Source organism: Bos taurus, chromosome 6 (assembly GCF_002263795.3).
Source record: "Bos taurus isolate L1 Dominette 01449 registration number 42190680 breed Hereford chromosome 6, ARS-UCD2.0, whole genome shotgun sequence".
Lineage (NCBI taxonomy): Eukaryota > Metazoa > Chordata > Mammalia > Artiodactyla > Bovidae > Bos > Bos taurus.
This window is the reverse complement of record NC_037333.1, coordinates 2,403,637-2,475,725: the sequence shown is the minus strand read 5'-3', so window position 1 is coordinate 2,475,725 and position 72,089 is coordinate 2,403,637. Positions and strand designations below refer to the sequence as shown.

Here is a 72,089-nt window from a genome sequence, read left to right as displayed (position 1 = left end):
TTGGATGATGTGTCGGATAATCTTTTGGGCTATAACTGTCTGGCTTGGCCATGTTTTTTGTACCTTTGTACCCCTCAGGCTTTGAGCTATGTCGGGACAGGAGAAATAAATTAAAATTCTGCTGCTGAAAATCTAGGATAATTGCTGACGTGTGGTACAATATAAACATGAGGTTTGGAGACAGACTGGTTTGGATGCCAGCCCAACTTTCACCAGCTGCGTCTATAGAGAGGTGGATCAAGACTGAAGAAAGACCAGAGTAGGCCAACTCTGGACAAGTGCAAAGATGGCTTTACCCTCTGCCCTATGTCAAACTGCCTCTGGACAGAGATGCTCCTGGGCCCAGCAGAGAGATTTCTGGCCAGAAGGAGTCAAAGACCTGAGAGTAGATCCCACCCTTTGAAAGACAAAGTCAAGGGAGGATAGGAGGATCTCACAGAGGGAGGGCACATGCCAGGAGCACGAATGAGAAACACAGACCTACAGATTGGGAAAAGGCTGTAAGCATGGCCTAATCCTGACATCCTGGTCCGTGGGGACTGGTACTCTGCCTCAGTATCCCCAGTTGTAGGCGATTCACTGCCTCCCAATGTACATTTAGTTTTCTGCCTGCCTAATTTAATCCTTCCTAATTGAGGGCTGTCTTTAATTTTGTTCTATTTTCTTGCACCATTGTTTGAATGGGAAGTAAAAAGGAGAACGGAAGGAAAATCAACAGCAACTGTTATTAAATCTTGCCCTAGTAGTTTGACAGCATTACAGCTTCATTAGTTTTATTTGCAGGAATAATTGCACATCAGAATCCATAAATTGCTATGGATATACGATTCTTGGAGAACATTTCCTTTGGACTGTTTTTGAATTGTATCACTTTAGAGAAAACTATTTTATATTTCTCAAAAGTTCACACTATTGTGACCAAAATTTGAAAAAATTCCAGGACAAGTGATTTCTTTTTTTGTATCTATTTCGAATACATGGTTTGATGTTTTCCCCAAGCTCTTGCTTGAAGTGTGAAATTGTTCTCACAGCTCTGGTAATGTTCCTTAAATTTCTCATTAACAAAAAGTAGAAAGCATACTGTATAGAAAAAATTAACTTTAATAAATATGGTCAGTCTTAGATGAAACCAGACCACAATGTGTGTATCATATTCCAGATGATTAATGGAGATGATTTTCTTCTTTCCTCAAACTGTAGTGTTATTTTTTTAAAAATTGGAGTGTGCTTTGAATGATTCTTTGTTTCTTTAGATAAGCAGAGATTGTATTTGAGGACAATCAGAACTACTAAAAGTGAAGCACTGAATTTCAGAAGAATAATTTGTCTTTTCTGCCATCCAGTGCCACTGTATTTGGATATCTAACATGCAGTCAGCAGGGATGTGCATTCACCATCCAGCTCTTCAATCTTTGTCCTCCAGAAAAAAGTGTCACTAATTTCTCTGTACATGACATTCCAAAAGACAGTTACAACCAGGTTGAAGGGTCTAACTCTTAAGGAACCATCCATTCATGAAAGTAAAGATATTTCAAGAGACATATTTTACATACTTACCTACAGAATGAAGATTAGCATGAAAGTGAAAGTGAAAGTCACTCATTCGTGTCTGACTCTTTGTGACCTCATGGACTATACATTCCATGGACTTCTCCAGGCCAGAATACTGGAGTGGGTAGCTTTTCCCTTCTCCAGGGAATCTTCCCAACCCAATGATGGAACCCAGATCTCCCACATTGCAGGTGGATTCTTTACCAGCTGAGCTGAAAGGGAAGCCAGAAGATTACCATAAAGTCATATAAAACAGAGAATGTACCGAGACTGACTAATTTTTTTCTAATAAATGCTACTGACTTTAAGATACGAGAATAGGACAGTGCAGAGTTTGAGAGGGAAGGCTCCAGAATTAGATAGCTCTGAGTCTGGATTCTGGCTTCACTTTTACTACCTATATGACCCTGAGCAAGTTATTCATAGTTAAATCTAAGCCTATAATTAAATGCTTAAAGATAAGGCTAATACAAGAATTTCACCCCGTTAAATTCTGTGAGAAATACATGAGATAACACACAAGAATGATCCCTTATAGCAGCTGACGCATGGTAGCGCTTAACAAATGTAAGCACTATTACAGTACGTCCTCTACATATGAACGTTCAAGTTGCAAGCTTTTGAAGATGCAAATGTGTGTTCCATCAGCATCTGCTGCTGCTGCTGCTAAGTTGCTTCAGTCATGTCCGACTCTGTGCGACCCCATAGACAGCAGCCCACCAGGCTCTGCCGTCCCTGGGATTCTCTAGGCAAGAACACTGGAGTGGGTTGCCATTTCCTTCTCCACTGCGTGAAAGTGAAAAGTGAAAGCGAAGTCGCTCAGTCGCGACCGACTCATGGTGACCCCATGGACTGTAGCCCACCAGGATCCTCCATCCATGGGATTTTCCAGGCAAGAGTACTGGAGTGGCTTGCCATTGCCTTCTCCATCCATCAGCATCAGGCATGAGTAAAATTACAGCTTGCCCTCCATCACCTATTGTTGATGATCTTTCAGCTCTACCATCTCCCACCTCCTCCAGTCAGTAACTGCTCTTGCCTGTTCACTGGATGCCAGCCCCCATGTGCCCACTATTGTATTGTACTACTGCACTCTTCAAGGTACTGTACTGTAGGATTAAACATGTTTTTTTTTAAATTTTTCTGTTTGCTTTTTATGCATTATTGGTGAAAAGTATTATAAACCATGACAGTACAGTACTATATAGCTGACTGTGTCAGTTGGGTACCTAAGCTAACTTTGTTGGACTTACAAACACCCACTTGGAATGGATATCATTTGCGTATGGGGGATTTACTGTATATTATTGCTTAATGATGGCTTCTAGAAATACTTATCATGTCTGCTATATTCCAGGTCCTGTGTGAGGTACTGAGGACATAAGAATTTAAAGTTCCTTCCTTGAATTGTTCTCAAGACCAAGTGGACACAAGCAAAAGATATGACCAGATAACATGAGAAGTGCAGTGACAGTGAGTCATGGGAACATAGCTCGTGGAGGCAGGGGGTCACAGATAAGGCAACATGAAACTTTTGATGTGTTTACAAATGAAAGTCTTTTAATGCAAACTTCTAGAACTGTTTCTGGTTCTTTATCGCTTATGCTAAACTCTCCATGGACAAATTTCTGAGTAAATTATGTGCTTCTAAAACCTGCCATCTTTTCTTGAGGCTGTTAAGGATGCTGTCCGGGCACTATCCTAGTGATGGCCTCTGGAATGAGGCTTCTGGTATTAGCTTCCAGCTTCCCTGAGCGCTGGTTTGCTCAGTTTCTTTCCTGATAAAGTGGGGGAGCGTAGTGTTGCTTATATAATAAAATTTTGTGAGGATTAAAGGAAATAATATATGTAAGACATTTGACAGATGTCAAGTGACAAATGGATGTTGGCTGCTACACTCAGTTAAAGAGCTAAAAATGACTCTTATTTCAGAAAAGTCATTATTTTCTGTTTAGTTTGTTAGGACCACAACCCATGAATCTGAACTAGAAAGGGAATAGTACATCTCTTGGTAAAACAAAAAACCTAAACATGCTGGAAATAACATACTTATTTGTTTGTAATTTGGTTCTTTTCTGTTTTCCCAGATGGTGAAGGGTGAAGGATTTTGTAAGTGTCAAATTAGATAAGGGCTGGTTTCCATTTACATTGTCATGATTGCTCTATTTTCTGTGTGCGCTCATAATGTTCTCATTTAATGTGTAAATATGCTTTAGTCCTAACACTGTGCACTCCTGGTTTTATGACCAAATCTGTTGCCATGTTGCCCATAGTTTTATATTTTACATTTTAATAAGAATCCAATGGTTGATTCTTTTTTATCAGGCTCTTATGAAAAGATTCATGAGAGAATCAGTCATAAGGTAAATCACAACCCTTTCCTAATACCTAAATACCCAAGACCACAATCAAAGAAAGGAGAGGTCTTGGAAGAAAGATATACTACCCATAGAAATATTAATAAGAGACTCTGGACACAGGAAGTGGTGGCAGTATCATTCATATCTAGATAAACATGCTCATTAATTAAAATCTTGCTCCCTTGGCCTTGCCAGTGGGTGCCTCATCGTTACTTTCAGCAGCAGCAATGCTTGATTGTCATTCTCTGATTTCTAGAGATTATTGTCTGAAATTTGTATTTTAGCTGGAAAAAGCAGCTCCAGAATCCCTAACCACACCCAGTACACGCAGTACAAAGGAAAGGCTGTCGATGGGTGCTAACCATTATTCATATGTATACAATTTCAGCAGTAAACCAAGTACAGACTCTCTCCTTATCAATTCCTAATCCCAAATTCTTTTTATGCTCAATTTGATGACATTTGTGTGAGATATTTCTTCTTAAGCAGTCTTTTGAAAGTCTTTTCAAAATTGTGAAATAGAACACACATATAGCGTAACTGCACCATAAACTAATACAATTATGTAAAGTTTAAAAATAAAATAAAATTAATTAAAAAAAAAAAAAAGAAATACATGAGAGCAAGGGCAATAGATAAAAATTGGCTAAATGGCCTTGCCAAATATATAAGTATTTAGGTTAATAAAAAAAAAAAAAAAAAAGAAATTTTAACTGAAAAGCATCAGGAATAACTGTAACAATGACACTCAGAATGAGGAAATGTGCTGCCTCCAAGGACTCTGCACCCTGTCACTGTGTGCCTCTCCAGAGCCTGCTGCTTTCCTGCCCGATTGAGATGACCATTGCCCTGGTTTTATAGCTTTCCCAACTATATGTGCATCCCTAAAAATGTAGTTTAACTTTGTGTTTTCATATGGATGAAATTCATATGGATGAAATCATACAAAAGGTATGATTTCTTGTCTGCAGTAGTTTCATTTATTCAGTATTACCTGTGGAAGACTCGGAATGGAGACAGACTTTATTTAGTTTTGTTGCTAGAAAATGTCCTGATCTAAGAATATATTATGATTATTCATTCTAATTGGACATTCAGTTTGCTTCTAGTTTGGATAATTAAAGGGCAATGATGCTACAGACACTTTTTACACATAATGTATTCTGCTCCACATGCACAAGAGTTCTATCTTAGGTCTAAAATTGTAAGATGCTCAAATATGCAGTTTTTCAACTTTACTAGCTAATCTCAAATAGTTTTCCAAAGTGGCTGTACCCATTTATAGTCCTGCCAGCAGTGTATACAACACACAACATTCCCGTATTAGTCAATCTTATGGATGTGTAATATTTTATTGTACTTTTCACTCACATTTTCCTGACTACTAATGACACTGAATACCTCATTTATTTAGTAACAATTAAATTTCCTTTTTTGTGAAGTTTAAATATTTTGCCTGTTTTTCTATAGAAGTTTTCCCTTTTCTTAACAGTATTTTTAATTTAATATCTGGATATCAGCACTTTGGGCCCCCCCCAAGTTTTATTGAGGTATAGTTGACAAAATTTAAGATATTTAAATTGTACGATGTGATGATTTGATATATGTATACATTGTGAAAAGATCCCCCATAAGATTAACTTACATGTCCATTAACTCCTGTATTTAACCTTCTTCTTTTTTCTTGTCAGAATACTTAAGTTCCAATATCTTCAGTTCAGTTCAGTCACTCAGTTGTGTCAAACTCTTTGTGACCACATGGACTATAGCACACCAGGCTTCCCTGTCCTTCACCATCTCCTGAGGCTTGTTCAAACTCATGTCCATTGAGTCGGTGATGCCATCTAACCATCTCATCCTCTGTCATCCCCATCTCTTGCTCTTAATCTTTTCCAGCATCAGGGTCTTTTCCAGTGAGTCAGTTCTTTGCGTCAGGTGGCCAAAGTATTGGAGCTTCAGCTTCAACTTCAGCATTAGCCCTTCCAATGAATATTCAAGATTGATTTCCTTTAGAATTGACTGGTTTGATTTCCTTGCTGTCCAAGGGATTCTCAAGAGTTTTCTCCAACACCACAGTTCAAAAGCATCCATTTTTTGGCACTCAGCTTTCTTGAGGGTCCAACTGTCACCTTCATAAATGACCACTGGGAAAACCATAACTTTGACTAGATGGGCCTTTGTTAGCGAAGTAATGTCTCTGCTTTTTAATAGGCTGTCTAGGTTTGTCATAGCTTTTCTTCCAAGGAACAAGGATATTTTAATTTCATGGCTACAGTCACCATCTGCAGTGAATTTGGAACCCAAGAAAATAAACTCTGTCCTTGTTTCCATTGTTTCCCCGTCTGTTTGCCAGGAAGTGATGGGAACGGATGCCATGAGGTTAGTTTCTTGAATGTTGAGTTTTAAGCCAGCTTTTCCTCTCTCCTCTTTCACCTTCATCAAGAAACTCTTTAGTTCTTTTTCACTTTCTGCCATAAGAGTGGTGTTATGTGCCTATCTGAGGTTGATATTTCTCCCAGCAATCTTGATTCCAACTTTTGCTTCATCCAGCCCAGCATTTCTCATGATGTACTCTGCACATAAGTTAAATAAACAGGATGACAGTACACAGCCTTGATGTACTCCTTTCCCAAATTGGAATCAGTCCATTGTTTCATGTCCAGTTTTAACTATTGCTTCTTGACCTGCATACAGATTTCTCAGGAGGTGGATCAGGTGGTCTGGTATTCCTATCTATTTAAGAATTTTTCACAATTTGTTGTGATCCACCGAGTCAAAGACTTTGTCATAGTCAATAAAGCAGAAGTAGACTTCTTTTTGGAACTCTCTTGCTTTACCTATGATCCAACAAGTGTTGGCAATTTTATCTCTGGTTCTTTGCCTTTTCTAAATCCAACTTGAACATCTGAAAAATTTCAGTTCATGCACTATTGAAGCCTCACTCGGAGAATTTTGAGCATTATTTTGCTAGTTTGTGAGATGAAGGCAATTGTGTGGTAGTTTGAATGTTCTTTGCCAGTGTCTTTCTTTGATATTGGAATGAAAACTGATGTTTTCCAGTCCTGTCGCCACTGCTGAGTTTTCCAAATTTTCTGGCATATCGAGTGCAGCACTTTAACAGCATCATATTTTAGGACTTGAAATAGCTCAGCTGGAATTCCATCACCTCCACTTTCTTAGCAAAGTTCAATTATTCACTACAATGTTATCAGCTGTAGTCACCACATTATGCATTAGATCTTCAAACTTAGTTCATCCTCCACCACTCTTCTAATGCTGCTCACATGATGATAGCTGTATACAAGGACATCACATCTATGACTGGACTCAGAACTAGCACATTCAAAAGAAACAGGATTCTTGGATATGTTATTTTTCCAGTACTGTGAACATCAGCTTATGCTTCATTTACATTTGTCTTTTGATTAATGTTAACTCCTTTCTCCACTAAAATAATTCTTCTTATTGTTAAAGATAATGTTTGTTTCAAGTGAATAAATTATGTGTAACATATGCAAAAAAAGCAAAAAAAAAAATCCGATAATTTTGCTATATGCTCTACAACCCGGCCAAGTAAAGATCCTTTGTAATTCTTCCTGTCACACAGTAGACAGATTTATGCTGCTGTTGCTCTGGCTCACTTTTGAGGCTTGGTTCAAGTGTCTTCAAGAAGCTTCCTTCAATTTTGATTAAGGACTTTCCAGAAAACCATGATAATACGTCTGGGTTTATGCTCACCATCTGTTACATGTTAAAAAGATATATTTCTGTGTATGTCTCTCATGAATTCAATGCCTGTCAAGAGTAAGGACAGTCTTGTTTTATTGCCAGCATCTTCCACAAAACCTGGCATCAGAGGGACTACTCATTAAATGTCAGTTGAATGGTATTGAACTGCTACGACCTTCTTCTGAGATCCAGTCTTTTGATAAACTGATAGTGAGACAAGCATATCCTGCTAAACAAAGGTTGGATATAAATTTTTAACTTCGTAGTCTGCTGTTTCTTCCTCACCCAGTCTCCAGCCAAGACTACTGTGGCAAACTGTTCAGGTAAAGCTATCTGGCAAGAGAATATTACATCCAAACTACAGGAAGCATAAAAAATAAATCAAAGAAGCATTAAGATGACTTAGAAACCAAAAGCGCCAACTTTGTCATTTCCTCAAAAGGAAAATTGTGAATAGAACTATTAAGTGAACCCTATTATACAGCTACTAGCATTTTAGCTCATTTTATTTTCCCACTATTTTTCTTATTTGGGTGTTTTTTCCTAAAACACTCTAGTTTTACTGACATATTTAGAGTATCAATCATGGCTATTATAAGTTCTCGGAGAGGGCAATGGCACCCCACTCCAGTACTCTTGCCTGGAAAATCCCATGGACAGAGGAGCCTGGTAGGCTGCAGTCCATGGGGTCGCTAAGAGTCTGGCATGACTGAGCGACTTCACTTTCACTTTTCACTTACATGCATTGGAGAAGGAAATGGCAACCCACTCCAGTTTTATTGTCTGGAGAATCCGAGGGATGGGGAAGCCTGGTGGGCTGTGGTCCATTGGGTCACACAGAGTCAGACACGACTGAAGCGACTTAGCAGCAGCAGCATTATAAGTTCTAATTTTGAGATGTGATTTTTAAAGTTTTAAAACATTCTTTAATTATGTTCAGGTGCAATTTTCCCTAAAGAAATACTTAAAAGGGAAGATAATATTTGCTTGAAAATGATTTCATTTTTTTGAAAATTGTCTTGTATTCTCATTTTTTCAATTTAGTTTACTGAAGTAGAGTTGATATACAATCTTGTGGTAGGTTCTGGTGTACAACAAAGTGACTCAGTTTTTTAATTTATATATATACATATATATTCTTCTTCATATTCCTTTACATTCTGGTTTATGACAGGGATTGAATATAATTCCCTGCGCTGTGAAGTAAGGCCTAGTTGTTTATCCATTCTATACTTGATAGCTTACATCTGCTAATCTCTAACTCTTAGCCCACCCCTCCTGTCCCTCCCAGCCCCTCGGCAGCCACAGGTCTATTCTCCATGCCTGTGTGTTTCTGTTTCATAGATAAGTTCATTTGTGTCATATTTTAGATTCTACAGATAAGGATGTTGTATGGTATTTGTCTTTCTCTTTCTAAATTCTCTTGTATTCTTATTCAGCATTAAATACAGACTAACAATAATATCTTGAGATTAAGAAGAAAGAGACTCATTGTGTGTGGAGGAGCTCAAGCTGAAAGCCAGGTATGTAACTTTAAAAAACTTTCATTTGGCTATGAGTGAGAAGTAGTAATCCAGTGTTTAGGTAAATATGTTCTGGAGTCATCCAGCTGTGGGACTAAATTTACCTTTTGCAAATTATTAACTGTGACTTTGGGGGTTGCTCTGTAGTCTGAGAGCTGCAAGTTTCTCATCTGTAAAATAGTACATTATCTAATTTATGGCTTGTGAGGCACTAAATGCTCTATTGATAATATTGGTGTAGCCTCTATGAAACAACTTTTATTACTAGTTTCTTCATGACAAAGGATTTCTTTGTCCACAACCATTTTCCTCCATTCAGGATGAAATTGTTTAATTGCTGTTGTTATTTTTTTTTGTCATTTTGTATTACTACTTTATAAGTGAATATTTTCAAATTTCAAGCCTCTGATTGGAAAGACAGGTCATATCTTCCTTTTAATACTTGCCATTGATTTTCTTAATTTCTCCGAGCCTCTTCACAGTCCCTGGCTTCTGTGGCCCGATGCTTAGTATAAGACACATCAATTCTGAGTTCCATGTTGAGTATAGTTTGGTCAACTCGCTTACCTCTTGGCAACTTCATCCATATCCAAATAGATTTCTAAATGTCTTATTCTGTTCCCAGTTGCAAAATATCCTGTAAATGATCTTTAAAATTGTTGTGTATTTTGCAAACAGATGCATTCTCCTCATCAGCCCCCCCACACCCTCCCCCAGTCAACTTCAGCCTCACACCCTTCATCTTTCACAGTCTGTTCATGTGCAGTACAGGTGTCTCTCTTACTTTGCTAAACTATGTCTTTCTTTATTTTTCAGGATACCTCCTCTTATAGGATTTGTTATAGGTAGAATATTGTATTGCAAACAGTCCCTGACCAGGTCTCCCCTTTCTACTAACCCATTCATAGGTTTATTTGAATGGGATCACATAATTTTTGAGTTTATGTCTAACCTGGGGCTTCCCTGGTAGCTCAGTTGTAAAGAATTTACCTGCCAAGCAGGAGACGTGAGTTCAGTCCCTGGATTGGGAAGAGCACCAGGAGAAGGAAATGGCAACCCACTCCAGTATTCTTGCCTGGGAAATCCCATGGACAGAGAACCTTGGTGGACTGTTGTTGATGGGGTTGCAAAGAGTAGGGCATGACTTGGTGATAGATTTTCTCTTTTTCATGTATCTATCTTAGATACTATTTAGTCTAATCCCTTCATTTTGCAGATGAGAGTGCAGAGGCCCAGAGAGACTGGTGCACAAAAATCATTGCCTATCTTTTCTTTTAACTGAATTAAATTTCAATTGAAATTACTCCTTGAATGCAAAGATTACTTTTTATGCACATCCCACGTGTCTATAAAATCTAAGTTGCTTTGATCCTAATAAAATAAATCAACACTGTAAAAGATTTTGATATAATTTTTGTACCTAATTATCAAACCACTGCCTATAACAGGTGTTGCAGTGGAGAAACATCCCAGATCACTTCTCTTTTTCTTAAGGAGTGATGTTGCACTGAAACATTCCCTCTTTGAGCTCAAACAGAACACATCATTTTCACTTTTGGAAATTAAAAATTTTTATAATGTAATTGCATAAGACAAATATTATTTTGTTTATGTTAAACTGAATATACAATTATTGTTCTCAAGGCAACCAACTTTTGCTTATAATTGCTGTTTAATTTCATGTTAACAAAACACAGACAGTGAAAAGACAACTTTGATTGTGCAGCTCTAATGACAATAATAAATAAAATAATTTATTTTTAAAAAGGTGGTACTTGTTTCAGTAGATAATGACAATAGCAGGAGATGACTTGGAAGTTTTGCATAAGCCATATTTCTATGGTTGTCACCTGCCCTCTGTTAGGCCTTGGGATAAAATCTAGGCCCCCAAAGGAAACTGTGTTACGTTATAGAACATAGTTCATGGGCTTTGGAGCTGGATGTGTCTAGATCAGAATTTAGCACTTGCTACCTCATGGCCTTGGTTAGGTCATGAAATTTCTAAAAGTCTTAATGGGAACAATAACACAAACCTGAAGTAGGAATTAGAGATAAATTATGATAACCACCCAACAGATAAGTGCTTCATATCTGGAAGCTATTATTATCAGAGTTTATTTGATATTACTTAAGGGAATCTCCAAACTAGTTCCAAAAGGAAGTAAGAGACAAAACAAAACTTATAGAACTAGAGAAAATGTTTGATATGGATGCTTAGTCATTTCATTAATTTTTTAAAAAGTCATCAAATACTAAGGCTCAAGATGAACACATATATGCATAAAGGAGTGGAGACCACAACAGTCTGTAAAAAGTAGTTTAGAAATAAAAACAAAACCAAGAAAAACAAGTCAGTCACACCTTTTATTTGCTTGTCTTTTGGGAAAAGCACAATATTTTGCTTGATTGCTTTTACTCATTTTTCAACAAGTCATGTGGATTACATGGAACACAGGGACAATAAGTAAATTGTGTTGAACAAAGTAATTGTTCACTGGTGTAAAGGAATGGAAAGGAAGAAAAATCCATCAATGTTGCAATCACATGGATATAGGTTTGAATCCTATCATCTTTATGGACATCAATCTATCCATTTACCCATAATATCACAGATCATGTACAAATAAAGCAAGTGGCAAAAGACTAAATCAGATACATATTTTAATGCAATACTCTGTAGGGACACAGTTCTAATCAACAAATCTTTCTCTTCTATCTCACTTTGGAGTATAAGATGCAAATGCAAAGGCTGACTTCAGTACAAGACTGTAGATTTGTGACTCTGTGTCTAGGGGATGTCAAGTGAACGCATACGAATGTTAATACTGAAGCTTTCACTGGAAATAGTTGAAGCATTGCACAAAATTTTCTCATTAAGGGCAAATGGTAATCATCTGAATAATTTTTTTCTGATTAAGTTTAGAAATTTTTTAATTTAGATGATGATCAGGTAGACTAGAACTAGCACAAGACTTAGAGTTACTGATAAACATGCAATTATACCTCTGCATTGCTCTTTGTGAACTCAAGTGAGTTTGGAATGTTATTTAATCTTTTTGAGCCTCCGTTTCCTTATCTGTGAAATAAGGATAAAAGAGGCTGCTTTGAATATATTTTGTGAAGATCAAATGAGATAACATATATAAAAGTTTTGGAACATAGTAGGTGCTCATATATTTTCTCTTTTCTGGCTTTCTGTATCTTTTTCTCCCCTTAAGATGAAATAAGATTTTGATGATAATTCAAGTAACTCATGTCAGTTTTTTTTTTTTTTTATTAAATTAAGAAAGCAACTCACAGAATGAGAGAAAATATTTGCAAAGCAAATACCTGATAAAAGACTAGTGTCCAGAATATACAAAGAACTCTTACAACTCAAAAATAAAAAGAGAAATAACTCGATTTAAAGACTGGCTAAATAATTGAATAAACAAGAAAGATAAATAAAGATAAATCCTCACTAAGCACATGAAATGATGTTCAACAATGTTAGTCATTAGGGAAATACACAAAATCACAATGAGATATCACTTTACAAACTACATGACAATGACCAAAATGACAGATAAGAGTGGAGAAACTGGGAAACTCACACATTGCTATACGGATGTAAAATGTGCAGGTGCTTTGGAAAACAGTTTGGTAGTTCCTCAAAAAGATAAACATGGAGTTAACAGATGATCCAATTATTTCACCTTTAGGTACATATTCAAGAAAAATGGAAACATATGTCTACACAAAAACTTATATGTGAATGTTTGTAACAGCATTATTCATAGTAACCAAAGAAGTGGAGACAACCCAAATGTCCATCAACATATGAAAACATAAACAAAATATGGTATATCCAAATATTGGAGTATTATTTAAAATAAAAAAGAAATAAAGTATTGATATATGTTGCAACATGAATGAGCCTTGAAAACATTATGCTAAGTGAGTCAAGTCAAAAAAACACCACATATTGGATAATTTCATTTAAAGAAATGCCCAGAATTAGCAATCTGTATTTACAGAAACTGAACTAGTGGTTGCCAAAGAGGAAGCAGGATAAAGGCATAAAAAGCAACTGCTAACGGGGATGGGGTTTTTAACTTCAAATTTTACTTATTCACTGCTGGTATGCTGCTGCTGCTCAACGCTCAGTTATGTCTGATTCTTTGTGACCCCATAGACTGTAGCCCATCAGGCTCCTCAGTCCATGGGAATCTTCCAGCAAGAATTCTGGAGTGGGATGACATTTCCTCCTCCAAGGGATCTTCCGAACCCACTTCTCTTATGTCTTCTGCATTGGCAGGCATATACTTTACCACTGCACCACCTGGAAAGCTTATATAGGGTATAGATTTGGCCAGAAAGCTTCTTTGGTTTTTTAAGTAAAAATAAAAGACACAATTTTCATATTCATATTCACCAAAAACTTTATTGAAGAACTTTATGACTGCTCTGTTCCACTACCTTCTGCCATTTTTCAGACAATTCATGATTACGTCTTCCCAAAACATTTTATTTTTTTGAGCAAAGAACTGTTCCCAGTCTCTCTTACAATGTTCCAGGGAATTAAATGTTTTTCCATTGAGGGAATTTTGTAAATACTGAAATAAATGGACATCTGAAGGTGCAATGACTGGAGAATACAGTGCATGAATCAGAACTTCCCAGCCAAGCTATAACAGCTTTTGCCTGGTCATCAAAGAAACACACGGTCTTGCAGTCTCCTAATGGAAGATTATCCATTTGCTGTTGACTAATTCTGGATGCTTTTTGTCAAGTGCTGGCTTCAGTTGGTCTAATGGGAACAGTACTTGGAACTAACCCTTTGGTTCCCAGAGGACTCCTTTCCAATTCCAGCATATAAACAACATCACCTTCTTTGAATGAAAGCCAGCCTTTGGTGGAGTTGCTGGTGGTGGTTCATTTTGCTTGCCCCATGGTCTCTTTCATTCCATGTTATTGTACAGTGTCCACTTTTCATCCTCCATCACAATTTGTTTTAAAAATAGAATGCTTTCATTACATTTAAGTAGAGAATCACATACAGTGAAGACCATTATTTTTGCTTAACTTATGTGGAGCCCAAACATGGGGCTAATTTCAGCTCTTGATTTAGATATTTTGAGTATGTCAGCTATCTTCCAACTGATTGTTATCACTTAATGTCTTGATTAGATCGCTATTAGCTTCAATTGGTCTATTTGACCATGGAACATTGTCCAGTGAGAAATCACCAGCATGAAACTTCACAAACCACTCTTGACATGTTCAATCAGTCATAGCACCATCTTTATACACTACATAAAATTTTTTGGTGTTTCAGTTTGCATTTTTACATTTCTTGAAATAATAAACCATAATATGGCAAAAATATTATAGTTTTCTTCAATCTTCAGTATTAAAGTGGCTGCACAAAAACTCCCTCTTCGTGGATCACAGGGTCTTGTGTACCACCCAAGACAGATGGGTCATAGTCGAGAGTTCTGACAAAACATGACCCACTGGAGAAGGGAATGGCAAACCACTCCAGTACACTTGCTTCTAGAACCCCATGAACAGTATGAAAAAGCAAAAAGATATGACCCTGGAAGATGAACCTCTGGTCAGAAGGTGTCCAAATGCTACTGGGGAAGAGTGGAGGGGAATTATTAACAGCTCCGGAAAGCATGAAGTGGCTGGGCCACAGCAGAAATGATGCTGAGTTGTGGATGTGTCTGGTAGTGAAAGTAAAGCCCAATGCTGTAAATAACGCTATTGCATAGGAACCTGGAATGTTAGGTCCATGAATCAAGATAAATTGGATGTGGTCAAGCAAGAGATGGCAAGAGTGCACATCAACATCTCAGGAATCAGTGAACTAAAATGGACAGACCTTTATATGCTACTATGGGCAAGAATCCCTCAGAAGAAATAGAGTCCTGAGAGTCAACAAAAGAGTCTGAAATGCAGTACTTGGGTACAACCTCAAAAATGACAGAATGACTTTGGTTCATTTCCAAGGTAAACCATTCAGTATCACAGTAATACAAGTCTATGCCCCAACCACTGATGAGGAAGAAGCTGGAGTCGAATGACTCTATGAAGTCCTAAGACCTTTTAGAACTAACACCAAAAATAAAATCCCCTTTTCATCATCAGTCAGTTCAGCTCAGTCGCTCAGTCATGTCCAACTCTTTGCGACCCCATGGACTGCAGCATTCTAGGCTTCCCTGTCCATCACCAGCTCCTGGAGCTTGCTCAAACTCATGTGCATTGAGTCAGTGGTGCCATCCAACAATCTCATCTTCTGTCACCCCCTTCTCCTCCTACTTTCAATCTTTCCAGCATCAGGGTCTTTTTCAATGATTCAGCTCTTTGAATCATGTGGCCAAAGTATTGGAGTTTTAGCTTCAGTATCAGTCCTTCCAATGTATATTCCAGACTAATTTCCTTTAGGATTGACTGGTTTGATCTCCCTGCAGTCCAAGAAACTCTCAAGAGTCTTTTTCAACACCACAGTTCAAAAGCATCAGTTCTTCAGTGCTCAGCTTTCTTCATAGTCCAACTCTCATATCCATACATAGACAACTGGAAAAACCATAACCTTGACTGGATGGACCTATGTTGACAAAGTAATGTCTCTGCTTTTTAATATAAGGGGTTGGAATACAAACAGGATTGGATCCCCTTTTCATCATAGGGGATTGGAATACAAAAGTGGTAAGTCAACAGACACCTGGAGTAGCAGGCAAGTTTGGCATTGGAGTGCAAAATGAAGCAGGGCAAACCATAAGAGAGTTTCATCAAAAGAACACACTGCTGCTGCTGCTGCTAAGTCGCTTCAGTCGTGTCTGACTCTGTGCGACCCCATAGACGGCAGCTCACCAGGCTCCCCCATCCCTGGGATTCTCCAGGCAAGAACACTGGAGTGGGTTGTCATTTCCTTCTCACATGTCATAGCAAACACCCTTTTCCAACAATGAAGAGATGGCTCTACACATGGACATCACCAAATGGTCAATACCAAAATCAGATTGATTATATTCTTTGCAGCAAAAGATGGAAGCTCTATACAGTTAGCAAAAACAAGACCTGGAGCTGACTGTGATTCAGATAATCAGCTCCTAATTGTAAAATTCAGGCTTAAATTGAAGAAACTAGGGAAAAACACTAGCCCATTTAAGTATGACCTAAATAAAATCCCTCATGATTATACAGTGGAAGTGACGAATAGATTCAAAGGTAGAGAGAGTATGTGAAGCTCTATGAACAGAGGTTTGTAACACTGTAAAGGAGGTGGTGATCAAAGCCAACACAAATGAAAAGAAATGTAAGAAAGAAAATTGGTTATCTGAGGAGGCATGACATAGAGCTGAGGAAAGAAGAGAAGTAAAAAGCAAGGGAGAAAGGGAAAGATACTTGTAACTAAATACTGAGTTCCAAAAAATAGTAAGGAAAGATAAGAGACTTGTTAAATGAACAGTGTAAAGAAGTCAAGGGACACAATAAAATGGGAAAGACTAGATAACTCTTTAAGAAAATTTGAGATATCAGAGGAATACTCAGCAGTGGCCACAGGACTGGAAAAGGTCAGTTTTCATCCCAATCCCAAAGAAAGGCAATGCCACAGAATGCTCAAACTACCGCACAATTGCACTCATCTCACGTGCTAGTAAAGTAATGCTCAAAATTCTCCAAGCCGGGCGTCAGCAATACGTGAACTTCCAGATGTTCAAGCTGGTTTTAGAAAAGGCAGAGGAACAAGAGATCAAATTGCCAACATCTGCTGGATCATGGAAAAAGCAAGAGAGTTCCAGAAAAACATCTATTTCTGCTTTATTGACTATGCCAAAGCCTTTGACTGTGTAGATAGCAATAAACTGGAAAATTTCTGAAAGAGATAGGAATACCAGACCATCTGACCTGCCTCTTGAGAAACCTATATGCAGGTCAGGAAGCAACAGTCAGAACTGGACATGGAACTACAGACTGGTTCCATGCCTTTCTGTTCCTCTGCCTTTTCTAAAATAGGAAAAGGAGTATGTCAAGGCTGAATATTGTCACCCTGCTTATTTAACTTATATGCAGCATTTCATGAGAAACGCTGGGCTGGAGGAAGCACAAGCTGGAATCAAGATTGCTGGGAAAAATATCAATAACCTCAGATATGCAGATACTGCTGCTGCTGCTGCTAAGTTGCTTCAGTTGTGTCCGACTCTGTGTGACCCCAGAGATGATAGCCCACCAGGCTCCCCCGTCCCTGGGATTCTCCAGGCAAGAACACTGGAGTGGGTTGCCATTTCCTTCTCCAATGCTTGAAAGTGAGAAGTGAAAGTGAAGTTGCTCAGTTGTGTCTGACTCTTAGCAACCCCATGGACTGCAGCCCATCAGGCTCCTCCATCCATGGGATTTTCCAGGCAAGAGCACTGGAGTGGGGTACCATTGCCTTCTCCGCAGATATGCAGATGACACCACCCTTATGGAAGAAAGTGAAGCAGAACTAAAAAGCCTCTTGATGAAAGTGAAAGAGGAGAGTGAAAAAGTTGGCTTAAAACTCAACATTTGGAAAACTAAGATCATGGCATCTGGTCCCATCACTTCATGGGAAATAGATGGGGAAACAGTGGAAAGAGTGGCTGACTTTATTTTTCTGGGGTCCAAAAATCACTGCAGATGGTGATTGCAGCCATGAAATTAAAAGACACTTGTTCCTTGGAAGGAAAGTTATGACCAACCTAGATAGCATTTTTAAAAACAGAGACATTACTTTGTCCACAAAGGTCTGTCTAGCCAAGGCTATGGTTTTTCCAGTGGTCATGTATGGATGTCAGAGTTGGACTATAAAGAAAGATGAGCACTGAAGAATTGATGCTTTTGAACTGTGGTGTTGGAGAAGACTTGAGAGTCCCTTGTACTGCAAGAAGGTCCAAACAGTCATCCTAAAGGAGATCAGTCCTGGGTGTTCATTGATAGGACTGATGCTGAAGCTGCAACTCCAATACTTTGGCCACCCTGATGTGAAGAGCTGACTCATCGGAAAAGACCCTGATGCTGGGAAAGAATGAGGGCAGGAGGAGAAGGGGATGAAAGAGGATGAGATGGTTGGATGCCATCACAGACTCAATGGACATGGGTTTGGGTAGACTCCGGGAGTTGGTGGACAGGGAGGCCTGGCGCGCTGCAGCCCACGGGTTCACAAAGAGTCAGACATGACTGAGCGACTGAACTAAACTGAACAAGGGAATATTTCATGCAAGGGTTAGCACAATAAAGGATATAAACAGCAAGGACCTAACAGAAGCAATGAAAAAGAGGTGGCAAGAACATACAGAAGAACTATACAAACAAGGTTTTAATTACAGAGATAACCACGATGGTGTGATCACTTACCTAAAGCCAGATATCCTAGAGTGTGATGTCTGCTTAGGAAGCATCACTACAAACACGGCTAGTGGAGGTGAAGGAATTCCAGCTGAGCTTAAAATCCTAAAAGATTATGCTGTTAAAGTGCTGCACTCAATATGCCAGCAAATTTGGAAAACTCAAAGTGGCCACAGGACTGGAAAAGGTCAGTTTTCATTTCAATCTCAAATAAAAGTAGTGCCAAATAATGTACAAACTATCTTACCATGGCACTCATTTCTCACAGTTGTAAAGCTATATTTGAAGTCCTTCAAGCTAAGCTTCAGCAGTATATGAACCAATAACTTCCAGATATACAAGTGGGGTTTAGAAGAGGCAGAGGAACCAGAGATTAAATTGCCAACATTCAATGGATCATAGAAAAAGCTAGAGAATTCCAGAAAAAAATGTCTGCTTCTGCTTCATTGACTATGCTAAAGCCTTTGACTGTGTGGATCACAACAAACTGTTGAAAATCTTAAAGAGATGGGAATACCAGACCACCTTACCTGTCTCCTGAGAAATCTGTATGTGGGTCAAGAAGCAACAATTAGAACCTTACATGGAACAACAGATTGGTTCAAAATTTTGAAAGAAGAACATCAAAGCTATATATTGTCACCCTACTTATTTAATTTATATGCAGAATACATCATGCAAAATCCTGGCATGGATGAATCACAACCTGGAATTGAGATTGCTGGGAGAAATACCAACAGCCTTATATTTGCAGATGATACCACTCTAATGACAGAAAATGAAGAGGAACTTTTCACTTGATGAAAATGCCTCTTGATGAGGGTGAAAGAGGAGAGTGGAAAAGTTGGCTTAAAATTCAATATTCAAAAAACTTAAGATCATGTGGTCCCATTACTTTATGGAAAACAGAAGGGGAAAAAGCAGAAGCAGTTGACAGACTTTATTTTTCTGGGCTCCAAAGTCACTGCAGTCCACTGCAGATGGTGACTGTAGCTATGAAATTAAAAAACTCTTGCTCCTTGGAAGGAAAGCTATGACCAACCTAGACAATGTATTGAAAAGCAGAGACATCACTTTGCCAGCAAAGGTGTGTGTAGTCAAAGCTACGGTTTTTCCAGTAGTCATATATGGATGTGAGAGTTGGACCAAAAAGAACTGATTCTTTCAAATAGTGGTGCTGGAGAAGACTCTTGAGAATCCCTTGGACTGTAAGGAGATCAAAGTAGTCAATTGTAAAGGAAATCAAACCTGAATATTAAGTGGAAGGACTGATGTTGAAGTTGAAGCTCCAATACTTTGGCCACTTGATAAGAAGAGCTAACTCATCACAAAAGACCCTGATACTGGGAAGGATTGAAGGCAAAAGGAGAAGAGGGCAGGAGAGGATGAGATGATTAGATAGCATCACCAACTCAATTGACATGAATATGAGCAGACACTGGGAGGTAGTAAAACACAGAGAGGCCAGGTGTACTGCAGTTCATGGGGTTTTGAATAGTCAGACACAACTTAGCAACTGAAAAACAATAGCAGAAAAAAATTCCTAATTTTTGATAAAATTTTTAAAATTAATATCGATATTGTAGCTGTCACAAGACAATCTAACAAAAAATTTTTGATTGAAGTTAAATACATCCAAAATCACTGTGGATGGTGATTGTAGCCATGAAATTAAAAAATGCTTGCTTCTTGGAAGGAAAGTTATGACCAACCTAGACAGCATATTCAAAAGCAGAGACATTACTTTGCCATGAAATTAAAAGACACCTGCTGCTTGGAAGGAAAGTTATGACCAACCTAGATAGCATATTAAAAAGCAGAGACATTACTTTGTTCACAAAGATCCGTCTAGTCAAGGCTATGGTTTTTCCAGTTATTGTGTATGGATGTGAGAGTTGGATTATAAAGAAAGCTGAGAGCCAAAGAATTGATGCTTTTGAACTGTGGTGTTGGAGAAGACTCTTGAGAGTCTCTTGTACTGCAAGAAGATCCAAACAGTCCGTCCTGAAGGAGATCAGTCCTGGGTGTTCATTGGAAGGATTGATGTTGAAGCTGAAACTCCAATACTTTGGCCACCTGATGCAAAGAGCTGACTCACTGGAAAAGACTCTCATACTTGGAAAGAATGAGGGCAGGAGAAGAAGGGGACAACAGAGGATGAGATGATTGGATGGCATCACTGACACAATGCACATGCGTTTGGGTGAACTCTGGGAGTTCGTGATGGACAGGGAGGCCTGGCATGCTGTGGTTCATTGGGTCACAAAGAGTCAGACACAATTGAGTGACTGAACTGAACTGAAAGACAACTATGTACTACTAGAGCCTCTTATGGGAAAAAAATTAACATCTCTTTTGGCCAACTTAATATACGGGAAAGCAACTGACTTGTATATTTCCTTATATCCTGCAATCTTGTCACATCTGATTATTAGATTCCAAAGTTTTTTTAATTGATTCTTTTGTATTTCTATGTAAATGATGACATCACCTGCAAACAAAAACGGTTCTATTTCTTCTTTCCCAATCAATAATGCAATACTGCAAGGAAATCCAACCAATCCATCCTAAAGGAAATCAGTCCTGAATATTCATTGGAAGGACTGATGCTGACATTGAAACTCCAATACTTTGGCCACCTGATGTGAAGAACTGACTCACTGGAAAAGACCCTGATGCTGGGAAAGATTGAAGATGAGGGGAGAAGGGGACAACAGAGGATGAGATTGTTGGATGGCATCACCGACTCAATTGACAGGAGTTTGAGTAAACTCTGGGAGTTGGTGATGGACAGGGAGGCCTGGTCTTCTGGAGTCCATGGGGTCACAAAGAGTCAGACACAACTGAGAGACTGAAATAACTGAACTGAATCAATAATGTCTTAAATTTCCTTTTCTTGTCTTATCACTTTAGCTAGGACTTCCAATACTACACAAATGGGTCTTCTCTGGTGGCTCAGACAGTAAAGAATCTGCCTGCCATGCAGGAGATGCAAGAGACCAGTGTTCAATCTGTGGGTCACGAGAGCTCCTAGAGCAGGAGATGGCAACCCACTGTAATATTCTTGCCTGGAGAATTCCATGGACAGAGGGCCTAGTGGGCTATAGTCCATGGTGTTGCAAAGAGTGGGACACGGCTGAGCAACTAGCACTTTCTTTTCCAATACTATTTTAAAAAGAAATGGTGAGAAGGAACATCCATGTCTTGTTCTACACCTATGTGAGAAGGCTTCAGGTTTCTCATCATTAAGCTTGATTTTAACTATAGTTTTGTATGTAGATATTCTTTATTAAATTGAGGAAATATCTGTTCCTAGTTTGATGAGTTTTTATTGTGAATAAGTATTGGGTATTGTCAGGTATCTTTTCCTGTATCAATTGATATGATACTTATATTTTTTTATCCTAATGATGTGATGAATTACATTAATTGATTTTTAAATACTGAATCAGCCTTGGACACTTGCAGTAAAACCCAGTTGATTCTGGTGAAATTTTCTTTTTATACCTTGATTCAATTTGCTAAAATATTTTAGGATTTTTGAATCTATTTTCATAAAATATATTGATATGTACTTTTCTTTTCTTGTAATGACTTTGTCTCATTTTGATATCTGTCAATGATAGTTGTGTAGAATTAATTAGAAGGTATTCTCTCTGCTCCTATCTTCTGAAAGACATTGCATAGATTTAGTGTAAAATGGCAACCCACTCCAGTGTTCTTGCCTGGAGAATCCCAGGGATAGGGGACCCTGGTGGGCTGCCGTCTATGGGGTCGCACAGAGTCGGACACGACTGAAGTGACTTAGCAGTAGCAGTGTAATTTCTAACTTGAATTTTCAATAGAATTCACTAGTGAATTCATCTGTGCCTGGTCCTTTCTGTTTTGGAAGTTTTTAAACTGTTGATTCAATTTCTTTAATAGATATAAGTATATTCATACGTCTATTTCTTCTTTTGTGAGCTTTGACTAATTGTGTCTTTCAAGTATTTGTCCATTTCAACTAGGTTAGCAAATTTGTGTGATTGAGCTGTTTATAATATTCTTTTATCCTTTTAAAGTATGTAAGATCTGTAACTATTCAATCTCTTTTATTTCTAATATTAGTAATTTGTGTCCTCTCTTTTTTTTCTTACTTAGCCTGACTATAGTCTTATCAACCTTATTAATTTTTTCAAAGAATGAACTTTCAGCTTCATTTACTTTCCCTATTGATTCCCTGTTTTCAATTTCATTGATTTCTGCTCTAATTTTAATTTTTTGTTCTTACGTTTATTTTGGATTTATTTGCCCTTCATTTTCTAGTGCATAGACTAAAGGCTTAGACTATTAATTTTAGATATTTCTTATTTTTTAAATATATACATTCAATGTTATAATTTTTTTTCTGTAAACATTGCTTTTACTGCATTCCAAAAATTTTTATAAGCTGTACTTTCACTGTCATTTACTTCAATACATATATTTTTTCTTTTGATATTTCTTCTTTAACTTGTGTGTTACTTCAAATTGTCTTGTTAAACCTCCAAGTATTTGGGGATTTTCCAGCTATGTTTCTACTACTGATGTCTAGCTTAATTCCATTTTGATCTCAGAGCAGACATTGTATAAGTTCTGGTTGTTTTAAATTTGCTAAGGTTCTTTGCTTGTTTTTGCATAGCCTAGAATGTGGTATATTTTGGTGAATGTTCTATGTGAGCTTGTAAAGAATGTGTAGCCTGCTGTTATTAGATAAAGTAGTCAATAGATGGCTATTTAATCCAGTTGATTGATGGTGCTGTTGAGTTCACTGAAGTTCTAAATGATTTTTTGCCTACTGTACTATCCATTTCTGACAGAAGAGTCTTTTAAGTATCCAACTACAGTTGGAGAAGACTCTTGAGAGTCCCTTGGACTGCAAGGAGATCCAACCAGTCCATTCTGAAGGAGATCAGCCCTGGGATTTCTTTGGAAGGAATGATGCTAAAGCTGAAACTCCAGTACTTTGGCCACCTCATGTGAAGAGTTGACTCATTGGAAAAGACTCTGATGCTGGGAGGGATTGGGGGCAAGAGGAGAAGGGGACGACAGAGGATGAGATTGCTGGATGGCATCACTGACTCGATGGACGTGAGTCTGTGTGAACTCCGGGAGTTGATGATGGACAGGGAGGCCTGGTGTGCTGTGATTCATGCGGTCACAAAGAGTCGGACATGACTGAGCGACTGAACTGAACTGAACTGACAATAATATATATAGTTTCTCCTTGGAGTTCTATACATTTTTGCTTCAAATACTTTGTTAGGTATGTGAACATTAAAGATCATTAGATCTTCTAGGAGATAGTATTATTTTATGTAATAATGCATGCTACATAATTATTATTATGAAATGCCTCTCTATAGCCCTCATAACTTTCCTTGCTCTGATGTATGCTCTGTTTTGAAATTAATATAGTTATGCCTGCTTTCTTTTGATTAGTGTCAGCATGATTTATGGTACGCACCTTCTCCATCTTTTACTTTTATTCCACTTTTTTTATTGTGATAAAATACACATAATATAAAATTTACTATCTGAGCCACTTGTACAGTTTAATGCCATTAAGTACACTCATACTATTGTGCAATCATCACCACTATCACCAGAAGTCTTTCCATCTTGCAAAACTGAAACTCTATACCCATTAAGCAATAATTTCCAATTGCCTCCTCCCCCAGCCCAGGGAACAGCCATTCTACTTTCTATGTCTATGATTTTGATTACTGTAAACTCATATGAGTGGAATCACACAGTATTTGTGCTTTTATGACTGAATCGTTTCACTTACCATTATGTCTTCAAGGTTCATACATATTATAGCACATGTCAGAATTTTCTTCCTTTACAAGGCTGAATAATAGCTCATTTCTTATATTCAGATTCAGATTCAGATCAGTCACTCAGTCATGTCTGACTCTTTGCGACCCCATGAATCGCAGCACGCCAGGCCTCCCTGTCCATCACCAACTCCCGGAGTTCACACAGACTCACATCCATCGAGTCAGTGATGCCATCCAGCCATCTCATCCTCTGTCGTCCCCTTCTCCTCTTGCCCCCAATTCCTCCCAGCATCAGAGTCTTTTCCAATGAGTCAACTCTTCGCATGAGGTGGCCAAAGTACTGGAGTTTCAGCTTTAGCATCATTCCTTCCAAAGAAATCCCAGGGCTGATCTCCTTCAGAATGGACTGGTTGGATCTCCTTGCAGTCCAAGGGACTCTCAAGAGTCTTCTCCAACACGACAGTTCAAAAGCATCAATTCTTCGGCGCTTAGCCTTCTTCATACTCCAAGTCTCACATCCATACATGACCACAGGAAAAACCATAGCCTTGACTAGATGAACCTTTGTTGGCAAAGTAAAGTTTCTGCTTTTGAATATGTTATCTAGGTTGGTCATAACTTTCCTTCCAAGGAGCAAGCATCTTTTAATTTCATGGCTGCAGTCACCATCTGTAGTGATTTTGGAGTCCCCCAAAATAAAGTCTGACACTGTTTCCACTGTTTCCCTATCTATTTCCCATGAAGTGATGGGACCGGATGCCATGATCTTCACTTTCTGAATGTTGAGCTCTAAGCCAACTTTTTCACTCTCCACTTTCACTTTCATCAAGAGGCTTTTTAGTTCCTCTTCACTTTCTGCCATAAGAGTGGTGTCATCTGCATATCTGAGGTTATTGATATTTCTCTCGGCAATCTTGATTCCAGCTTGTGTTTCTTCCAGTCCAGCGTTTCTCATGATGTACTCTGCATATAAGTTAAATAAACAGGGTGACAATATACAGCCTTGACAAACTCCTTTTCCTATTTGGAACCAGTCTGTTGTTCCCTGTCCAGTTCTAACTGTTGCTTCCTGACCTGCATACAGATTTCTCAAGAGGCAGATCAGGTGGTCTGGTATTCCCATCTCTTTCAGGATTTTCCAGTTTATTGTGATCCACACAGTCAAAGGCTTTGGCATATTCAATAAAGCAGAAATAGATGCTTTTCTGGAACTCTCTTGCTTTTTCCATGATCCAGCGGATGTTGGCAATTTGATCTCTGGTTCCTCTGCCTTTTCTAAAACCAGCTTGAACATCAGGAAGTTCATGGTTCATGTATTGCTAAAGCCTGGCTTGCAGAATTTTGAGCATTACTTTACTAGCATGTGAGATGAGTGCAATTGTGCGGTAGTTTGAGCATTCTTTGGCATTGCCTTTCTTTGGGATTGGAATGAAAACTGCCCCTTTCCAGTCCTGTGGCTACTGCTGAGTTTTCCAAATTTGCTGGCATATTGAGTGCAGCACTTTCACAGCCTCATCTTTCAGGATTTGAATAGCTCAACTGGAATTCCATCACCTCCACTAGCTTTGTTCATAGTGATGCTTTCTAAGGCCCACTTGACTTCACATTCCAGGATGTCTGGCTCTAAGTCAGTGATCACACCATCGTGATTATCTGGGTCGTGAAGATCTTTTTTGTACAGTTCTTCTGTGTATTCTTGCCATCTCTTCTGCTTCTGTTAGGTCCACACCATTTCTGTCCTTTATCGAGCCCATCTTTGCATGAAATATTCCTTTGGTATCTCTGATTTTCTTGAAGAGATCCCTAGTCTTTCACACAAACATATGTATATAGCACATTTTGCTTATCTATTCATCTGTCAATGGACACTTGCATTACTTCCATGATTTAGCTATTGTGAGTAATTATGCTATGAACATAAGAGCACAAATTTTTTTTAGATCCTGTTTTCAATTATTTTGAGTATATATCCACTAATGGGATACTGGATCATATAGTAGTTCTATTTCTAATTAGTTTAGGAACCAGCACACTCTTCCACAGCAGCTATTTATATTCCCACTACAAGTACATAGGGCTCCAATTTCTTTACATGTTTGCCAACACTTTATTATCATTATTATTTTATAGTACCCATCCTAATGATATTAGAGGTATTTATTGTAGGTTTGGTTTGTATTTTCCTAATTATTAGTAATATTAAGCATCTTTTCAGGTGTTTATTGCTAATTTTTCTTAGTTGGTATTTTCTCTTTAGAGAAATGTCTATTCAAGTCCTTAACCCGTTTGTTTTTTGTTACCATTCTCTTACTTTTAACCTAAATTATCTTTCTGTTTAAAATCAGTCTCTTGTAGACAACATATAATTGGACCTTGCTTTCTTTTTTGATCCATTCTCACAACCTCTGTTTTTTAATGGGTATATTTAGACCACGGACATTTAAAGTGATTATTGATATAGTTAATTTCCACTATACTTTTTACTGTTTTCTACTTGTTTCTCTTCATTCTTTATTTTATTCTTCCACTCTTTTACTGCCATTTCTGGATTTAATTTAGCATTCTGTATGACTCAATTTTCTCTTTTTTCTTAGCGTATTATTTATACGACATTTTTAAACTTTTACGAAATGATTGCCCTAGAGTTTGTAATATACATTTACAAGTAATCCAAGTCCACACTCAAATACCACTATCCACTTTGTAAATAGTTCAACTATTTTATAATAGCAGTCTTCTTTTTACTTTCTCTTTCTGATATTTCATTGTTGGTATAAAGTAATACAACCAATTTCTCTATGTTAATCTTGTATCCTGCTACTTTGCTGAATTCATTAATCAGTTCTAGTAGTTTTGTGTGAAGTTTTTAGGGTTTTCTAAAGCCTGAAGTCTTTTAAAATATCATGCCATCAGCATATAATGACAATTTTACCTCTTTCCTTCCAAGTTGGATAACTTTATTTCTTTTTCTTGTCTGAATGCTCAGCTAGCACTTTCAGTACTATATTAAATAGAAGTAGTGAGAGTTGGTATCCTTGTCTTGTTCCAGATTTTAGCAAGAAGGCTTTCAGCTTTTCACTGTTTAATATTGCATTGGCTATTATTATGTTGAGATATGTTCCTTCCATATTCAGTTTGGTAAGAATTTTTATCATGAATGATTGTTGAATTTTATCAAACACTTTTCCTGTATTTATTGAAATGATTATGTGGTTTTTTAAAAATCTTTTGTTGATGTGGTAATAATAACAAAATAATAATTCTTCCCTCTTTTTCCTTGTAACATTGCTGTCACTCACTTTACTTATACATAAATGTGCTCATACTGCTATGTACTCAATCATGTATGTTTACATATGTAGATAAAATAATAACTGCAACTGTGTAAATGATTTTATATGTTTATATAGATATACATTATTGCTATTATTGTTGCTATTACTATTTTTAACAGACTACTATTTGTTAGAATAAGAAAAACAAAAGCTTTTATTTTATAATCACTTACTTCTCTGCTGTTCTTTCTTTATTTATATAGATCTGAGTTTATGACCTATATCATTTTTTCTATGACCTATCTCATATTCAAATTAAAAGCAGGAAGAACTTTAATTTGAATATGATATACTTAGGTATAGTATTGTATGTATGTGTGTTTCTTGCCATTTATCCTCCTTGGTGTTCTTCATATTTCCCAGATCTGTGGTTTGGTGTCTGACATTAACTTTGAAGAAATTCTCCCTCATTATTGCTCCAAATATTTCTTCTGTTACATTTTCTCTTATTCCGTTTTTTATATTCCCATTATACATAGGTTATACCTTTTGTAATTGTCCCACATTTCCTGGATATTCTGTTCTGACTTTTTTGTTTGTTTGCTTGCTTATTTTATCTTATTTTCTCTTTGCTTTTCAATGTTGGACGTTTCTATTGACTTACTTTCAAGCTTAGAGATGCTTTCCTCAGCTGTGTCCAGTCTAGTAGTGAAACCTTTAAAGATATTCTTCATTTCTCTTACAGTGTTAATGATCTCTGGCAATTCTTTTTTAAGCTTTCTTATAATTTCCACCTCTCTGCTTACATAGATCATCTGTTCTTACACGATGTCTATTTTATTCATTAGATCCCTTAGCATATTCATCATAATAAGTTACTTTGAATGCCAGTCTGACAATATCAATATTCTTGCCATGTCTGAGGCTGACTCTGTTGCTTGCACTGTCTCTTCAAACTGTGTTTTTTGATTTCGAGTATGCTTTTAATTTTTTCTTAACAACTGGATGTTATGGGTAAAAGTAACTGATAAATAGCCTTTAATGATGTAGTGGTAAACTGTGAGGAGAGGGGATGTATTCAACTGTCCTAAGATTAGGTCTCACTCTTTGAGTGAGTCTCTGAACTGTGAACTTCACAAGCTCTCCTTAGGTCGCTCGCCCCACTTAGGAGAGGTAGGTGCTTACATTTGGCTGGTGTTGGGTACATCCCTTCTCTACTATGGGAGACGAAAGGTAACTGGAAGTGGGTGTTACTCTTCCCCCAGGCCAGTTAGACTGTGATAAAAATCCAGCAGGTTAGGCTCTGAAAAAATAATTCTCCTAAAGAGCAGGCCTTGTTATGAAGTATAGAATGCTCTGACATATTTTAAAATGGTTCCTCTTCCTCGCCTCCTGCTAGAAGCACAAGAGGATTTTTCTCCAATATTCACCATAAAAGTGCAGTTAAGCTCCTGAGGGTAAACAACACAGCGTGCCTCTCCCCTCCCATATGACTGGAGTTTTTAACTCTCAAACTTGTCCACTCGAAAGTGAAAGTGAAAGTCACTCAGTCGTGTCTGACTCTGCAACCCCATGGACTATACAGTCCATGGAATTCTCCAGGCCAAAATACTGGAGTGGGTAGCCGTTCCCTTCTCCAGGGGATCTTCCCAACCCAGGGATTGAAGCCAGGTCTTCCACATTGCAGGCAGATTCTTTTCCAGCTGAGCCCTGTCTGCTACTAGGGAAGCCTGTCCACTCTAAGTCTCCATTAGAGTTCAAGTTTTTTTTTGCCCCAGTACTGCTTCCATAGAAGTTTCTCCTCCAGTAACTTGTGATTCTCTGTAACTGTTTGTCTCTTCAATTTGGGTCCAGTAGTCTGTTCAGTGACTTCACTTCTCTTATGGACCTAAAGAGAATTTCTGGTTTTCAGTTTGTTCAGTTTTTTACTTTGTAGGACAAGGCGACAATTTCTAAGCTTATTACTTGCCAGACTGGAGACCAGAAGTTAGGGTTTCTTTTTGGAGTGATAAACAAAAACTGGAATCATATAGTGATATTGATTGCACAACTCTGTGAATATACAAAAGACCACTGGAAAATACTTCTAAATAATTAATTTTATAGTATGCCAATTATATCTCAATAAACAATAAAGAGAAAGATTGCCCAGAAATCCAAATGACCCTCACAGTTTTCATTTCTGATGCTAAAACAAACAGAACTTTAGGCAAGGCTACTTTTGACAAAAGAATAAGTATAATAAGATATAATTGCTTTAAAAATATGTGAAAAGTCACAGTTCATGATGTAATTCTGCTTAGTGAAGTAGCAGTTGTAAAGTTCCATGAAAAACTGCTTAAGTATAAAATACTGAAGATTTAATTTTAAAAAACACTTTTAATAAAATACTGTTCACCCTTGGTCAACAATTTTAATCGACAGCTCTTTACGTTCTCTCCCAGGCAGGATTCAAGATTAAGGAGTTATGTAGGCACAGTCCTTGTAACAAGACTCCACTCATGAGACCCTATATGATGATGTCAGGCTTCAACTCGACCTGCTTATTGGTAAAATAATCCTAGAAGATGACTCAAGCTGGGATACCAGAAAGACTAGGGGTTGTATAGATCAGGAGGGCAGAGGAGAGCAAGACCTAGAGAACATGAAAGCAGGTTTGTATTGATAATCCTTGGGTGAGGGAGATCTGTGTCTCAGCTCTGCCCCTGGGCTTGAATCTCCATAATTAGGGATTTGTGTTAGCTTTCAGAGGATGGCTTTCAAAATATCTAACTTTTACCTTCCTGATGTTGTTTAGGATTAGGGTCAGTGTGGACTAGAGATACAGGTCAGGAATGGAAAAATAGGGGATGCAGAGGTGGGGGAATCACGCAGAGTCTGGCACGTGGGAAACGTTCTTGGTGTAGGTCAAAGGCTCGTAGTCAGAAGCCAAGTTGCCTGGATTAGAATCCTGGCTGTCATTTACCAGCTGAACAACATTGGATGAGTTACATAACATCTCCATGCCTCAGTTTTATCTTCAGATATGTGAGGAAAGCATTAGTGGTACTTTATAGAATGATTTGTGATAACTGCTATGTATGTGATCATTTTTATTAGAAATTTAAAAATAGCAATGAAAATAAGCCCATTGTAGAAATGTTTAATATATATATATTCATATCCATACAATGTGTTGCATGTACACACACACAAATATACTAATAAAGGAATCATTAAATGAAATTTGAGAAATCTTATCCATTTGCCCTAGAAAGCTACGCTATCATTCTCATGGGCTCCAATTCTTAAGTGTAATGTGTTGTTTGATGGACCACAGGGATAAGTAGGTGAAGAAAATAGGGAGACTGTGAAAGAATTCATGCTTCACTGAGAAATTACATTCCAAGAGAATCTCTGATTGCTGAGAAAAGCAATCCTGGCTGTAAAAAAAAAAAGGTCTAGCACTACCTCTAAACTCACTGAACAAGGCCAGTTATCCCTGGGACCCCAGCTTAAATTTACTTCTTTCTACCATTTTTACTGTTCATGGAAAAATACTTTGTCAAAATAAATATTTACTTGGCTATTGAATTTTGAAGGTATGGTAAAATGTGCATGCACATATATATTCTTGGAAATTTGTGGAATAGAGAAGAGAATGACAATATCCAGTCAACAGTAAAGAAATAAAGGTGGTATGAATAACCCATGGAGAAGGAAATGGCAAGCTACTCCAGTACTCTTGCCTGGAAAATCCCATGGACAGAGGAGCCTGGTGGGCTGCAGTCCATGGGGTCGCAAAGAGTCAGACACGACTGAGCGACTTCACTTTCTCTTTCACTTTCTTTCTATGAATAACCCAGTTCTATTTTAAATGGAACTCTCTCAGAAGGAAATTCTGGATACAAATAATCACCATGGCCATATTCTCTCCCCTCTTCCATGTCAGTCCTTTCTGCAACTGAAATAAGAAAGAAGGTGAATGTCATTGTTATGCCTTAATAATGTTACTTGTAAGGAGGGAAAGAGAAGTCACTTCCTAAAACTCTATCATATGTTCAGCACATTGACGGGTTTGATAGCACTGGCAAGACTTTAGTCTGGTTCCTGCTGCATCTGCTGCTCAGTGTGTGGGGCTCAGATATTTCAACTTGAGCTTCAGTTGCCTCTTCTGTGAAGTGGTCACACCAGTCACACAACCTCACAGGTACTTAAATATTTGATATACTACTTGCTTAGGAAATGGCAACCCACTCCAGTGTTCTTGCCTGGAGAATCCCAGGGACGGGGGAGCCTGGTGGGCTGCCGTCTATGGGGTCACACAGAGTCAGACACGACTGAAGCAACTTAGCAGCAGAAGCAGCAGACTAAGTGCTTGAAACCCTATTATCATTTTCTTCCTATTTTATGTAAGCTACATTATAATTATGCTCTTGTACTAAACCAGCGATTGATTTTTGTTCTTGAGTTTAATAAAACTCAATGGTTTGTATTTAACATGAATGTTTATTTCTTCTTGAATCACAATGGATCTGTGGTTGATTCTAGACTTTACTACTAGCTCATGGACATCTTTGGATGAAAGAGAAGAATTTGGTATTTGGTTCATTATGAAAAGCTAAAGAATGAGCAGCCTATACAGCTGAATGAAGATTCGAGAAATGGCATCTCAGCAAATGTGCTGACAAAAAAGCACCTGCATATTCAGGCTGTTCTCAAGCAGCTATTTGTTTCCATAGCACCTAAGTAGACAAAGACAAATCTTCCATTTGTCCCCCAAAGCAGAAAACACCAGTTAGTTTCAAATTCCAGGTTTTGGTAAGGAAAGATGATATTTTTCATTATGCATTAAATGATGGTTTTAGAATTTTTTTTCAGCTAACTAAAATTCATTCTTTGGCTATAATTTGAATTTATATTAACATTCAATGCAAAGACTGATATTTGTCTTACAAGACAAATCATGCAAGTTTCTAAAGTGTCATTTTGGTTATTTTAGAAACGAAAATGATATAATAAAAGAGAAAACACCTCTGTGGTAAAAATGAACTTAGGAGAAGGAGTCCAAGAAAATTTGAGCATGTAAAGTCAATTTAATAATAAATGAGAAAGAAAGATTTGGACCATTATTTATTCATTTTTAAGAAATTTTTTTAAAAACCTTCTGTGTACTTGCTTGCACTTTGCTAAATACACTGGGACACAGAGTCATATAAAACAGTTGCTGTCTTCATTAAGCTTCAGCAAGCCAGGGAGAGAGGCTGGACCACCAAGGGCTATACCACAAGGTATAAAATGCTTTATTGGCAAGCGGGTAGAGGATGCTTCACAGGTGGGAAGACAAGGACCAAAAAGGAAAAAAAAAAGTGAAGCTAAAGAGAGACACAAGAGAGACTGTTCAGAAAACAGAGAAACAATTTTAGTAAAATCAGACACATTTAACATTTTGTATAATACATCAAAGATATACTTATTTTTTAAAATATCTCTCCTTTCAATGATTCTGAGGCACAGTAATGATTACAGGGTACATGAAATGAAGTATCAATATATACGTGACAAAATGCCTTGGTACACAGTGCATGATTGGTAAGACTCCACAGGGCACACAGTTCACACAAGTTAATATGAGCTACAGGAAGTGACCTCAGTTTTCTAGTATTTACCCCTCCTAGGCAGGGTGGGCAATCTTTCAACACTGTACACCTTGGTGCCCTTTGAAATATGGCCATTGAACATTAAAAATGAGTAACTATGTAGGCACTGATGTATAGAAAATACACTTTGTGGTCATATATATTATAAGCTGGAAATAAATGCTTTAAAGCTACATATATTTATTTATGCCAGAAAGCTTGACAAACACCAAACAGTCCATGAAGAACGGAAGTCTCTTGATCATTCATTCAAATAAATATATTCCAACTCTATGCAGCAATACTAATTTAATTGTTATACTCTGAAAGCCTTTGGTTGTCAGGAACCAAAATAGTTTTGAGGTTAGGGAACTGGTTTTCCACTTAATTCTTGTGGATGATCCAATTCCCCATGATATTCACCACTCAGTATTTTTAAATGCATTTTTTCATCTGAAGTGATAATCAATTAGGAACAAAATAAATCCTGTCTTAAAATTTCAAAAACAATGCAAGTCACTTCTGAACGATCTCAGACTAGGCATTCACATCTTGAATGCTGCTTTTGCAAGCTGTCACGTGTAACAGGCTGAAGGGATGTGTATACTGCACAGGACTGCCCAATCTATTGACAATCTCATCTAAGCAGGACTGTCCGATCTACCAACAATCTCACTGAGCCAGGGTGGCTCAATGGAGAGAGAACATCGGATACAGTGCTTCTAAAGTCAGTTTATACAAATATATTAAAGAAATTTCTTTCTAATAAATACAATATAAAAGCCTTTCTACTCTATGCATAAGTTTACAAAAAAACCACTTCAAAGATGTCTGGTCAAAGCTATTGCCAAAATATTCTAAAGCCCACACAATTTGTTCCAGATATAATTATGACAGCTACTACAAAAGCAGTAAAAAGCAACACAAGAAAATCTTGGTCTTCCTTAAATGATTTCAATCCCATTCTGTAAGAGAACAGGTAATGAAAGTCCATTCAGGTTGTGCTTGTTTTTAAGCAGACGTCAATCATTTGGGACCAAATGCTATGGCAGGTTCAGATTTTTTCATTATCGTCAGTGTGGATCTTTTTAAGTGCGACTGGGCTTGCTTGCTTCAGAGATGTCTTAGAAACATCCGTGTGCATGGTGGACATGGCGATGGTCTCATAGTCGTCATCCCGAGACCGGAAATCACAAAAGCTAAAGAAGAACTGCAGGTCTCTCTGGAAATTTTTGTTCAGGAAGCCATAAAATATAGGGTTGACACAAGTGGAGATCATGGCTGTGAGGTGGCAGAGAAGGAACAACAGATTATGGTTGCAGGTAGCAATGATCTGATGGTCCCAGTCAAACACAGTGTTGAAGATGGTGAGAGGCAGCCAGCAGACGGCAAACGCCACCACGATGGACAGCAGCATGATGTTGATTCTTTTGGCTTCACTGGACCTGTACTTATTGTCTCTCATCTTGTCCATCATGCTGTTTCTTCTTTTTAAGCGTACATATATCTACAGAAGGGAAAAAATAAAGAATTCAAATAGAACCACTCACTGAATGAGTACTCCTGTGGAAAGAAAGTAAAAATGAAAATGGTAGGGGGAAAAGGTTTTCCTACCTTGAAGTAGCAAATAAATATAAAACAGAGCGGGCCAAAGTACTGTAGCACCAAGAGGAGAGTGGTGTAAGACAGCCGGTGAGAGTCTGATGGAAATTTATCAAAGCAGACGTATTTGTCCTTGAAGGCATCAAGGGTCACATTTTGAAATGGCTCATCTGTCAATACTTGATAGATCAGGAAGGGCAGAGAAGAAGCCACAGCAAGGACCCAGATGACAGCAATACCTACGTATGCATGTCTATTATTTGGTCTCCAACCCCGAGGATTGATAATCAGCTGATGCCGTTCCACGGCAATAAGGACCAGAGAGAAGATGGACACAGTGATGGAAACGCACTGCACAAAGGGGTTCAACTTGCACATTGCCTCACCAAAAACCCAGTGGTCCATCAGTGTGTAGACAAACGTGAAGGGAAGACACATGATGGCCACAAGCAAGTCTGAGAAGGAAAGGTTCACAATCAGGATGTTGGTGACATTTCTCATCTCTTTTTGTTTCAAGATGATGATAATCAAAGCCAGGTTTCCAGAGACCCCAAGAATGATCACAGCTCCATAAGCAAGTGCTAACGTGAATATCATGGCCAAGGGCAGATGACAATCATCATTTTCAAAAGCCAAAAACCGGGAATTCTTCTCTGAAAAGTTATAATAGATTGAATGATTTTCCACCTGAGAAAATGATGTTGAATTCATTTTGACTGGTTTGGCTGTTATAGATGACTTTAGACAAATGGACAGTATGTTTCTTCAAAGCAGGTCAAAGACTCAACTTATTTTTATTCTCTATATTAAAATCCGTTTATCAAAATTATTCTGAATTCTTCATTCCCTTGAACTGAACAATCTGTAAAGAGAAAATGACCAATTGTTTTATTAATTTTATTGAGGGCAGTCGCAACAAGTTCTCACTCATACTACAATTTAAAGAGAAGACACTGAAATAAACAAAATGTATTCTATATATACATCTTTTTTTAAATAGTAGAAACGGTGCAAACAATTTGAAAACATTACTAATACTTTTAATTGAATGTACTTATGTATTGAGTTTCAGGAAAATGTAGTGGTCTGTGCATTAGTAAAGTGTGTATAAATCTCCTGCCTATAAGTCTTACATAAAGGACCATCAGCACATTCCTAAACATTGTAGGAATATTAACATATAAAAAAACAATGCACAGGTTAGAATATTTGAAACAGATATGAAACTAAGAAAGGAAAACAAAAAAAAGTTGTACCTAATTATTTCTCTTATTCTAAAAAAGAATTTATCAAATTGTATTGATAGCAATAGCCCCATCATACACTGAACTGCTTGCTCTTCAGAGAGGACTATTTGGCACAAGTACCTCAAGAAAATTATCAATTCAGTGAACCACCAAGAAACTTTATCCTATGAAGGACTGCTGAAAGAACAGGAGATGTTTAATCCAGAAAGGACTTCCTAGGAATCATACACACATCTTCTCCTATCTGAATGGGCAGCATTTGGTCCATAGCTTCTGGTTCAGAATACTGTGTCCACTCAAGTTAGAAGTAGGACCAAGGGAAGTGGATTATATTAAAACTATTTCACATCTTTATGAGGAACAAGAGTTTAATTAGATGGAACAAACTGCCTGCAAACTGTTCCCCACACATAATTTGTAATTGCTACTAGAAAGTCTGGGAAAGTTCTCATGGTGTGTAGGGGATTCAACTGGGGTAACTCTGAAGTTATTTCTGACTTAAAGATTCAACAACTTAATTAACATGTCAGAAGCTTTCTATGGATTTCTAAGGTTTTGTTCATGTAAATATCTTCCCTCCTCACTAGACTGTATACAAATAGAAGGCTGAGATGTAAATTTTAGTTGTACTTTTGATCTTTCACAGCATTTTGTAATAGGAATACTCTTTTCTTACCAACAAAACAAATCATAGACAACAGTCTTGTAGACCTTAAAATCTCCTTTAAAAAAAAAAATCTCTGATTTTCCTTAGATTATTAAGTAAATATACGAGATGAGGTTTCTTATGTTAATTAACAAGCCATTGTGCCTGTGTTAAGAAAGGGAATTGCAGTGCTTTTCTTTCTTCTGTGAGAACAATAAAGAAAATCATGCAGATTTACTTCCATTGAAAAGGAGATAAGAAATTTCATGAATAAAATATGCTTTTGCTTTTTAAGTTGTGCCACTATTGAATCTTTCCTTGAGTGCTTTTGCTTTCTAGAATATGAGGTGTTGTCTGTTATAAAACTACAACTTATAAAACTGAAGAATAAAAGTAAAGGTTGCTACCATGTAATGAGAATGAAATTAGCAGAGCTAGGAAAGGCAGTGGAATGATATCAAGTGTGAATGTTATAGAAACTCTCTCCTCTGTCAGCAGCCTGGAAAGACTCCTAGACTTCCTTGGAATCACACTTTTCTCTCAAGAATACCAAAGAGAGAGGATATCTGTGTCTCTCAGTGTCTGAAAATGAACTGAGAGGAAGCAAGTGCTATTCTAAAAATTATTTGGACATTTTGAATTTAAGAATTCAGGAAAAATAATTTTTAACTGGAGGATAATTGCTTTCCAATTTTGTGCTGGTTTTTGCTGTACAACAACGTGATTATACATATATTGTCTCCCTCTTGAGCCTCCCTCCCACGCCCCCATCCACACCTCTAGATCGTAACAGAGCAGCAGGCTGAGCTCCCCGTGCTATACAGCAACCTTCTACTAGCTGTTTTACACAGCTAGTAGAAGTGTATACACTTCAATGCTACTCTCTTAGGAATTCAAGAAAATTTCTCATCATACTTCAGAGTCAAGTTGCTAGAAAGGTATTTAACATTACGGCTCAATTATCTGACTTTTTCTTTACTGGTAGAACTAGCATGACAGGAAACTGAATCCTCTAACTCCGCATAGCCTCCTGTCAGCACATGGGACCCAGTGGAGCATGCGACACAGCGATCACTACGCTTCCTGGGCTGGCCTGACACCTGAACACCACCACCCTGTCCCTCACTCCTGGTCTAACAACCCCACAGGACATGCCCTGTCCCAGCAGGGCCAGTCCCTTCACAGTCACCAAGGGCACCAGCCCATTATAGCTTCTGCATCTTTGCCTCTGCTGCTCCTCATCATCCATCCAAATTCTACCCAGCTTTCAAAGCACTATATAGTCCCTTGAATCTTAATTGGCTCCTCTCAATTATAATATTATCTCTTGAAGGTAGATATTATGTGTATTTCATAATACCTTGCAAATATCAGCTTTAGAATAAAAATGGCTGATGTGGAAAGCTTTTATGTGAGTTAATACTAACATCAATAGCTGAATTCTATTGTTGACTGGAAAAAATGCATGACCTAAAAGCTGAGAATTATGTTTTATTTGGTGGACACACTGAGGACTCAAGCCCCGTAGACACCCTCTCAAATCATTCTGAGGGACTTCTCCAGAGAGGTAAGGGAGGAGCCAGCATATATAGGAGTTTTTGCAACAAAAATCAGGTAGTTGGAACATCAAAATATTACTGTTAATTAAAGAAAACAAGACACCTGAAGTTAATGAATTTAATGCATTTCTATGTATGGGAAGATATAAGAGTCTGGGCTCACTGAAATACTGTCAGGGCCAGTATCCTGTTCTTTCCTGTGTCAATTTCCTCAGGGTACACAGTTCAGGGCAGCTGCAGTGGCTGGTGGCTTGATGGCCCAGCATTCTTTGTTTGCTGATATGGACTCCAAGGTGACTTCCTTGTCTACACTATCATAGTCCTTTTACATGTAAAATGGATGCTAGTTAAAAGAATCATTTTACTAGGTCAGGTGTGGGGGATGTTCCACTTCATGAAAAATTTAAAAAGGAATTGTTTCTGAAAGAGAATTCACTCATCCAAGAAATATTTATTGGACACTATTTTGTGTCAGACATGGTTTTTGTGGAAACAACAGTGACCTTCCTATTGGGTTTCTAGTCTTATGGACAGAGAAAGACATGAAAAAATAAATACGTAAAAGAGACAGTACACAAGATGGTAGTAAGTGCAGTGGAGAAGAATAAAGCAAGGCAGGGGACTTGGGATTGTCGGAAGAGCATTGCTGCTGGGTGGCTTGGAAGGTGTCTGATTGCTTGAGAACAGGGCTATGAGCCAAGACCCCGCAGTCGGGGAGGGAGCCATGTAGACGCCTCAGGGAGGCAGCCCATGTGGAAAACACAGCCCAGATCCTTAAGACTGGAGTGTGTGTGGTGCAAGTAGATGAGAAGTGAAACAAATAAGGGAGGGACTATGGAGCAGTAGTTGGAGGGTAAGCAGAGGAGAAACAGACTGCAGAGTATGACTCCAGGGACAGTCTTTGACTTGTCTCAGACAAGAGGAGGACTCGCCAGAGAGTCTCTGGTAAAGACGTGAAGTCCTATGATAGTGTTTTAAAATTCTTACTCTAGCTGTTGTTTTCAAGGACTTAAGACAGGAGAGAGAAGTAGGTAGGTTCATTTAGAGGCTAGTGCATTAATCCAGGCAATAGGTAATGGAGGCACCAAGATGTTTGCAGTGAAAACAAAGAAAAATACAGTTTATATCTATTTTACATCTATATCTAAGTCAAAATTTACTTTGACTTTGACAAAAGTCAGTACATATGGGACTTAATGCAAACACTTATTAAATTATTACAGTTTATGGGCAACAAAGCTTTCTTGCAGATGAATTTAGGTTAAATCTACTGAAACTCCAGTCTTTGAAATTATCTTTGAATTTATATTTGAAATTTATATCCCTTTAAAATTATATTTGCTACACATACCTGTTGAGGAATAGCAGTTTTCTTATTACGTAGAAGTTACTTTAGCTACATAGAAAATGAAAACTATTTTTTTTAGAGTATTCAAAAGACTCCTTTGCTAAGTGCATGTCATTCCACTTGTGTAAAACAGTTCTGCATGAGATAAAAGGTATATTTTAAGCCTACCTAAACATAATCTCAAGGATGATAATTGTCAAAAAATAACAATATTGAGAATTTACATACATCATCTTTGAAAAAGAAAATGATTTAATATTTATTATTCCAATATACACCTCTAAAATGAAATAGGGACCTAAAGACACGTGGCAAAATAAAAACAAATGGTTGTTAAATCTCAATAGAGCTGTCCTGCTCCTTGGGACAAAACAGACACACACACTACATATATCACCAGTTGGCAAATTAGCCCCCTTCCAAATGGAAATATTTCTTCATTACAGTTAGAGTACTGGCCTTCATGGTTTGCTGTTCCGAGAGCTGTTACAACCTGAGAAAACAGCTCTCTGGTCACAACCTGTTTCAGGTACATTTTATCATTTATTCAAAACTGGCTGCTCAACTCCCTAGTTTTTTGGAAAAGAAGTATCAGCCTTGTTACTCACCAAATTAACTTTGTTAATAACCAAAGTTATTGCTAGTTCATGGACGTGAGTTACATAATTCTGTTTTTTTTTTTTTTCCCTTCCAGGAGGGCTTGCTCAACAGACACCTGCCTTGTAACAATAAGGAAAGACTAACAAAGCAGTAGTCGCTCACCGAAAAGCAGTAGGTCTTTGGTCATCGGTATGCAACGCAATCCGGCAGACAGCTTTCTGCTCTCACCGGGGAAGCAACACTGTTGCTGGGGTTTCGCGTTCAGGCAGAGCCAGGCAAGCTCTGTGCTTCCCCTGCCTGTGTGCCACCTGGCAAGTTATGCTTTCCCTGGGATCTTGGTGGGAAGGCAAATCTGAAAGCCCTTTAAAAAAAGAAAAGAAAAAAAGAAAAAATAAAGGAATGTCAAAACATCCCCTCACTTTCCCCTCCCCTAGATTTTCCTGAGTTATCAAAGAACAAATGGGATGTGTTAAATCAAAATTCCTGTCGGCACGCTTAGGCGCCCACCTTTTTCATATTGTGTGACTGCGTGAACTGCCCCAAACTGTCCTCATTCCTAACACTTCCACCCCCTCCCTCTCCGCCACACACACACACACACACACACACACACACGCCATCCATTTGTCTGGAGACGTCTCTATCAATAACGATGAGACTGGCCAAAGCAGAAAACATCCACAACGGCCGGAAACAGACAAGCAGAGCCCAAACTCAGTTCTCTCTGGCCCAAAGGGAAAAGTGGAAGTGCTAGTTGCTCAGTCCCATCCGACTCTTCGCGACCCCATGGACTGTAGCCCGCCAGGCTCCCCAGTCCACTGAATTCTCCAGGCAGGAATACTGGAGTGAGCAGCCATTCCCTTCCCAGGCGATCTTACCCTCCCAGAGATCCAACCTGGTATCAGTCCTTAAAATATTCTCCGGTCTCCAGTCCACCTGGAGACCAATGGACCACTTTGGCCACCCCAATCTCCAGTTCATCCACAATTTCCTACCCAGTGGCGCTCCACCACCACCACCACCAGTGTAAAAGGACCTCGAGAGTTGGATGCTGGAAACTTGGAAGTAGGGAACAGGGTGTCTCTTAGTGAGCGGCGTGAGACAGGAGAGGCCGGCTCCGGGGGGTAGGGCTCCACCCAGGCAGCGCGCTGGGCGCCCACCTGGACCGGGGCGGCTCCCCGCCGACACGAGCGGAACGCGGGGTCGAGGCGGACTCGCAAGCCCTTCTCCTCCCGCTGTCCCAGCGGCGTGTTTCTTCGCAAAAGCCCACCGCAGCCGCCCCGCGGAGGCTCGCGAAAGATGCCAAAGACAGCGAAGGAAGAGGGACGCAGTCTCACCATGGCCAGAGGAGGGGCACTCGAACCTCGTACAGAACCTGGGTCACCGGCGTCCACCCCACACCTCAGCGGTCCCGTGTGGCGGGTGGTATGGAGCATCTCGCTACCGCCTGCGCGGGACCGAACCGAAGGCTGCCCGGGCGCCCGCAGCTCCTCATTTCGGGACTCAAAAGCCTTTCCTTCCTCTCTCATCCTTCACCTCATCAGTGAGAGATTTCTCAAAAGTCAGTCCCTTCAAAAGTGTACACTTGGAACTTACCCTGTCTGCTGGATCCGTCTTTTGGCCCGTTTATTAAAGCGAAAAGGACGGTCGCGGAAGGGAGTGGAGTGGAAAGATCGCGGGTGTTTGTCCGGCACAAATCCTAAAGATCGGTGGGGAAGGAAAGAGCCGCCCCTGAAGCTGAGCTCCACCTAGTCCCGGACACGTGACAGCCCGGGTGCGCCGCAGCCCCCCGCACCCTCTCCGCGGTCTCGCAGGAGGCTCCGGGGGAATTCGAGAGGCAGCGTGGAGAGCCGCGCGCACTGTCAGTCCACGCGCCCCGGCCGGGGTGCGCGCTAGGCACTCGGAGGGGCGGGCAGGGAGGCGCTGCGCCGGACTGAGGTCCCGCCCGCGCGCGGTCGCTGGCGGTCGGTGCCACCTCGCGGCCGAGGCTGTGCGGGAAGCCGAGAGAAACCCAGCTCTGGGGAAGCGGGCACTAAGCCCATCCCGACTGCGCCGCTTCTGTCTCTCGCCTCTCTTGTGATGTTCGGATGTTTCTTACGCCAGACCAGAAGTTTTTGTTTTTGTTTTTGTTTTTAACAGCGAACAAAGAGAAGACCTTAAAAAAGCACAAGTAGCAAATCTCAGATAAGATGGACTGGCTTTTTTTGGAAGGTTTTCTTTTCTTTTTCTTTTTTTTCCTCTAGGAAAACGCGGTGAGTCAGATGTGTTCCCAGCATCGAGCTACTTACTCCTTTCGGGGAGCATGAGGAATGGAACATTCGCCTGTGGGTCAGAAAGAGTCAGTGCTGTTTCCTAGGTACCTAATCTACTACCGTGCGGAACGCTATGAAAGAATAAAAGAATAGAATGTACATAGAGTGCATTGATGGAGCAAGGCCATCCTGGCTAATTGTGATACAATGATCTCAGATGTTTTACATAGTTCTAGTGTACTTGGAAAAGCCAAAGTTGTCTCTCTCTCGCTCACACACACTGTTTATTGATGTAGATGACTACAACTTCTTCCAAATCAAGCTGTTAAATAATAAAAAGTCTTCTAATAAAGATACAGAACACTGCCTAGGAGATAGATACAAGCTTTATTACTATAACAACTACGATTGAAATCTGCTTTCAAACTAAAAACAGAACAAAATTCCAAGACAAATGGAATTACTTAAACTTTGTTGGAAAGTTTTATTTTTCTAATTGTTAGATTGATTAAATACTATTTAAAGTTCAATAGAAATTATATCTCATTATTTATATAAATAATGTTGTACATAATCTTTGTAGTCCCTCCCCCTCAAAAAAGGTTTCTAAAATGTTTGTCATTGGATATATTTTTAGAAGGCGACTTCTCAAGTGGCCCTAGTGGTAAAGAATTCGCCTGCCAATGCAGGAGAGAAAAGAGACACGGGTTAGATCTCTGGGCTGAGATCCCCTGAAGTAGGAAATGGCAACCTGCTCCAGTATCTTTCTGGAAAATTCCATGGACAGAGGAGCCTGGTGAGCTACAGTCCATGGGGCACAGTCATATATGACTGAGCACTGTATTTTTATAAAGTTGGAAAGGAATTATGACCAAGGATCAAAATACCACCATCAGGTAATAAATAAACTGTAACAATACATATGATCATATTTTTAAAAAACCCACTAATGATTAAAGAATAGTAAAATGGCATATATAATTTCTTTTTTCTAAACTAAGGATGAAAATATAAGACACTTTAGGAGTTTCAATTGTTTAAAGAGAAATAACTCATTTAGGTTTCTATTCACTCTCTGTTTACTCCATCCCTTAAGTCACATTCTGTTCATAGAAACAAATTTACCCCAGCTCCTCATCATCAAATTGGCTGTTTTTACTCTGCTGCAAGAATTACAAATGAAATAATTTAATTCTCTAAAAAGAATACATTTTTATGTAAACAATTTGCTATATCAAGAAATATTTTAGATTTAAGAATATAATTTGGAGTCATTAGACACCTTCTTTTCTGTGTTTTCCAGGAATAAAAGCATGTCTGCAAGAATGCCCAAATTACGATGTCCATTGTATTTAGTCATCTTCTTAATTTTTTATAAAGTGTCCCCACCAAGGCCAATTTATAAAGCTGCGTTCTTGAGACATTAATGTCAAACACTAATCTTTGAAAAATTGTTGGTCTCAAAGACTTTTTTCCACTTCAAATTTTATGATACAAAGGGAGTTTTGAAACTCTGAGTGAAAACAGATTTATACAGTTTCCTAGGAATATCATTTACTAAAGACTCTTTGCAACATGTGAAATAAAAACTTATAAGCACAGTATAATAAGATCTTCTTATAATGTAATCTTATAGAAGATCTGAAATAAGCAAAGTAGTATGAGTTGCTCAGAAAATGTGTTAAACAATAATCTGAATTCCTCAAAAAGATTTAAAAGTATGAGTGTTAAAGATCTTCTTTTCTTTCTACTATTAAGTGAACAGTCAGTTGCATACTTTCCTACTTGAGATTCAGTTCAGTTCAGTCGCTCAGTCCTGTCTGACTCTTTGCGACCTCATGAATCGCAGCACACCAGGCTTCCCTGTCCATCACCAACTCCCGGAGTTCACTCAGACTCACGTCCATCGAGTCAGTGATGCCATTCAACCATCTCATCCTCTGTCGTCCCCTTCTCCTCCTGCCCCCAATCCCTGCCAGTATCAGAGTCTTTTCCAATGAGTCAACTCTTCGCATGAGGTGGCCAAAATATTGGAGTTTCAATTTCAGCATCATTCCCTCCAAAGAAATCCCAGGGCTGATCTCCTTCAGAATGGACTGGTTGGATCTCCTTGCAGTCCAAGGGACGCTCAAGAGTCTTCTCCAACACCACAGTTCAAAAGCATCAATTCTTCGGGGCTCAGCTTTCTTCACAGTCCAACTCTCACATCCATACGTGACCACTGGAAAAACCATAGCCTTGACTAGATGGACCTTTGTTGGCAAAGTAATATCTCTGCTTTTCAATATGCTATCTAGGTTGGTCATAACTTTTCTTCCAGGGAGTAAGCGTCTTTTATTTTCATGACTGCAGTCACCATCTGCAGTGATTTTGGAGCCCAAGAAAATCAAGTCTGACACTGTTTCCACTGTTTCCCCATCTATTTCCCATGAAGTGATGGGATGGGATGCCATGATCTTAGTTTTCTGAATGTTGAGCTTTAAGCCAACTTTTTCACTCTCCTCTTTCACTTTCATCAAGAGGCTTTTTAATTCCTCTTCACTTTCTGCCATAAGGGCGGTGTCATCTGCATATCTGAGGTTATTGATGCATATCTGAGGTTATTGATAATTCTCCCGGCAATCTTGATTCCAGCTTGTGCTTCTTCCAGCCCAGTGTTTCTCATGATGTACTCTGCATATAAGTTAAATAAGTGGGATGACAATATACAGCCTTGATGTACTCCTTTTCCTATTTGGAACCAGTCTGTTGGTCCATGTCCAGTTCTAACTGTTGCTTCCTGACCTGCATATAGGTTTCTCAAGAGACAGGTCAGGTGCTCTGGTATTCCCATCTCTTTCAGAATTTTCCACAGTTTATTGTGATCCACAGAGTCAAAGGCTTTGGCATAGTCAAGCTAGGTAAAACCTCACCTTTGCTAGAGAGAGAAAATGTTCTGCATCTTGTGAAATTTCACAACAGCCAGATCTATAAATCATGCCTGGGAGAATTAAATTAGTGACTTATTCTCATGTTCTCTCAGGCAACAGTCTTGTTCTACCATTTAAACAGAAGCATAGGATCTACACCTTAAACCTCTGTAGATCTTAGTTTTATCATTTAAAAATTGGAAGAGCTTATGGTCTGGTGCTAAAAATTCCATGATTTACTTCTTGGCTAGACAAAAGTCTGTCACTATATTCACTCTGGAATTTACCCACTGTAATTACTTTATTGGCTGCCTGATGAATTTCTGCTATAAGGGTTAAAGTTCCTGAAATATTGGCAGGTCTTGATACATGAGAATTATCACAACATCATTCAGAAAAATATTTTTTATTTAATTTTCTTGAACTGTAGTTGACTAACAATGTTGTGTCAACAGAAAAATCTTGATAGGAATTAATACTACCTGTGAAAATTAGAATGTAGGTAATATTGACTAGAAGAAAATTTCACTTGGATAGAACTTACTGTAAAGTATGTTGATGAATCAGTTCATTATTCTATGAATTATTAGATGCCAATTTTTCCTTCTTTCTATGACTTACCTACTGCTTTTCTTTTATCTATGATGTCATAGAATGTAAGTTGCAATGTTATTTTATGGACCACCAAGAAAAAAAAAATGCTTCTAGTAAAAAAATGACATACAATCATTGTAATTAAATTTCAGAATATTAAAATATTTTTAAAGTCCTCATTTTTGAATCAATAAAATATAGTAGGTAAAGAACTTTGCCTAAATTGATTAGTACAAATGATCAGTGCAATCACTTTATTCGGCTATCTTTTTGAGAGAATTAACAGAAAGAAGTGATAGTTGATTTAATTAAAATGTTAGTATGCAAGTATATAGACAATTCAATTATCTTCATAGTATAGAAGAAACCAAATATTGGTCATAGATTTGCTCTTGATTTGAAATGGGAATGTACTCAAGGAAATAGGCTACAAATTTAGAGCATTTGTTATAAAATTCTGTCAGAATAGATTCTATATGCCAATGATCTTAAAATTACTCGGTAAATATTTGAACATTTTTCTGCAGATTTCGTCCTGTTAAACACTCTTTAAACATTCAACAAACATGTAATGTTATTTTGCAAAAGTGTAATGCTATGTATGTATTACATGGTATAATGGAAAGAGCTTTGTCATTGTACTACTATCATTTTTATTGTAATCACTACCACTCCCTTCGTATCTCCTTTCAAACAGGAGTAGGTATAGCTAGAGAGAAGGGCTAGGATGAACACCACCACTGGCCTTCCATCATCCATGACAAAGGTCTCTGTTCATCCCGCCCCACCCCTGAAATCCCAGGCTTGGCATTAGACCCCTTCTCAATACAGCACATCAGAAGATCAGACTTCACCCCATGAAGCAAAGCTAATTCCTATCTTGAGACTGGGCAGTTTTTCCCCAAAATAGGAGAAACATTCATTTATATGCATTTAAATAATATGACAAATGAACACAGAGGTGGTATGAAATGTTCCCGGGTATCACTTTGCTAGGGTAACTATTCCTCATTCACCCCTTTGTTTAAGGTCTACCTAGAGCTTTTATTTCCTCAGGTACACATATCAATGAATTTAGAATGAGGTTTATATCCAAGTAAGGTCTGTGGTATAACCCAACCCTTCTTACCCAAGGAAACTGCATAGCTGCCACTCTCCACTAGCATTATATATTGCTGGAAATAAATCAACTGTGCAGAGTATTGCAACAAGAAGTTCAAAATCTCAGTTGAGCCTTAAATGTTGCTCAGAAATTCTCAGGCTTGGGGACTCCCAATTCCTCTCCTCTTAGAAGCTATTTCAATTTGCCACCCTTCTCTTCCAGCCTCCTACCTCATACCCTCAGCCTCAGTGGACTCCCCCTTCTTTCTGAAAGGAGTAAAAGCCACTAAGGTATTTTTTAAATTGAAGTAGAATTGATTTATAATGTTGTATTAGTTTATGGTGTACAGCAAGGTAATTCAGTTATATGTTGGAGAAAAGAAAACAAAAGTCACTGAATCGTGTCCTACTCTTTGCGCTCCCATGGACTATACAGTCCATGGAATTCTCCAGGCCAGAATACTGGAGTGGGTAGCCTTCCCTTCTCCAGGGGATCTTCCCAACCCAGGGATCAAGCCCATGTCTCCCGCATTGCAGGCAGATTCTTTACCAGCTGAGCCCCAAGGGAAGCCCAAGAATACTAGAGTGGATAGCCTATCCCTTCTCCAGTGCATCTTCCTGACCCAGGAATCAAACCAGGGTTTTCTGTGTTGCAGGTGGATTCTTTACCAACTGAGCTATCAGGGAAGCCCTCAATTATATTTATATGTATATACATAAAGAAAGAAAGAAAGAGATTATTTTCCTTATGAGGGCTTCCCAGGTGGCACTAGTGGTAAAGAACTTGCCTGCCAATGCAGGAGGGATAGGAGACACGGGTTCAATCCCTGGGTTGGGAAGATCTCCCAGAGAAGGAAATGGCAACCCACTCCAGTATTCTTGCCTGGGAAATCCCATGGACAGAGGAGCCTGGCGGGCTATAGTCCATGGGGTCGCAAAGAGTCATAGAGAGAGATTCTTTTCCTTATAGGTTTTTACAAAACATTTAGTATAGTTCCTTGTTCTATATGGTAGATCCTTGTTGGTTATCTATTTTATATCAAGTAGTGTGTATATGTTAATCTCAAACTCCTAATTTGTCCCTACCTCCTCTTTCCCCTTTGGTAACCATGAATTTACTTTCTATTTCTGTGAGTCTATTTCTGATTTGTAAATAAGTTCATCTGCATAAATTTTAATATTCATATATCAGATTTGTCTTTCTCTGTCTGCCTTTCTTCACTTAGTATAATCATCTCTAGGTCCATCCATGTTGTAAAAATAGAGTTACCAGATAATCCTGAAATGTCACTCCTGGGCATGTATCTGGAGAAAATATTAATTTAAAAAGATACATGCACCCCAATGCTCATTGCAGCACTATTTACAATGGCCAGGACATGAAAGCAAACTAAATGTCCATTGACAGAAGAGTGGATTAAAAAAGATGTGGTGGCAATATTATTCAGCCATAAAAGGAAGGAAATAATGCTGTTTACCATAGGGTATTTATTTTCTTTCACAGCCCTCATTTTGGCAGTGGGTCCTCCAGCCTAGCTGATCCAGACTCCAAGCATTAAGTCATACCAACCCACTGAATTTTCCCAGTTGATGCCCCAAATACTATGTCACAGACAAGCTATTGCCATTGTCCTCTCCTGAGATGCTGACTGACTTAATCCATGAGCATAGATCCCATGAGTTGTTGTTTCCTTATCAAGTTCTGAGAAGCTTGTTACACAACAGAAACATAACCAAAAACACCAGTTTGTTCAACAACTCACTTTTCTTAATTCAACACTTAAAACAAAAACAACTCCTCGCCCTTGTCCACCCTTGTCAGAAATTCGCTAGCTGCCGTGTCTGTCTTGGCCAGGAATGAAGCCTTTCACTCCAGTCTTCTCCAGTGCCTCAAGTGGCCCACTGGAACCTACTTTTGCCTGTGTCACCAATGGCTACACCTGGGGACAGAATTCAGACTTTATGATGCATTTGTCTCATTTGACCATCCTCTCCTTTGACTTTTTTATTCTCCTTTGACTTTTCTAACTACACTTCAGGTGGTTCTCTTTTCTTACTTGCTGTTTGTCAGCCTTCTTCCCCAGGATTTGCATCTCCATCTCCTTCTTAGGTGTCTCTCTCCCTAGGATCCTGTTATATCAATGAGCCAGTGATGGCCCCTGAGTATTAGCCTAAAATGGTGCCCATACTGTTCACTTCTTCATAGCAGACCAAGACACCAATGCCAGACTGCACCATCTCAAATTCTCACACATCTAATTGTTTTAATACAGTCCAAATAAATATATTTTTAGTTATTTAGAGCCTACCTACTTTATATACTCTGAGAAACTGCACTCAACATCTGCTAACCATGAATGACAAATCCTGCAGCGTTGAAACACTATCATCTGATGCTGCCCTTCAGACCTCTCTGACCCAAATCTCCCCATCTTGCTGGTGAGTGGCATTTTCTAAATGTCTCTAAACCACTCTCTATTTTCTTCTTCTCCCCAGGGGTTTCCTTGTCCCATCCTCCTTCTAAGTGGTAGCCCATACTGCTATCTCTGGGAGGTGTCTTACTGAGAGAAACTTCCCTGTCATGCAAGCCTGTTCAAGACCAGCCAAATAAAACTTGTGCACCATGCTTTTCCTGCTACTGTCTCTTCCTTGATCAGCTCTGAAATTCCCACATTTAACAGAGCTCTTAATCTATATATTTTTTCACGTTGAAGCATAGTCATACCCTCTGCCATCAACGACTCTCTTGTACTCCACGTGAAGTGCAGACCTCTCCCAGGTCTCCTTGGCAAACGTGCTGCACGGCTAGTGGACATGATCCAAACCCGGGCCATCATCTCAGCCCCTCAAGCCAGAACCTGAGGATCATTCCCGGCATTTCCCTTTCTTACACACACTTAGATTCAACTGGTCTCAAGGGTGATGGGTCAGCTGACAACTGGTCACACATTGGCGTTGATTCCACAGCATGATATCTCTCAAACGTGTTCTTTTATATCCATCAAGCTCTAGTTAGTTCTCTACTGAATGGTCCTTCTGCCACCAGCTGCTGTCACAGTAGTTCAGTGATAAAACTGCTCAGCTGAAATCATCTAGTTGCTCTCCAGAGCCTTCAAGAAAAGTGCGAACAGTGTTCTTTTGAACAAACGTTTTCAGTGTGATCCTCTGCCCACTTCCCAAACTTTGGTTAAACTGAGCTGTCTTCAGGTCTCCAAATGTTGCTGTTTATCACCTCTGTGTCTTCTCCCCTACTCCTTACTTGCCCATCCCCTCCATCTGCTGGTTTAACTTGCACCAATTCTTTCAACTTCAGTTCAAGTATCTTCTCAACTACAAAGCCCTCTCCTAGATCTATCTCTCATCTCTACAGATTGCCCCCATGGTCTGAATTTGTATTTATATTCCTATTTTTATTTCTACTGCACTCTGAGTTATTTCAAACACAATATATTGCAGACAGTTATATATTCCACAGATCTACAGCTATACTGTAATCTCTGGAAGGCAGTAACTCCTTTTTTTTTTTTTTTTCACTTCTTAAAGCTTAGAGTCTAGAATAATATCTGGTGTTTCATAAGGTACTGAAAACAGTTTTGTTGAGGGATTGAAGAATGAGAAGTAGGATAGGCCTATATAAATTATGAACATCACAAATCAAGTCCACTTGTTCATCTCAAACATTAAAAAATATCTTTAGCATTTGTACCAATGATGATTAATATCATTTTTATACATATGAATCACACATGTATACCTTTTTTACATATGATTACTAGACTCTTCTTGATTCTTCTTAAACTTTTTGATTTTCCTAAATGTTGAATTCTGCTTTTACCATGCAGTGTAGGCTTGAGTAATGGACCTCGCTGCCTTTGAAAATGAATATAATGTCTAGTAACGAAAGTGTCTCATAACTTTTTCTACTTGCTGAATAATATACTTTAAAAAGCTGGAGTATCCATTAGCATAAAAGTAAGAAGATGGTAACAGATGGATTTTTGAAGAGCATTCAACCATATTCACTTTTGATTCTGAGCTTATGCTTTGAACCATTCTCTAAACATCCTTTTTAAAGACTTAAAAATAAACTGACATACCAAAAATAAATAAACTATTTCCTTTTCATTTCCACTTAAATATAGCAAGCTATATTTAGACTTAAAACTAGATTTAATATTTTAGCTGTAAAAATTCACTAAGAAATGGAAATTTATCTTAAAATAATATTGAGGTGATAATTATCAACATTTTTATGAGGAGTTTTAACCTACAAAAGGGAAGAATATATGACTTTTTGTGAATTTTTTTGATAAACGTTGTGTCTCTAAAGGATTCCATGTTCTCATTTTTTATATTTTTTGTAATAAAAGTCTTAAATAATGTAATTAGATATAGAATAATTTGCTTTAAGAAACACCACAACTTTTAAGAATGAATTAAATATTACTATAGAGTAAGCCTTCCTCAGTGATCAATGCAAAGAAATAGAGGAAAACAACAGAATGGGAAAGACTAGACATCTCTTCAAGAAAATTAGAGATACCAAGGGAATATTTCATGCAAAAATGGGCTCGATAAAGGACGGAAATGGTATGGACCTAACAGAAGCAGAAGATATTAAGAAGAGGTGGCAAGAATACACATAAGAACTGTGCAAAAAAGATCTTCACGACCCAGATAATCACTATGGTGTGATCACTCATCTAGAGCCAGACATCCTAGAATGTGAAGTCAGGTGGGCCTTAGAAAGCATCACTACAAACAAAGCTAGTGGAGGTGATAGAATTCCAGTTGAGCTATTTCAAATCCTGGAAGATCATGCTGTGAAAGTGCTTCACTCAATATGCCAGCAAATTGGGAAAACTCAGCAGTGGCCACAGGACTGGAAAATGTCAGTTTTCATTCCAATCCCAAAGAAAGGTAATTCCAAAGAATGCTCAAACTACCGCACAATTGTACTCATCTCACATGCTAGTAAAGTGATGCTCAAAATTCTCCAAGGCAGGCTTCAGCAATATGTCAACCGTGAACTTCCAGATGTTCAAGCTGGTTTTAGAAAAGGCAGAGGAACCAGAGATCAAATTGCCAACATCCGCTGGATCATGGAAAAAGCAAAAGAGTTCCAGAAAAATATCTATTTCTGCTTTATTGACTATGCCAAAGACTTTGACTGTGTGGATCACAATAAACTGTGGAAAATTCTGAAAGAGATGGGAATATCAGACCACCTGACCTGCCTCTTGAGAAATCTGTATGCAGGTCAGGAAGCAACAATTAGAACTGGACATGGAACAACAGACTTGTTCCAAATAGGAAAAGGAGTGTGTCAAGGCTGTATATTGTCACCCTGCTTATTTAACTTATACGCAGAGTACATCATGAGAAATGCTGGACTGGAAGAAACACAAGCTGGAATGAAGATTACCGGGAGAAATATCAATAACCTCAGATAGGCAGATGACACCACCCTTATGGCAGAAAGTGAAGAGGAACTCAAAAGCCTCTTGATGAAAGTGAAAGTGGAGAGTGAAAAAGTTGGCTTAAAGCTCAACATTCAGAAAACGAAAATCATGGCATCTGGTCCCATCACTTCATGGGAAATAGATGGGGAAACAGTGGAAACAGTGTCAGACTTTATTTTTGGGGGCACCAGAATCACTGCAGATGGTGACTGCAGCCATGAAAATAAAAGATGCTTACTCCTTGGAAGGAAAGTTATGACCAACCTAGATAGCATATTCAAAAGCAGAGAAATTACTTTGCCAACAAAGGTCTGTCTAGTCAAGGCTATGGTTTTTCCTGTGATCATGTATGGATGTGAGAGTTGGACTGTGAAGAAAGCTGTGCGCCGAAGAATTGATGCTTTTGAACTGTGGTGTTGGAGAAGACTCTTGAGAGTCCGTTGGACTGCTAGGAGATCCAACCAGTCCATTCTGAAGGAGATCAGCCCTTGGATTTCTTTGGAAGGAACGATGCTAAAGCTGAAACTCCAGTACTTTGGGCACCTCATGCGAAGAGTTGATTCATTGGAAAAGACTGTGATACTGGGAGGGATTGGGAGCAGGAGGAGAAGGGGACGACAGAGGATGAGATGACTGGATGGCATCACTGACTCGATGGACGTGAGTCTGAGTGAACTCCGGGAGTTGGTGGTGGACAGGGAGGCCTGGGGTGCTGCAATTCATGGGGTCGCAAAGAGTCGGACATGACTGAGTGACTGAACTGAACTGATAGAGTTATTAACAGTTGCAGGGTAGAGAAAGGTACAAAAATAACAGGAAATTATATCAACAATATTTCTTTCTTCTTTTTCTTCCCCCTTACCCAATATGAAGGGGAAACAAATAATGTTTATGACCATCAAATTTTTCTGCAGATCCATATAAGCTATTCTTCTACCCATGTATTTGTAATGTGTGCTTGTTAATGGCATTAACAGAGTTCAAAGTTCAAACGTGTTAGTGGAGACCTCCTCCATGGGCTTCGGTTCTCTGTAAGGACGCAAAAAACCTAAGTTCTTACCTGTTGCAAGAAAGTTTATTGACAATAAGGAAAGAAAGAACAGAACACCTCAAGAGAGAGGTGGGTTCTGCCAAGGGAGGCAATGGCCCTGAAGAGCTGTGGTACAGAGATTTAAAGGCAATGGCCATTTGCCTAATCCAGGGAGTTGTTCACTGCCAGTCTTGATTGACAGCTGCAGGTTATATAACAAGATGCTCTACTGTAGCATGTCCTTCCATAACTCAGTCTGTTATAACTAGATGTATGTATTCATGGAATATTTATGAGCAGTTAATAAATCCAATGGCCACCGAAGGTTGCTTTAGTACATGATAGTGTAAAGTGTGGGCATGTCCCAGAGTAGGCAAAGTCCTGCCAGAAGGCTTGTGGGGAATTTTTCCAGCCTCCTGACTATTTGGAGTACTGTTGGGGGTATGTTAGGGCGGGGCTAGTAAATTGCTTGTGGGGGTGGGATTAGGTGGCTATTGAATGTTTAGCTGAAGGGGCACCTCTCCTTGCTCTCAGCTAACTTCCTGCCTAATGAAAGGGAGTTCCAGATCTGCTAGTCAAAATATTTTGTTTTACAGACAAAAAAAGTAAAGACTAAAAAGATAAAATTGTATGCCTAAAACTATATGATTAATTTGGAATAAAACCTAGCTACAATCCAGGTATTTTGACAAATGATGAATATACAAATACATAGGAGATATGTGATTATATAACTATATGAATGTTTGCCACATGTAAGTATGTAGGTATTTTTAACATGAAGACTTACTTTGAGAAAAAAACTGGCATCAGTCACTGATTTATATTTAGTGCTTTAATTATTAGGGCATCAAAAAGAAAGATAGAGTTTTGCTTACTTAAGTAGCACAGTGCTCATCAGAAGACTATGAAATGTTTATAGTTTCCTCGTAACACCTCAAAGTTATAATTGAATTCCCTGAGAAAACGACTCTGTGCATGCAAATACTTTGGAGTAACTTTTTTAAAAAACTAGCTTTTGTTAGTTAAATTGCATATATTTCCCAATTATAAGTTAGTTCATTGTCTTAAGTCCTGAATCTACTAGATTCCAAGGAAATCAATGCATCAGTGAGCTCATAAAAATATGTTTAATACATAGAAATGGCCCTTTCCATACTTTTTAAGAATTAAAGATTTAAATTTATCATGATAGAAACAGTGGACAAAGAAACATTTACCCTTAGTGAATATAATAAAAATTCTCAGAGAAAAAAATACAACTAAAATATTTTCTTTCATTAATTTACTGCCACTATAATGGTTGAGATCACATATCATTTGAGATTATATCAAAGCACTTCAGTAACTAGTCTCCACAAATGGTAGTTGTTATTAAAAAGCAGCAATAACTTTGATAAAAACAACAGACGTTCCTCAGAGAAAAGTTACCCCAGGCATTGTCTGGAGTGTTTTCTTATTCAATAATTTGTCTCAGGAGTTCCTGAGCAATTTTAACTTTTACCTTTATAGATATGCTTCCTTCTATAACTGATAAAGAACCATGAAAACTGGAAAATGGCCAGTTTAATTTTGTAACACACATAAAACCCAACTTAATTTCCCAAATGAGCATTTTGCAAATAGTGAGTGGGAAAAATACATAGAACAGAGGTGGACATTACTATATCTATTCCCAGGGATAGTGTTGATACTTCCTCTGTTTGGATGACACTCCATCAAATAGAAGCAAAATTACAGTATTATACTCTACAGAATTATAATGATTCATCTTGAATCCTTCCTGGAAAATTTGAAAATAAAAGCACAGTTATCTTCATATTTTCTTCTTTATGTAACATATTGTTGAAATTTTACAAATTGACAATTCTTTTCAAAAGAAAGGATTTCTAATGATGTATGGCAAATGTGTATTTAAAGAAGAAATTCTGACTCTCTTTTTGAGGCTTGCATGTTTGTGCGTGTGGTGAGAACAGAAATGCTGGATTAAACACAATCTGCATCTCAAAGACATGCTCCTTTTACTTTTACTTTAATAATTACTTCCAACCTAAAGGTTCATATCATCAAAAGAAAAAACCCCAAAATTTGTGGAAAGAACAAATTACAATTTTCTTTTTAACATAAAAAACCTTATTGCATAGACCAGCTGTATTTGTTTTTGGAAGACAGTGTTAGGGCTCATGGTGGGCCACCTCAAAATGTGCCAAGGTGGCATGTTTGTTACCTCTAATTAAAGTTACTTCAATGACCGGTGTGAGACTTCCCTTGTGGTCCAGTGGTTAAGACGTAGCCTTCCAGTGCAGGGGGTGCAGGTTTGATCCCTAGTGGGGGAGCTAGGATCCGCATGACTACTGGTCAAAAAACCAAAACGTAAAACAGAAGCAATATTATAGCAGATTCAATAGACTCTAAAAATGGTCCTGATCAAAAAAATTCTAAAAAAAAAAAAAGTCCAGTGTGAGAGAGACACTCTGACTCTTCTTTCTGTCTCTCTGGAATCAAGAAATAATCTCTCCTGCGACAGGTCCTCTCCCCTCCTGTGGAGGCAGAAAGACATCTTCATCACCAGAGATAGGAAATCTGGGCAGAGAAGCCTGCATAATGCTTCCCTGGTGGCTCAGATGGTAGAGCATCTGCCTGCAATGTGGGATACCTGGGTTCAATCCCTGTGTCACTCCAGTACTCTTGCTTGGAAAATTCCTTGGATGGACGAGCCTGGTAGGCTACAGTCCAGGTTGTCACAAAGAGTTGGACACGACTGAGCCTGTATAAACAAACCATATTATTTCTTGTATTTACTGCTCCAAGCACAAACTCTATTTAGATGCCTTACTAATTAAGCACCCAAAGCCTAAATTCTCTTGTCCTGCTCACAAATTTATTGTTTGTCTAAAAAGTGTAAAAGCTGCCTGCTTTAGCCACTTCTGAGGTCTCATTTCTACAAGTTCTCCATGCAATGAATTAACATATACTTCTTTTTCTCCTGTAAATCTACCTTGTGTTCATTTTATCATTAGTCCAGCCACAAGGACTCCAGAAGTGAAAGGGGGAACATTCCCCCCTCCCAGACAATAGTCACAAGGGGCCTTTTTTGGAAGTTGTTTTAAAGCCCATGTGCCCCAGAGGTAGGCGTGTATTGTAACTATACAGGGGATAGAAGGGTAGAAATGTACATGGCAGGTATGGCAGTATAGATGCTGGAGTTAAGGAAGTCTAAGAACCAAGCTTTCTTTTCTCCCCAGGCGTAGCTTCTTGACACTTTCATCTTTCCTTTCACCCACCACACAAGCCTATGGGCATTTTCAAAATGCCTGCTGTGTTAAAATAATGACAAATGAAATAGGACGTTTATATTCATGAGCTCTTGGATGGCTCTGGCTCTGCAACAACAGTCCGTACAGGTCCCCTGAGTATCAAATACTAAAATTCAGCAGAAAGGGGCACAGGAATTTTTTTCTCTGACTTCTGGGGTAATAGTTAATATTTACTGCCCCCAGAAATTAGATTTACAAGTAACATTGCTCCCAAGGGACACAGTCCTCTCCAGTTTAGAGAGTGCTGTTCCCAGGGGACTGCACTCGTCGCTAGACATGGGATACTGTGACTGTCACACAGCAGCTTTCAGTTTTAAAGTGTGCAATAAGCACACCCCTTCTCAGACCTAGCTATGGTCAAAGACCCTCTTTGTGATCCTCTTCGTGTTACAGAAGAAAACTTGGTTCTGCTCACCCTCCCAAGTAAAGCCAGTCCACTGACATTAGGTTGCGGTGAAGGAACGTGCAGTGTTTATTGCAGGTGCCAGGCACGGAGAATGGGCAGCTCAAAATCAAATCCCAGATGGCTTTCAGGGAGAGGGTTTTAAAAGCAGTGTGACAGGGAGTGCTGCTGAGTGAGTGACCAGCTTATGCATGATTCTTGAATTGGTTGCCATCAATATTAAGTTTCAAGCATCATCAACCTTCTGGTTTCAAACTCCAGTGTCTATATTCTTACGATCATAAATTTTCATCTGGATCTGGTGGGGATCTGCTTCCTATAAAAACAACCTAGGAATGTGTCGGAGAAGGCGATGGCACCCCACTCCAGTACTCTTGCCTGGAAAATCCCATGGACGGAGGAGCCTGGTGGGCTGCAGTCCATGGGGTCGCTAAGAGTCAGACACGACTGAGCGGCTTCACTTTCACTTCTCACTTTCATTCATTGGAGAAGGAAATGGCAATCCACTCCAGTGTTCTTGCCTGGAGAATACCAGGGACGGGGAGCCTGGTGGGCTGCCGTCTATGGGGTCGCAGAGAGTCGGACACGACTGAAGCGACTTAGCAGCAGCAGCAGCAGGAAATGTGTCAGCCCTTTGCCTGTATCTTTCAGGGACCTAATGATTCCGCCATGTGGTCCATTTATTCTAAATTGTTACCAATTCCCCAGTCCAACAGCTATTCTTTATTTCTACATCTTCACATTCCTAATTATTAGCTCTGAAGCAGCCTTTAGAGACTCAGAGACCTGGTAGCCTAAAAGAAAATACTTTTACTTCAAAGGATAGGGACACAGGGGTTTATTACCAGTTCATCCCTAATTTCTCTCTCTCTCTCTATCTCACACACCCACCCACCCACCCACACCCACACACACCCACACACACCCTCTCACACAGAGAAACCATAGGCTCCTGACAACTGATAACCAAAAATAAGGCAAATCTACAGGATGGATACAGATTTGGACATCTGGAGGACGGAAACCACGTTGAGCAGACACGGAGGACAAGTTTCGTTTGTTTGGTCTTTTTAACCTATGACAACTCTTTCCCTCCCCGTCGTCTGTAGCTGCCAGGCGCAGCCCGTGGAAGCCAGGGTTCGGCAGCAGCCTCCCCGCCTGGCGCCCACGCGCCGCCCGCGCCGCGCCGGGAGGAAGCCAGCCCCGCTCCGCAGGGTGCCTTGGCAACCCCGCGCCAGCGAAGGTTAGGCGACCCCCGCCCAGACGCCTCCCCGCTTCACTCTGGAAGGTGAGAGAAAGACCGGCGCTCTGCTTGCTTTGGGTTTTTATTATTTTTCTGTTTTCGAGCAAGGAGAAAACCTGGGCCTTGAAGAGTTCAAGGGGAGCCTGAGCTACGGCGCTGCTGCGCCCACGGCGGCCCCGAGCCCCACCTCCCTGCACAGCCTTGGCGGGAGACAGGGTGCCTCCTCTCCCCCGCCGATCCAAAGGTAGGGGGCGCCCCGAGCAGGTTCGGGGAGCAGGGCCGGGGAGCTCGGCGAGAGCGGCCCCTTACTCTGGCGGCCCGAGTCCCTGCAGCCGCCGGGAGCAGGAACGGCCGCGATCCCGGGAGCCGAGGCGCCCCGAGGTGCCCATAGGGCCGGGCTGGACGTCAAGCGTCCGAGCTGAGAGCGGGCGCCTCTGGGGCGCGGAGGGAGAGGGAAGGATTCAGCGGCGCTTCTGTGCGAGTCCGGTGGCCGGGACGTGGGTGAGCAGAGCTGAGCTGGAAGAGCGTGTCTAAGGTCCCGCTGGCACTGGTGCAGGGAGGACGCGGCTCCCGGAGAGGGCGAGCCCGGGGAAGCCCGGCAAATTCGGAGCTGGGGTGCCGGGGGGTGCTCCAGGCGGGGACCCCGGACGCCGAGCACCTGCAGCCCCGCTCGCTGACGCCCGGGACCCCGCAGCGGCGCGCCCGGGTCTGCGCTCCGGGGGCAGGTATCCCGACACGTCCCAGAGCCTCGAATTCCTAGGCTGGGAATTCATCCCCGAGCTTGCGGACCTTTCAGTTATCTTTTAAAGGGACCGAACCACCCTGTTGGATGGAAGCCCAGAGACTTGCTGGGAGCCTGTGGAAATCTCCTAAGGCGCTCTCAGCGAAATTTGCCTCCCAAATGCAAATTTAAATTTCAGATTTCTCAAGAGAAAAGAAACTGATGTAAGAAATGGGGAGAGAGGGTGGCTCGTGCCTGCGTGTTTATCAGCTGAACGGAACAGTATTTCTTTACAATTCACATTTTGCCAGATTCTGGCTTTAAAAGTAGATCATGGGGATATTTGAGAACGTGAAACATAGCCACTGTCCCAGGATCACAGCAAAGTGGGCAACAAGTGATATTTTATCATTGCTAGAGGGGAAACAATTGCACGTATTTAATTCTTTTGTGTGATTAGTAACCTTTTTGAGAAGAAAGATGTGTATTTCCGTAAGGCAGGAAAAGATCACAGCAAAGCGACTTTATTTAAGTGTATAAGCTCAGTCCTTGTATGTCCTCTGAGTTCCGTGCAGCTCCTCCCATTCTTTTTAAGAACTATCTATTGAAATACTCGTCTATTCACAAGATTCCATATGTCTTGGTGTCACATATAGATCAATTTTTATAAACAATTACAATATAACAAAATTACAGTGTCTTTACAAGATACTGCTTTTTCAAAAAACGTCACCACAGTTGGACCAGGAACTTTTGTTTCTTTAACTTGTAAGGCTAAGGATACAAGTTTGATGTTTCAGCCTGGGAATTCTGAGTGGAGGAGGGGGGTTAAAACCAGGTATAAAAGAGTGAACAAAAATTATGCACCACAAAAGTTTTCACACAGTCAATATCAGATTTCTTCTAAAATAATATTTCATTTTAAAAACATTCTTTATTTCATAATTTCTCTAGTGATCTAAGATGAAGAGAAGTTCACATTTAATATTATTTTTATTATCTGTAAAATATTTATGCTGCATAAAATTGTACAACATTCATTACAACACTTGTTGAAAAGCAGATCGTTATTAAAGATATTTCCACTTCTATTATAGCCTTGTTTATTGTGCTTTTCAGGAAGAAAGAGAAATTAGGGGGTAAGTTTAAGGAAAGAAACCCTCTATGTTTTTTCACCTTTCATTTTAAAGTTATTCCTATAGTATAAATTTTTCAAGTAAAGAAACGGAAGACTTGAATCTTATTAGATAGAATTTTCCTGATGTGCAAAATGTTCCCAGGCTACAAGGAGACACTTTGAAAGGAACAGTTTAACATTCCCTCTTTGCCCCCTGCTCTCATTTGCAATATCCATTATTTAGTTGTGAGAAGTTATCCATCCAAGAAAAAATTTACAAAAGGTTCCTTTAGTGTCGAGCGTGATCTTAGGTGTTATGTGTGTACTTGGGGTGGAGTGGAGCTACAGGAAGAGCACAGAAAGTTTAACTACATAGTCACAGCAAAATAAAATGAATAAATGAATGGTGAATGAATGAAGGAATGTGAGGTGAGAGAAAGCATAAGGGAAAAAAGATAATCTATCAGTAGGTACAAATAAACATTCATAGGATTCCCCAGAAATACAAGTATTCAAGCTGTAGTGAAAAAACGACATCAGGAAAATGCCTTTCTTTCTTTTATTCATCATACATTGAGGGCCTTTCGTGTATGAGACAATTGTAGTTTGTAACAACTCATCAGAGACCTTAACACCTCAGAATATTCTTCACATCATACCTGTATCAGTTATCATTCTTCTGCCACAGCCTAGCAAAGCACCTAGCATATTAGATGTTCAATAAATGCTAGTTGAATGAATAAAGGAACAACTGATCTCTCTTAGCTATTCATTAACAAAAAAGGCCTCCCTTTTAAATAATGTGTAAATTAGTGTCTTTTAGAGAAGGATAGAAGTGTTGTCTTCAGTTTTGTCATGTCCAGTGAATATTCAGGGTGACATTTTTATGACACAGTGTTTTTTTCCTTATTTATGTGCATATAATTATGTGCAAATATTTATGCGCATATATTATAATAGAATTGTACCAGCCACCAACTGTACAACCTGATGTACTTCTTTTTCATTTAAGTAAAAATGTTGTAAATATTTTTTACCTTTTCGGTTTTGTGTTCTTATGCGATAGCCTTTATCAGTGAAGATATTTGGGGGCAAACCTCAGACATATTGCAGACTTGGTTCCAGACCATTACAAGGCAAGTCACATGAGTTTCATTTTCCAGTGTATATAAAACTTATGTTTAAACTATAGTCTATTAAGCATGCAATAATATTATGTCTAATAAAACAATGTGTGTGCATGCATGCTAGGTAGCTTCAGTTGTGTCCGACTCTTTGCAAGCCTATGGACTGTAGCTTACCAGGCTCCTCTGTCCATGGGATTCTCCAAACCCCAAGGAGAATCCCATGAACAGAATCCCAAGGGCCTCATGGAGAATTCCATGGATAGAATCCCATGCCCTTCTCCAGGGGATCTTCTGAACCCAGTGTCTCTTATTATTCCTCCCGCATTGGCAGGCAAGTCTTTACCACTAGCACCATCTGGGGAGCCCCAAAACAATGTACATACCTTAATTAAAAATCCATTATTGCTTAAAAAAAAAAAAGCTATCTGAGCCTTCAGTGAGTCATAGAGTTTTTGCTGTAAAGGGTCTTACCTCAGTGTTGGTGGCTGCTGACTGATCAGGGGAGTGATGGTTGCAGAAGGTTGGGGTGGCTGTGGCGGTTTTTTAAAGTAAGACACAATGAAATTTGTCCCATTAATTGTATCTTTTAGGAGTGATTCCTCTGTAGCAAACAATGCTGTTCATTAGTATTTTACCTGCAGTAAAACTCCTTTCAAAGTTGGAGTCAGTCCTCTTAAGCCCTGCTGCTGTTTTATCAACTGAAGTTGCATCATATTCTAAATCCTTTGTTGGCATTTCAACAACCTTCACAACATTTTGACTGGGAGAAGATTCCATTTTAAGAAACCATTTTCTTTGCTCATTCATAAGAAGCAACTCCTTACCCCTTAAAGTTTTATCATGAGATTATAACAATTCAGTTAGTTCTTCAGGCTCCACTTGCTATTTCCTCCACAGGTGCAGTTACCTCTTCCACTGAAGTCTTGACTCCTCACAGTCATCATTATGGTTGAAATGATCTTCCCAATTCCTGTTCATATTGACATGTTGACTGTTCTCATGAATCACAAATATTCTTAACAATATCCAGAATGGTGAAACCTTCTAGGTTTTTCAATTGACTTTGCCCAAATCCATCAGAGGAATCATTATCTATGGCAGCTATAGCTTTACAAAATTCTCTATCTTAACTAATAAGACTTGAAAGTTGAAATTACTCTTTGATCTGTGGGCTGCAGAATGGATGTCATGTTAGCAGGCATGGAAACAACATGAATTCTCTTACATCTCATCAGCCTTTTGGGTGACCAGTTGTATTGTCAATGTGCAGTGATATTTTGATAGGAACTTTTTTTTTTTTTTTCTGAGCAGTAATCTCAAAGCAGGTGTAAAAAATTTGGTAGGCTGTGTTGTCAATAGACATGTTTTGTTGTTCCATATATTAAGCACTGACAGAATAGACTGAGCAGAATTCTTAAGGGCTCCAGTATTCTCTGAATAATAAACATGCATTGGCTCAATTTAAAGTCACTAGAGCATTAGCCCTTAACAAGAGAGTTAGCCTGTCCTTTGAAGCTTTGGAGCCAGGTACTGACTTGTCCTCTCTAGCTATGGAAGTCCTAGAGGGCATCTTCTTCCAATATAAGACTATTTTGTCTACACTGAAAAACTGTTAAGTGTAACCACCTTCATTATTTATATGAGCTAGATCTTCTGGGTTACTTGCTGCAGCTTCTACATCAGTACTTTATGCTTCCCTTTGCACTTTGAGGTTATAGAGAAGGCTTCTTCTTTTCTTAAACCTCATGAGCCAATCTCTGCTAGCTTTAGACTCTTCTGCAGCTTCCTCACCTCTCTTAGCCTTGACAGAATTGGAGAGAGTTAGAGCCTTGGTCTGGATTAGGGTTTGGTTTAAAGGAATGTCATTGGTTTGATCTTTCATCCAGACCATTAAAGCTTCCTCTGTATCTATAGTAAGGCAGTTTCTTTACTAATCATTCATGTATTAATTTTCGTGCCTGGAGAATCCCAGGGACAGGGGAGCCTGGTGGGCTGCCGTCTATGGGGTCACACAGAGTCAGACACGACTGACTGAAGTGACTTAGCAGCAGCAGCATGTATTAACTGTAGTAGCATTTTTAATTTCCTTCAAGAAATCCTTTGCATTCACAAGTTGCCTAACTATTTGGCAAAAGAAACATAGGTTTCAGCCTATCTGGGCTTTTGACATGCCTTGCTTACTAAGCTTAATTGTTTCTAGCTTTTGATTTAAAGTGAAAGACCTGAAACTCTTCTTTTCACTTGAATGCTTAGAGGCCATTGTAGAATTAACAACTGGCCTAATTTCAATATTGTGTCTCAGAGAGTAGGGAGGCCTGAGGAGAGGGGGAGAGAAGGGGGAACAGATACAATGTGTGTGGATTAAGTCACATCTTATATGGTTACAGTTCCTAGTGTCCCAAAACAATTGCAATAGTACATCAACAATCATTGACCACAGATCAACATAACAAGTAGTCATGAAAAATTCAAACTATCGAGAGAATTACCGAACGTGGCGCCGAGACGCAAAGTAAGCATGTGCTGTTGGAGAAATGGTGCTGAGGTCCTTGCTCTGTGCAGGGTTGCCACAAACCTTCAGTTTGTAAAAACACACTGTAAGTGAAATAAAGTGAAGGACTCATTTTATAATGAGGCCTGATCATAATTTAAAGTTGAAACGTGGTAAATTATCACAGTTGCCTATGTAGGTACTCTTCATTTCATTTTGGGGCCCTTTGTAACCTTGTCTAATTTCAGTGGTTCTAATATATGTGTATATGTAAATATACATACATACATATATGCATATATATTCAATATTCTATATATTCATACATTGAATATTAATATATATGAATATAGAATATAAATGGACATTCAATGTTCAATGTATTAATATATCCGTATATGTTCAATACATAAATATATACATATATTATTGTATACATTGTATATATAAAACATTTATACATATGTACATATATGTATGCATGTATGTTTGCATATACACATATACTACAACCATGGCTCAGATGGTAAAGAATCTGCCTGCAATGCAGGAGACCCAGGTTCCATCCCTGAGTCAGGAAGATTCTGTGGAAGAGAAAATGGCAACCTGCTCCAGTATTCTTGCCTGGAAAATTCCATGGGCAGAGAAGTCTGGTGGTTTACAGTCCATGGGGTTGCAGAGTCAGACTAAGCACACATGCACACACATATATACACATATAGTCATACTCTATGCTAAATTTGTCCATGTCCCCCGGATGACTCATTTCTGTTATTTTAAAAGCTGAGAAAATTAAACTACTTTTGTAAATTGATTAAGTAACATATTTATTTAGCATCTACTATGTACAACATACTCTATTAAGCATCATTAAAATCATGAAAATAATTGAGACATTTTCCCTTTTCTCCATCAGAGTGTCACAGAGAGAACTGACCATGCACTGGAGGCACCCTGAATTTTAGACTCATGCCACATTCTTCTGTCATCACCAATAGTGCTGCTTCTTCTCTTACTAAAAATTTGGGACAGTAATTTTTACTCTCGAGATGTTTTACCCTACAATTACATGTCCCCAGAAAACACAAAGCCATTATAGAGTATACTGTCCAGTTTCTCTTCTGTCCTTGCCTTGGTTGCAGGGGGGACAATCAGTAGCTACTGATGTACAACTAAAGAGGACTGTTTGCAAAAAGTGAATCCAGAGAAGAACAGCTGAGTATAAAGGAATCATAGTAACAAGCAGCCTTACAGACTGTGAGTGTAAATAGGATAGGGAAGAAGCCAGATGGAGCCAGGGGGTCACTGGAGCTCAGGAAATGAGGCAGGAAGGCCAATCGAGGTTGCTCTGATTAGAAGCTCATGGAACTGTCCAGGGGAGCGGCAGGAAGCCCATTGACTGGGAATATGATGAGTGGGATGATTTAGTAAGCCTGGTGAGTCACTATCGTACCTACCAGAAATCTTTTTCAACTTGAGACAATATCAGAGTAAATTATTGATTAACACCTAAGAATAAATGAATAAGATCCTGAACTTTTGAATTCATTTATCTTTAAAAGGGGCTTCCCTGGTGGCTCGGCTGGTAAAGGATCTGCCTGCAATGTGGGAGACCTGGGTTTGATCCCTGGGTTGGGAAGATCCCTGGAGAAGGGAAGACAACCCACTCCAGTATTCTGGCCTGGAGAATTCCATGGACAAAGAGTCGGACATGACTGAGTGATGTCTCACTTTAAAGGAATGCAATTGGCCTTCAGAAATTTAATAATGTAGGATCTGTTATAGAAGTTGTGAAAAAAACTTTTGAATTTCTCATAGTACAACAATGCTTATATCATGCTATTTGAAAATTGCTGTATGTATACTTGAAAAGTTATTTATGACAAAGGTATGTGCACAATAAGATTTGCCCTTTGGAAATTTATTGGCCCAGGATCTATATATCCCTTATAAATAGAAGATAATTATTTACTATTAATTTAAATATATATGTATTTTTATAGTTTTAAACATAATTACCCAACTATAGATCTAGAAATAGATTGATAAACTTACAGTGATTTTTTAAAGATATATGTACCTAAAATATATGTATCTCCATATATATCCATATATATATTTCTGTCTATCTATCTATATCAGGATATCTGTTACAAGGTATACTCATCAGAATTAACTAGCTGTTGCTATCCTGAGTATTCTATAGGATATTCTTGTTTAGAAAAAAATGGGAAGTGCTTGCTTTTTTAAAGGGGAGAAGGTTTTCCTTTTGCCTCTTCTTGATATATTATAGGCAATTGTGTACTTCATTAGACAATAATGTCAAATCTGTAATATATAACAGTAAATAAGTAATATCATTGTGGTATTAATATTATTAATATCCTTGAGGTGACAAAATTTGTGGTATGTTATATTAGTATCCGGAGAAGGCAATGGCACTCCATTCCAGTACTCTTGCCTGGAGAATCCCATGGACAGAGGAGCCTGGTAGGCTGCAGTCCATGGGGTTGCTAAGAGTCAGACACGACTGAGCGACTTCACTTTCACTTTTCACTTTCATGCATTGGAGAAGGAAATGGCAAACCACCCAGTTTTCTTGTCTGGAGAATCCCAGGGACAGAGGAGCCTGTTGGGCTGCCGTCTATGGGGTCGCACAGAGTCGGACACGACTGATGCGACTTAGCAGCAGCAGCATATTAGTATCACTTCTTTATGCTATAATATCTTCCTTAAACAAAATGAATTTATTCAATCTTTTTAAGGCTGAAATATATTTTCAATCTTTAAATTAAAAAATAAACAAGTAAATTTTGTTTTTAAATAAACCAGCAGCTAGCTGGTCAGTGGTTTAATTCATGATAATCTTCAGGTCTCAGAGAACTGAGACTTGATCACAGGATGATTTTGCTGTCAAGATTGTGTTCACGTAAACATTTACTGAGTGACTACTCTGTACATGTAGGTCCTATGATAGTGTATCTACACTTGAGAAGCTCAAATCTGAAGATTTTATGAACTTGGTAAATTTGGGATATTAGACTCTGGTTTGAATTTATTTTCCCACATATATTTACTTAACAGTACCATGATGAAGTTACTGTGCCATGTTTTATGGTCGATATCATAGTGAGTAAAGGACAGTTTCTGCTTTCCCATTGGTTATACATAAATAAGATAAACTAGTTTTTATTATACTTGCAGTACAAAGCAAATTATGTCATATAGTATCAGATTCTATAAACAGAAATATGTGGGGATTCAAAGGAGATCATATCCAATTAAATAGATCAAGGAATAATTTAGGGCAGGTTACTTTCAAGTTTGACCTTGATTGATGTAGGATAGAAAGAAACATCTAAGATATGACTACAACATGTATCTCCACTAGAAAAAGTATTAATTAGCTATTATAATTAGATATCTTGAAGTTCTTATCCACATTTTCCTTTTCCTTCCCTTACATTTTTCCTACATAAGTGAAAAAAAAAGGCCTACTTTTTTTTTTGGTCTACTGTTTTAACATGAATCAATGCATCATAGAAATGATGATAGATTTAAACTTACTATAATTGTTATGGCTGATATTTGCACTGTACTTGGTGCCAGGTAAAGACTTCACTAAACTTTCTTAGTAAATTAATAAGGTAACAGGAGAAAATGGTAAAATTTTGCTTCCTTCTCAATGGATTACTTTATAGTTGTCATGATTTTTTTTTTTTTTAGTTCCTAACTAGTGTCTTTCTATTCCAAGCAGGAGTACAATATGGATTCAGAGCTCAAGGATTATTATAACAAAACATCTGCTGGCGAGAACAATACTGCTGCTCTTCGGAACTCTGATTTCCCAGTCTGGGATGACTATAAAAGCAGTGTTGATGACTTGCAGTATTTTTTGATTGGACTCTATACACTTGTAAGTCTTCTTGGTTTTATGGGGAATCTACTTATTTTGATGGCTCTCATGAGGAAGCGAAATCAGAAGACTACAGTCAACTTCCTCATAGGGAACTTGGCCTTCTCTGATATCTTGGTTGTGCTGTTTTGCTCACCTTTCACACTGACCTCGGTCTTGCTGGATCAGTGGATGTTTGGCAGGGTCATGTGTCACATTATGCCTTTCCTTCAATGTGTGACAGTTCTGGTTTCCACTTTAATTTTAATATCCATCGCCATTGTCAGGTATCATATGATAAAACACCCTGTATCCAATCATTTAACAGCTAACCATGGCTATTTCCTGATCGCCACTGTCTGGACACTGGGTTTTGCAATGTGTTCTCCTCTCCCAGTGTTTCACAGCCTTGTGGAACTTCAGGAGACCTTTGGCTCGGCATTGCTGAGCAACAGGTATCTATGTGTCGAGTCATGGCCATCTGATGCATACCGAATTGCTTTCACTATCTCTTTATTGCTTGTTCAGTATATTCTGCCCTTAGTTTGTCTAACTGTAAGTCATACTAGTGTCTGCAGGAGTATAAGCTGTGGATTGTCCAACAAAGAAAACCAACTGGAAGAAAAAGAGATGATCAACTTAACTCTCCATCCTTCCCAAAAGAGTGGGCCCCAAGTGAAGCTCCCCAGCAGCCAGAAGTGGAGCTACTCATTCATCAGGAAGCACAGAAGGAGGTACAGCAAGAAGACAGCCTGTGTGCTGCCAGCCCCAGCCAGGCCGCCACTGGAGAACCGCCCCGGAAGGCTTCCGGAGCACGCGGGCTCCAGGAAGAGTCCGCTCCCTTCATCCAGTAAGTTCATACCAGGGGTGCCCACCTGCTTCGAGGTGAAACCAGAAGAAAACTCAGATGTTCATGAGATGAGAGTAAACCAGTCTATCATGAGAATTAAAAAGAGATCTCGAAGTGTTTTCTACAGACTGACTATCTTGATACTAGTGTTTGCGGTGAGCTGGATGCCTCTACACCTTTTCCACGTGGTAACTGATTTTAATGATAACCTGATCTCAAACAGACATTTCAAGTTGGTATATTGCATATGTCACTTGCTAGGCATGATGTCCTGTTGTCTTAATCCAATTCTGTATGGATTTCTTAATAATGGAATCAAAGCTGACTTAAGGTCTCTTATACACTGTCTGCATATGTCATAATTCTCAGTGTTTACTAAGGAGAAAAAAAGTGTGGTAATCACCTAAAATGTATTCATAGTAACTATGTATTTATAATCAACAAATTTTGTTAACATGTGGAATTTATGTTTAAGAGCTGTGGATTTGGATGTCAGTTCATAATATATAGAAGATAATTTTAATGTGTTATGTAAGATAAATTCATTTAGTTGTATAAAGTCATTGTCAATCCAGTCTGTAATTTCATTTTAAAGAGTAGTTATATTACCTTCCATTTCAGCTTGTCTGTAAATCAATGAATTGTAAGTTCTTGCTTAAAATAAAAATTTTATTTAACCATCTCAGTATTTTTTGTTCAAAATTTTAAGTAAAAAAAAAAATCTTATTTTTCCTAAGATATTTAGTTTCAAATATGAGGACTATCTATTAGTCTTCATTTTTACTTCACAGATTTCTTAATATTTTACTTCTGAAAATACAGAAAAGTTTCAGTATGCCCAGAAAACCATAACTAAATGACAGATATATGTTGTTGTTCTTGTTTAGTCACTAAGTCATGTCTGACTCTTTGAGACTGCATGTTCCTCTGTCCATGGGATTTCCCACACAAGAATACTGGATGGGTTGCTATTTCATTCTCCAGGGAATCTTCCTGACCCATGAATGGAACCCATCTCCTACATTGGAAGGTGGATTCTTTATCGCTAAGTCACTAGGAAATTCCCCCTTGGATACAGGCCTAAGTCATAAATTTAATTGCCAACAGTGGGTACAGTTTTGGAACCTCCACAGGAAAATATTTATTTCCTATCATTGATGATTGCTCAAGTTATCAATTTATTATCACTATCCTAGTTGTTGTTCAGTTGCCAAGTCGTGTCCAACTCTGCAACCCCATAGACTGCTGCATGCCAGGCTTACCTGTCTTTAACTGCCTCCTGGGGTTTGCTCAAACTCATGTCCATTGAGTTGATGATACCATCCAACCATCTTATCCTCTGTTGACCCCTTCTCCATCTGCCCTCAATCTTTCCCAGCATCAGGGAAAAAGTTGTGTTTTGCTTTTCCAGTGAGTCAGCTCTTTGTATCAGTTGTCCAAAGTACTGATGGTTCAGCTTCAGCATCTGTCCTTCCAATGAATATTCAGGATTGATTTCCTTTAGGGTTGACTGGTTAGAACTCCTGCTGTCCAAGGGACTCTCAAGAAGCTTCTCCAGCATCACAGTTTGAAAGCATCAATTCTTTGGCACTCAGCCTTCTGTATGGGTCAACTCTCACATCTATTTATGATTTGTGCAAAAACCATAGCTTTGACTATATGGACTTTTTTCGGCAAAGTAATGTCTGTGCTTTTTAATACCCTGTCTAGGTTTGTCATAGCTTTTCTTCCAAAGAGCAAGCATCTTTCAATTTTAGGGCTGCAGTCACCATCTGCTGTGATTTTGGAGCCCAAGAAAATAAAGTCTGACACTGTTTGAATTGTTTCCCCATCTATTTGCCATGAAGTGATGGGACTGATGCCATGATCGTATTTTTTTGAATGTTGGGTTTTAAGTCAGCTTTTTCACTTTTCTCTTTCACCATCAGGAAGCTCAGTGTTCCTCTTCACTTTCTGCCACTAGGGTGGTATCATCTGCTTATCTGAGGTTATTGATATTTCTAACTGTTGCTTTTTGACTTGCATACAGGTTTCTCAGGAGGCAGGTAAGGTGGTCTGACATTCTCATCTCTTTAAGAATTTTCCACAGTGGTGATCCACACAGTCAAAGGCTTTAACACAGTCAGTGAAGCAAAAGAGAATGTTTATTTGGATTTATCTTGCTTTTTCTGTGATCCAGCAGATGTTGTCAATTTGATTTCTGGCTTCTATGCCTTTACTAAGTCTAATTTGTATATCTGGAAGTTCTCAGTTCATGTACTGTTATAGCATAGCTTGAAGGATTACCTTGCTAGCATGTGAAATGAGCACAATTGTGCTGTAGTTTGATCATTCTTTAGTATTGCCCTTCTTTGGATTGGAATGAAAACTGACCTTTTGTAGTCCTGTGGCCACTGCTGAGTTTTTCCAAATTTGCTGGCATATTGAGTGCAGCATTTCAACAGCATTACTGTTTAGGATTTTAAATAACTCAGCTGGAATTCCATTACCTCCACTACCCTTGTTTGTAGTAATGCTTCCTAGTGGTTTTGCCTACATTCTTCAATTTAAATCTGAATTTTGCAATGAGGAGTTCATGATCTGAGCCACAGTTACCTCCAAGTCTTGTTCTTCCTGACTGTGTAGAACTTCCGCATCTTCAGCTGCAAAGAATATATTCAATCTGATTTCAATATTGACCTCTGGTGATGTCCATGTGTAGAGCTATGTCTTGTGTTGTTGGAAGAGGATGGATATTATGATCAGAGAACTCTCTTGGCAAAACTGTTAGCCTTTGCCCTGCTTCATTTTGTTCTACAAGGCCAAACCTTCCTGTTCCTCCAGGTACTTTTTGACTTCCTCCTTTTGCACCAGTCCTCTATAATGAAAAGGACACCTATTTTTGGTGTTAGTTCCAGATGGAATTTTGGTCTTCACAGAACCATCCTACTTCAGCTTCTTCAGCATTAGTGGTTGGGGCATAGACTTGGATTACTATGATGCTGAATGTACTTACGTAGAAATGAGGCAGCTTGGGGTTCCCAGGGCATTCTCTGCCAATCACTACAAGCCACCCTATCCATACTGTTATGTCACCTCATGTTGTGACAAAACACATCTGCTTTTCAGTTTCTAGATTTTCTAACACAAAACTAGGTAGAAGCCTCTCTGCTTTTTAGCTTCCCTCTAATCTGTCTGGGGTTATGAGTGTCCTAAATTTTGACATGATAGCAGAAAAAAATTTGGTTCACTTTTCTTTTCTCTTTCCTTCTTCTTCTTACTTTATGGTCTTCTGCTTCTTTCTGCCTACTGAGAATGTCCCTTGCTAATAACATCTTCATTTTTCGCTGCTCTATGGCATGTGAGAAACGCTGGGCTGGAAGAA

General features: G+C 39.0%; 2 protein-coding genes and 1 long non-coding RNA gene across 5 annotated transcripts; 2 read left to right on the top strand and 1 right to left on the bottom strand.

The window, feature by feature from the left end:
- Window positions 1–32,852: 32,852 nt before the first annotated feature.
- NPY1R (neuropeptide Y receptor Y1) lies at window positions 32,853–42,567 on the bottom strand. Of its 3 annotated transcripts, XM_059887412.1 has the most exons (5): window positions 41,810–42,567; window positions 40,376–40,574; window positions 39,617–39,748; window positions 34,826–35,675; window positions 32,853–34,718 (listed from the first exon to the last, which is right to left on the bottom strand). In XM_059887412.1, the coding sequence occupies exons 4-5, from the start codon at window positions 35,522–35,524 to the stop codon at window positions 34,266–34,268; spliced, it is 1,152 nt and encodes a 383-aa protein (XP_059743395.1). In that variant the 5' UTR covers window positions 35,525–35,675; window positions 39,617–39,748; window positions 40,376–40,574; window positions 41,810–42,567; the 3' UTR covers window positions 32,853–34,265. The 3 variants fall into 3 exon arrangements, with proteins under 3 accessions (XP_059743395.1, XP_005207617.1, NP_001039363.1); XM_005207560.5 differs by lacking the exon at window positions 39,617–39,748; NM_001045898.1 differs by lacking the exons at window positions 39,617–39,748; window positions 41,810–42,567 and having other exon boundaries at window positions 32,855–34,718; window positions 40,376–40,552.
- Window positions 42,568–58,542: 15,975 nt separating this feature from the next.
- Window positions 58,543–69,403, top strand: NPY5R (neuropeptide Y receptor Y5). Its single transcript, NM_001102527.2, has 2 exons — window positions 58,543–58,569; window positions 67,738–69,403. The coding sequence occupies exon 2, from the start codon at window positions 67,747–67,749 to the stop codon at window positions 69,085–69,087; it is 1,341 nt and encodes a 446-aa protein (NP_001095997.1). The 5' UTR covers window positions 58,543–58,569; window positions 67,738–67,746; the 3' UTR covers window positions 69,088–69,403.
- On the top strand, window positions 58,582–62,374 carry LOC132345469 (uncharacterized). The gene is made up of 2 exons (XR_009494811.1): window positions 58,582–59,025; window positions 61,429–62,374. It is a non-coding gene; the product is annotated as an uncharacterized lncRNA (long non-coding RNA).
- Window positions 69,404–72,089: the final 2,686 nt, after the last annotated feature.

What these genes read in the sequence shown, in the direction of transcription:
- NPY5R (NM_001102527.2), top strand. Translation starts at nt 67,747, where the DNA reads ATGGATTCAGAGCTCAAGGATTATTATAACAAAACATCTGCTGGCGAG.
- NPY1R (XM_059887412.1), bottom strand. Translation starts at nt 35,524, where the DNA reads ATGAATTCAACATCATTTTCTCAGGTGGAAAATCATTCAATCTATTAT. An exon ending in TATTTATTTGCTACTTCAAG is followed by an intron (nt 34,719 to 34,825) that starts GTAGGAAAACCT and finishes TCCCTTCTGTAG; the next exon opens with ATATATGTACGCTTAAAAAG.